Source organism: Megascapheus bottae, chromosome 30 (genome assembly GCF_031878675.1).
Source record: "Megascapheus bottae isolate mThoBot1 chromosome 30, mThoBot2.hap1, whole genome shotgun sequence".
Classification (NCBI taxonomy): domain Eukaryota; kingdom Metazoa; phylum Chordata; class Mammalia; order Rodentia; family Geomyidae; genus Megascapheus; species Megascapheus bottae.
Window position 1 is genome coordinate 13,284,661 of NC_143538.1, and position 64,105 is coordinate 13,348,765.

The 64,105-nt window shown below is 49.7% G+C and overlaps 1 protein-coding gene across 2 annotated transcripts; it reads right to left on the bottom strand.

Moving 5' to 3' along the window:
* Nucleotides 1–7,853: 7,853 nt before the first annotated feature.
* Nucleotides 7,854–59,813, bottom strand: Crtc3 (CREB regulated transcription coactivator 3). Of its 2 annotated transcripts, XM_090321607.1 has the most exons (15): nucleotides 59,591–59,813; nucleotides 55,675–55,773; nucleotides 37,130–37,249; nucleotides 30,301–30,362; nucleotides 28,027–28,089; nucleotides 24,915–25,015; nucleotides 19,319–19,366; nucleotides 17,291–17,376; nucleotides 16,474–16,523; nucleotides 15,330–15,547; nucleotides 14,213–14,511; nucleotides 13,103–13,282; nucleotides 12,935–13,015; nucleotides 10,787–10,886; nucleotides 7,854–9,431 (listed from the first exon to the last, which is right to left on the bottom strand). In XM_090321607.1, exons 1-15 carry the CDS (start codon nucleotides 59,720–59,722, stop codon nucleotides 9,223–9,225), a joined length of 1,848 nt encoding a protein of 615 aa, XP_090177733.1. In that variant the 5' UTR covers nucleotides 59,723–59,813; the 3' UTR covers nucleotides 7,854–9,222. The 2 variants fall into 2 exon arrangements, with proteins under 2 accessions (XP_090177733.1, XP_090177734.1); XM_090321608.1 differs by lacking the exons at nucleotides 30,301–30,362; nucleotides 37,130–37,249; nucleotides 55,675–55,773; nucleotides 59,591–59,813 and adding an exon at nucleotides 36,282–36,540.
* Nucleotides 59,814–64,105: the final 4,292 nt, after the last annotated feature.

Below are 64,105 nucleotides of genomic sequence, written 5' to 3' on the forward strand. Positions count from 1 at the left end.
GCTCAGTGGCAGAGGCCGAGCATGCCCAAGGCCCTGGTCCCATCAGTCTCTGGGGAGTGGCCAGGCTTGCTCTTTTGAACAACCAGGGTAGGAGGCTCCCCAAGAACTACCTTGATCCCTCTAAGCCACCTCCCACCTCTCTCTTTTCCTTCTTTTCTTTTTTTTTTTAATGCCATACACTACCTGTACCAGGAGTGTTTCAATGTGGTCTTTACACACATGCATACAACGTAGCCTATCAACCCCACCCCCTCCATCACTTTCCTTATTTCTCCTTCCCTCCCCCTTAAGAGAATTTCAGCTGGTTGCATTGTTCTGTTTTCTTAGGCACAACCAGAGCTATTGAGCCATATCCACCTTCTCTGCTGCTCCTTGGCCTTGCTGGTGCTCACCTCCCAACCAGGCCAGCTTTACTTTCCTGTCATTCATTCATATACCATCCCACTAGCCTGAAGCCCCCTCCCTTTTCTGGTCACTTACAGGGCTTGAACTTGGGGCTTGGGCATGGTTCCTGAGCTCTTTTTGCTCAAGGCTAGCCTTCTATCACTTTGAGCCACAGCACCACTTCCAGTTTGCTGGTGGTTAACTGGAGACAAGAGTCTCACAGACTTTTCTGCCCAGCTGGCTTTGAACTGTGATCCTCAGATCTCAGCCTCCTGAGTAGCTAGGACGACAGGCGTGAGCCACTGCACCCAGTCCAAAGCGGTTTTTTCACCTCATGAATTTCCTTCTGAAGGGGCAGGCCCCTATGAGCTCCAGCTTTGTAGGAAGGAAGGAATCCCGTTTGTTCTTGTGATTCACACTGGTGGCTCAGGGATGAGGCTGAATTGTCCAGCAGGACTCATTCAGCATCTGGTAGGAATCAACAGGGCTTTCTCGTGGAGACAGCAAAAGGACATATCCTAAGCAAGGCTTAAAACACAGCCTGCAGGGGGCAGGAGGGGCAGGGTTACAGTGATCCTGGGGCCAAGTCAGCTCAGGCAGATGCTGTTCTGTCTCAGCGGTCAGTGAGGCCCCAGGCTGGGGCTGCTTGACCGAGTGCCCATGTGTGTCAGGGGCCTCGAATACCCTGTGGCCTTGAGGGGAGGCAGGGAGGCCCATGCAGTCTCCAGAAGCATTTGTAACACTCTGAGAGCCAGCCAGGAAGGCCTCCGTGGGGCCCAGAGGACAGGGTGGTTCTTCACCCAGCCCTGAGCGGTGACGGGGACGTGGCAGGTTTTCCTGAGGCATTGGGCAATGGCTGGAGACATTTCTGGTGGTCACAGAGGGGGGCAGGGGCATTCAGAAGCTGGGGCTGGCTCTCCACTGTGCTCCCTGTGTCCCCCAGCCAACAACAGTCTGGCCCCTGTGTCAACATGCTCTGATCTAAACTGACCCCAGGTCCCCAGGGACCTGGTGGATGTCAGGCCCTTAGATCTGGTGAAAATATGAGAAATCAACAATGCTTCTATTTCAAAAGAGAATTCATGTTGCCTAAATCTGGGGCCCTGGAGACCAGCTCCTTAGGGGTGGCTGACACACGCCTGGCACAGATGAACCTGCACCACATAGGAAATGTGAGGTCCACTCAAAAGGACACAGAAGCCATAGCAAGTAGCTAGCTGTAGTCCCAGCCACTCAAGGAGGCTGAGGTCTGGGGAGAAAAGTTTGAAGCCAAGTGGCGCAGAAAAGTCTGTGACCTTCATATCTCCAATGAAGCATCAAAAAAGCCAGAAGTGGAGGCATGATTCAAGTGGTAGAGTGCCAACCTGAGTGGGAAAAAAGCAAGCAAGAACATAAAAGGTCTTAAGTTCAAGTCCCAAAACTGGCACCAACACATACGCGCGCACACACACACACACACACACACACACACACACACACACACACACACACACACACACTACCACCACCACCACCAGCAGCAACACTGTGTTGTTATATAAGCAATCCAGTTTGTGAATCTTGTTAATACATCACAGCATACCACCCACATCAAGAACAAAAGGAGGAGAAAGTTTCAAGAGAAAACCACCTGTGAGGCTGGCCTACTGGTAGAGGGCTCACCTAGCAGGCATGAAGCCCTGGATTCGATTCCTCAGTACCACATACACAGAAAAAGCTGGAAGTGGTGCTGTGGCTCAAGTGGTAGAGCACTAGCCTTGAGAAAGCCCGAGGACAGCGTCTAGGCCCTGAGCTCAAGCCCCAGGACTGGCAAAAAAAAAAAAAAGAAAACCACGCGTGGTAGGAGCCCGGTCAGCTGGCACCGGTGGCCACAGTGGGCTCTGGTGGCCTGAGCCCAGCATGGCATGGAGAACAGTGCTGGTGGACAGCCTGGAGAGCAGGCGCCGGCGTCCAGTCCTCTTCCAGGCTGGCTTGGGCAGATTACAAGGAGATATTTGATCAATTTAAAGCTATCGTTAAATGTCAACCAACAGCCTCTTCCCCATCTGTCCCCAAGAAAGCGCTCCAAGATGTCCCAACAGTGCCATGGCTCCGTTTGATTTTCCCTGTCCAAACGTGTGGCTGGTGGGTAGACCCGCGTGAGCACTGACTTGTTAGGAGAAACCAGCCCACACCCTGGACCGCACTGGTGCAGTGGCCTAGCCTCTGGGAACAGGCATTGGTGGCAGCCCCTTCTCACACTGGCATGACATTGTCCCACACAAAGCTGGCCTCTTCACTGAGGTCTGAAGCCAACTAAAGGGGAGAAAACCCAGTCAAAAGCTCAACGCAAGCTGGGTGTGGTGGCTCACGCCTGTCATCCCAGTCATCAGGAGGGTGAGAGCTGCGAACTGCCACTCCAAGCCAGCCTGCCACGAAAGATAGTCAGACTCTTATCTCCAAGTAACCTCTAGAAAATGGGAAGTGGGGCTGTGGCTCCAGGGGTAGGGCGGTAGCCTTGAGCTGAAGAGCTCAGGGACAGCGCCCAGGCCCAGAGTTCAAGCCTCAGGATTGACAAAAAAGCAAGCAAGCAAGCAAACAACAAAACTCAATGCATCTCCCACAAAGTGAAGAAAAATGAGGGAAGTGGGAGGTTGGGAAGGGTAGGTGGGGAGGGCGGATGGGACAGGTCAGGAGGATGAGGAGGGTGGGGAGGGAGGGGGGGAGAGGAGGTGACCCCTGGTCAAGATGCGCTGGACTCGTGAACTGCTTTGTCGAATGGCAACTCCTCTGTCCAACTTGTCCAGCTTCGCAAAGATTTTGTTTTGTCGGTACTGGGGCTGGAACTCAGGGCCTGGGCACTGTCCCTGCGCTCTCCCACTTTCTCCCCACCCCTTTTGGACTGGATCTCACTATAGTGCAGTTCAGGCTGGCCTGGAACTCTCAGTCCTCCTGCCTGGTGTTGGGATTGCAGCGCTAAGATGTGCCATGGTTCTATGAACTGTCATTGCCACCCCTCCCCAGCTGGCTGCCCCAGCTGCCACCCACATGTCTCCTTGGTCCCTCAGAGACCAAAAGAAGAGAGCCCCAGAGACAACCAGGGAAGGGCTCTGTTCCAGAGCCATCTCTCTCTTCCATACAAAATCTTAGTCACATCAAATCAAGTACGCTGCATGATTAGATTCTTCCTGGGCCACGTTTTTCTCTACAGTCTCCCAGCAAGGTCAGGCATCGTGTGTGATTATAGCATCTTCTCAATCAGGGAGAGACTGCCAGGGCACTCACGCAGCCTGCGGGGCATGCACGGAAGCGCTCAGCTGGCATGACGAAGGACAGGAAGTAAAGAGTGAAAATCTTGAGGGTGTGAAAATTGAAGGTCCCACTGGGGAAGAGGAAAGAGGAAGGGGGAGGAGAAAGAGGAAGGGAGAGGAGAAAGAGGAAGGAGGTCTCAAGAGTGTCAGTCCATTTCCTCACCGGAACCGCAGCTCAGGAGAGATGCAGGCCACTGGGTGAGCTGCGGGGACAAATTCACCAGCCACTTCCTAGCTTCCTGTCCTTTAGAGAAATAAGTTAGAAGCCTGAGAAGCAGCTGAACTATTACTGTTTCTTTAGTGATGTTTTAAAGTTTCTTTTTGTTCCATTCAGTGCAAATACTTTGAGCATCTATTGTCTGAGCCCATTTTTGGAATCATTTCCAGCCGCCTACCTGTCCTCTTCTCCGAGGACGGGCGTGACACTTGTCTACAGTGACATCCCTGGGGGTCAGCCACCGTTTCTGGGATGTTTGCTTGGTTTTCCAAACCACTTAGGAATTTCCTTTTTGGAATGAGTATGGGTTATTTTTACTTCATTTTATTATTATTATTATTATTATTATTATTATTATTATTACTTTGTGTGTGTGTGTGTGTGTGTGTATGTTGGTCCTGGGGTTTGAACTCAGGACTGGATACTCTGGCTTTTTTTTTTTTTTGGTAGCTTAGTGAAAAATAAGAATCTCATAGTCTTTTCTGCCTGGCTGGCTGTGAATCATGGTCATCAGATCTCAGCCTCCTAAGTAGCTAGGATTAGAGGAGGGAACCAGTACTACCTTGCTTGTTTTTCATTAAAGCAAAACCTGCATTTTCCCCCCAGTAGTGGGGATTGAACTCAGAGACTTGAGAATGCTAAGCAAGTGCTCCAACACTGAATTCCAGTGAAGCGTTCTTTGTAAAAATTAAAAATGTGTTTGCACGGGCCAGGAGTATGGCCTAGTGGTAGAATGCTTGCCTACCATGCATGAAGCTTTCCACCCATGATTCTAGCCACTTAGGAAGCTGAGATCTGAGGGTGGCAGTTTGGACAGTTTGAAGCTAGCCTGGGGAAAACAAGTCCATGAGACTCTCATCTCCAATTAACTGACAAAAGTTAGAAATGGAAGTGTGGCTCATGCAGTCGAGTCCTAGCTTTGAGGGGGAAAAAAAGTTCCCGGGAGAGAAAAAACAATGCTCCTCTGCCAGCCCCACCCACCTGAGAAGTGCGACCGTCATGCCCAGGGGAGGGGCGCTGGGTCACACCCTTCCTCTGCCCTTCCTCTGCAGGGCCGGGGTTTGGTTCACTCCCATGTTCAATGGCGGAGGTCGAGCTGATGCCTCAGGATGAAGCAATGCCAAGCGCACAGGGCTCAGGCTATGTCTTCACTGTCTGGGGGAACATTCTGGCCCATTCCCTCATCTGTACCTCCAGGATGTCATCCTGTTCAGCTAGCTGGGAGGGGGTGCTTCACCAAGGGTCTGCCAGTCCACAGTGGCCGCTCACACTGCTGCTAACCAAGTCCAAAGGTTGAGGCCCCCGTGGCTGTGCCTGGTCGATCGCAGGTCCCGAGAGCCAAGCTTATAGTCGCGCTCCATCTAGTGGCCATATAGGGACACAGCCGCTACTGCAAATCATTTCCATACTTGCGCACAGGACAGCACACATTAAACAAGCAGGACCAAAAGAAGATCCACTTAAAAAACTCCTCCTGAGTGTGTGTATGAATATATACTGTACATATTAATTTTTTGTCAGTCCCGGGGCTTGAACTCAGGGCCTGAACTCTACCAGGCTAGAGCTCTACCACTTGAGTCATAGCACCACTTCTGGCCTTTTCTATGTGTGTTGGTACTGGGGATCAAACCCAGGTCTTCATGGATGCTAGGCAAGTACTCTGCCAGTAGGCCATACTCCCTGTCCCCAGAGCATATATTTGATATTTCAACGCCAAATGTTTGTGTATACTATCTTTGAAAGAATGACAGATTCAGGGGCTGGGAGTTTGGCCTAGTGGTTAAAGTGCTTGCCTAGCATGCACAAAGACCCGGGTTCGATTCCTTGGTACCACATACATACAAAAAAGCCGGAAGTGGTGCTGAGGCTCAAGTGGTAGAGCTCTAGCCTTGAGAAAGTCCAAGGACAGTGCTCAGGCCCTGAGCCCGAGCCCAGGACTGGCAAAAAAAAAAAAAAAAAAAAAAAAAGAATGACAGATTCATATAACAAGAAATAGTCCAAAACAAGATATTGGGGATTTACTGCGGGCTTACAATAACTGTACTAGTACAGGTGTCGTCTCTGCCCCCACACCCAGGTCCCCCCGGAAGCTGGGGGGAGACAAGGGCAGCACAGCATCTGAGGATCTATGGAGGCTGGCAGGCGGGTGGGATGCAGTGAACCTGAGGGGCTGAGCCGAGGTGCAGCAGTATTCAGGGCTGGGCTGGTGACCAGGACACACACGGGAGATGTGCACCCAAGTGCAAGTTGGGGGCTGGTGGCTCATGCCTGTCATACTAGCTCCTCAGAAGGATGAGATCTGTGGACCACAGTTCAAAGCCAGCCTGGGCAGGAAAGTCTGTGAGGCTTATCTTCAATTAACTACCAAAACACTGGAAGCAGAGCTGTGGCTCAAGCAGAAGAACGTTAGTCTTGAACAAAAACTCAGGGCCAGGACCTAGGTCCTGGAGTTCAAGCCCAAGAACTGGCACACGTGTCCATGTGTGCATTCACACACATGCACAGGCACATGCGTGCATGTACACACACACACACACACACACACTCACACGACTGAAGGCAGCCTGTCACTCATTACCTGAGGCAGAAGAAAAACACCCAAAGCACATAAAACCTTATTGTGCTGCTTTTAATTACGAAAGATGTAAAATGATGTATTTATAAAACTTGGAAGCTACTTTATACAAATCCCCACCTTTAAATATTGTTTAACAAGGGGCCTGGGAGTGAGGACACTGGCAGGAAGTCTATCAGCTGTCGCGACGGTCCCATTTGAGAAGCAGCGGAAGTGAGCTCACCACCGCCTGTGCGTACATCGGAAGGGCCATGGACTCAGCAGGGGAGCGAGTTCAAGCCCAAGGATGGATTCAAGCACACTCTACTGCAGCTCGGGCCATATACAGTAGATGTGGAGAGATGAAACAAGGCAAAGGAGGGTAAAGGCTGTTCCTCTGGACAAGAGAAAGATACTGTCTCCTAACAGCCTCCACCCTAAAATCCACGCCTACGTGACAAGCAAAACTGCAGCCAGGGTTTTAGATCTAGGCTGTTTAACTGTTGGTAACTGGATGAAGTCTGACTGATGTTTGGTTACAAAAGTTAAGTATTGGAAAATAGTGTTTTGGGAGTCTAGCTACTTCCAATGCTGAGGACAGGAGAGCCTGGCACAGCAGCAGCTGAATGCAGGCGCCTGCAGGGCACCTCTTGCTGCAGTGCTGTCCAGACAAGGCCCAGGAAGGTGGGCTGTGTCACATGTCAGGTCAGTGGGCCCCAGGGGCCTGCACTTCTACCCCCACCTGCAGGGGGCAGCAGACAGGCCGTGGCCCTGACACACTCCTCTCTAGGCTAAGGCACTATGTAAAGGCGGGTTGTGTGGGGACCCCCTTTCCTCAAAAATGTAACTCCTATACTAGCACCATTCCCTGCCTGAAAGGTGAGGCTCAATTTCAGGGGAGCCTTTGCCCAAGGAGCTGGCTTCCCATGGTGTCCCAGGGCAGTGGGTGGTATTAAAACCTGCCCTGAAAGGTCCTTTCCCTCTAGAACACCACTCCCTGTGGGCTCCCGAACGTGGCATTCTGAAGGCCTCGCCGGGGAACGAGGAGGGCACCAGGCAAGGGTTCTAGTTTGATTTCCTCACTCAGCAGGAGCGCTTGGGGCGAACAGGAAATCAGGAATGCTTGTGTTCCCAAGGAAGGTGACCTAGCAGCAGGGTGGCTGGGGAGAAACTGGGGCACAGTGGGCAGGGTGAAGCCATGACAGGTCTCCTCCTCCCGGGGCTGGGGAGGAAGGGGGGCCTGAACCAGCAGCAACGCGACCGCTCTGGGAAATGCAGCAGCTATCCAGGAAAAGCTTTCAGCTTCTCACCCCTCCTTCTGTCTGCTCCTTACTTTCTCCTCCATCTTTTCACACCTGATCCCCCTTGATGGTGCATGGTGGGCGTGTCACCATTGCTCTTGCTTGACAGGGGTGGAAGGTGCTCAGGTTATGGTCAAGTATGGCGAAGGCCCTCTGTTGAATCATTTACCTTCAGCTTCTTCCACTCAAAGCATGAATCCCTGAAGCTCTTCACAGCAAAACACAGACCCGGGGAGGACCTTCCCGGCAGGGGCTTGCTCTGCTCAGCCATTCTGGCTGTCCTCACCTGTGACAGCACCCAACCCGAGAGGATGGTGTGTGTCGAAGTGCATGCACAAGGCAGGCATGGGTACGTGCGTTACAGACAGTGAAACTGAGGGGTGTCAGGGAAGGGGACGGCGCAGATTAGACTGCCTTATTGCATGGCAGGTTCTCTCATTCCTTTGTTCATTCATTCCCTCACGAGTGCATTCAACACGAAGTTCCATGGCACTTGTGGGCCAGGCACTTGTGAGGTAAGGCTCGGTGAGGAGGAAGGCACAGCCCCTACATGCCAGGGGCTTCCAGTCCAGTGAGATTGTGTCAAAAGTCCCTGTCACAGCGACACTGCACTGCGCTGGCCAGGGGCGCTCGGCTCTGGGCTCTGACAGGACCTCTGGCAGCTCCCTCCCGCCGGCCGGGAAGAAGGCAGGAGGGAGAAGGTGTGTGCTTCTTCGGAGTCGGAGACACCGTCAGCCTCCTCTTCTTTCTTGGCCTTCAAGGAGCACCGTCTTCTCAGGCTTGTTCCTTCCTGGGGGACTTTTTTCAGTGATGGAATAAATCCTTTCCTCCTGTTCCAAGGACAAATGTCCTGAGGCAGCAGAAGAGAGATTACAAAGTGGGAGGAAAGCAGCTGGCGCTGAGCTTGCCTGACTTGAGCGTGTCCTTGTGCCCCCCGTCAAATACCTTTGTATTTTACTTAAGGCACGTGCAGGGCTGAGGCTTCGGCATGACTGCCAGCAAGAGTGCTTTGCCGATGGGTGCCATGGTGAAGGCATCAAGGGTCTGGGTACCGCTACCTGAAGATGAGCCACCTTCGCCAGCCTCCCCACGGGGCTGCGTCTTCAGCATGCACAGATCAGTGGTTCTGAGCACTCCGTGTTGCTAGAGAGGCCTCCACGAGCAGTATTTTCTGCATTGAAACATCAACTGGCTAGATGACTGACAGAAAGACGAAGGGGCAGAGGGATGAGCGTCTGTCTCCTCAGAAGCCCCAAGCAGCCTGCCTGCCACAGTAGCTTGTGCTGCAGGCCTGAGACGCAGGACGGAGCTGCGTGTGGAAAAGGTGATGGTGCCTGAGATGGAACCTGAGCTAAAAGCCTAGTGCCTGGGCCTGGGTCCTTCCATGCGGAGAGAACTAACGTCCGGGTGTTTGCTGGCTCCATCCTCTTCCCCTCTGCTTTGGCTGTTTCGAAACTTCGTCCTGTTGCCTTCTGCTCACAGTCGGTCAGCTCGGAATGTCTCTTCCACAGAGGGGTCTAGCAGACCCATGCTGGAGTCACTCAACATGGTAAGTCCATCCAGGCTCAGGGGTTCAATTTGGAGCTCCTCTTCCAAGGGGAATGAAGTGTCCACATCCAGGCTGACCTCAGGCATGCCTGCCAGAGCACTGCTGAGATCTTTGAACAGGCTGGGACTCGAATCTTCTGCAAGGACACAGCGACCAGGAGATGTGAGTATGAGGGCCTCTGGCTATGAATGGCAATGCCCTAAGGTGCCAACTGCCCTATTACAACCAGCCCCGTAGCTCCCACGTGTGGGCCATTCCCAGGCTTACAGCTCTTGCCCTGGAATCAGTATTTTCTTTTTAGTACTGGGGTTTGGATTCAGGGCTTTGTGCTTGTAGGACGTACTCTAGCACTTGAGCCATACCCCCAGACCTTTTGTGCTTTTTTTTTTGCCAGTCATGGGGCTTGAACTCAGGGCTTGAGCACTGTCCTTGGACTTTGCTCAAGGCTAGTGCTCTACCATTGGAGCGCAGCACCATTTCCAGCTTTTTTCTGAGTAGTTTATTGGAGATGAGTCTTTTCTCCCTAGGATTTGAACTGTGGTCCTCAGATTTCAGCCTCCTGAGTAGCTAGGATTACAGGTGTGAGCCACCATGCCCAGCATGACTGATTTTCTTTCTTTCTTTTTCCTTCCTTCCTTCCTTTCTTTTGCCAGTCCTGAGGCTTGAACCGGGGCCTAGCACTGTTCCTTTGCTCAATGTTAACACTCTGTCATTTGAGTCACAGTGTATGTGGTACTGAGGAACTGAACTCAGGGCTTCATGCATGCTGGGCAAGCACTCTACCACTGAGCATATTCCTAGCCCATGACAGATATTATTTATTTAGTTGTGGGGCTTGACCTCTGGGCCCAGGCGCTGTCCCTGAGCTCTTCAGCTTCAGGCTACCGCCCTACCCCTTGAGTCACAGCCATTTCTGGTTTTCTAGTGATTAATTGTACAGTCTCATGGTCTCTAGTGCCTGGGCTGGCTTTGAACCATGATCCTCAGATCTCAGCCTCTTGAGTAGCTGGGATGACAGGCGTTAGCCACTGTGCCCGGCTATGACTGATATTCTTGACAATTGGTTCCAAAAGTTCCAACTTTCACAGATTTTTCTCCTTTGAAATGATAGTTAAGAAACGAAGATGAAATATTCCAGAAGTGTTAATGCCACCAGACCTCCCACTGTCTCGTGGTCTCCAGAGCTGAAGTGGTGACAAATGGCTCACATCTGTAATCCAAGCCGCTTCAGAGGCTGCAACTGAGAGGCTAGGAGTGTGGGGCCAGCCTGGGCGCGCATGTAAGAGGCCGTCGCACCTAAAGGCTGAGTGTGGCGGTGTGCCCCTGTCATTCCAGCCACAGTGGGAAGAGAGAAGTAGGACTGTGGTTTAGGTGTGCACTACTTCAAAAGACTGTGTGTTGTGCAAAGGGCAATCCTGAGAAATGACCTCCTCTGTGTAGTCTGGGGCAGAGGGAGCCCGTGGGCAGCGGGGGAGGGGTGGCCACGCTCACCTGGCAGCACAGTGTTGGGGAAGTTCCCACAGTTGGGATACAGGTTTGGTCTCAGATGCAATGAGTCCTGTGGTTCTCGGGCATCTGGCTGCAGGGGCACCTGGAAGCACAGCAGTCACGCGTGAGCAGAGAGTCTGCTTCTGATGGGAGTGAGCCAGCAACGCCAGCCACCTCCAGTCCCCCTTGCCAGGACCCCAGAGTGAGCTATGGTGGTGACAACACAGGCAGGATAGTCCTGACAGGAAAGTGGCGTTGGGGTGAAGGAAGGCATCCTGGGGTGCCCCGAGTGGGTGGGGCAGTCACTATGTGACCCCCCCTAGACACCAGTGGTCGCCACACATGCAGCCTCCTCAGCCCCACCAAGGCCTTCACCACCCACCGCCTGGGGGCCCTTGGAGCCTCAGGTTGTCACTAAGGGAAGGGCGGCCCTTTTCCTTGCTAATTTCTAGAAAATGCATGAGTCAGGCTGGTGCCACACGGTGACAATGCCTCCACGGGGACCAGTCAGACCAGGGCCTGGGTAGGGGCCTTTCCTCAAAATCAGCTTCCAAATCAGCTAAAAAGATATCTTAGAGGGGAGCAAGCGTGGCCTAGTGGTAGAGTGCTCAGCTAGCATGCATGAAGCCCTGGGTTCAATTCCTTGGTACTACATATACCGAAAAAAAGATGGAAGTGGTGCTATGGCTCAAGTGGTAGAGTGCTAGCCTTGAGTACAGAGAAGCAGGGACAGAGCCCAATCCCTGGTAGAGTGCTAGCCTTGAGTACAGAGAAGCAGGGACAGAGCCCAATCCCTAAGTTCAAGCCCCAGGACTGGTAAAAAAAAAAAAAAAAGTCTTAGAGCCAAGCACTGGAGGCACACCTATAATTCTGGCTACTCAGCAGGCTGAGATCTGAGGATAATGGCTAGAAGCTAGCCCGGGCAGAAAAGTCTGCAAGATTCTTATCTCCAATAAACTACTCAGAAAAAGCAGAAGTAGGGCTGTGGCTTAAGTGGTAGAGTGCTAGCCTTGAACAAAAAGAAACTCAGGGACAGTGCTCAGGCCCTGATTTCAAGCCCCAGGACAAGCAAAAAGAAGTGTGAGAGCCGGTGCTGGTGGAGGCTGAGATCTGAGAATCACAGATCAAAGTCATCCCAAGTAAGAAAGGCTGTGAGACCCTTATCTCAAACTACTCAGAAAGGGCTGGAAGTGGTTCTGTGGCCCACGTGGCAGGGAGTGACTCCGGGAAGAGGAAGCTCAGGACAGTGCCCAGGCCCTGAGTTTAAAGCCCCAGGACTAGCACAAGAAAAAAAAAATTTTTTTACCACTTTCCATTATATTTCAGTCAAACATTGACTCTTGTCTAGACTGGAAAGGGATCAGAGCCAAGGCACCCCTGCAGCATGTATGAGGATCTGATTCCCAGCACTACACTAGTATTACAATCAAATGAAAAAGAGATAAAAAAAAAAAAACAGGCCGGGAGTTTGGCCTAGTGGTTAAAGTGCTTGCCTAGCATGCATGAAGACCCGGGTTCAATTCCTTGGTACCACATACATAGAAAAAAGCTGGAAGTGGTGCTGAGGCTCAAGTGGTAGAGCTCCAGCCTCGAGAAAGCCAAGAACAGTGCTCAGGCCCTGAGCTCAAGCCCAGGACTGGCAGAAAAAAAAAAAAAAAAGCCCGGGAACCAGGAAGCAAGTTGCCTGCAAGGCTTGATCATGATCTACTTGAGAATTTATTAAGTTCCTTTACTCTTCAGTTCATGTCGAGCCTGGGCATACCAAAATCTAGGTAATGAAAAGCGTCAGTGCTAGAAAGAAATAGACGAACAAAATGCAGTGGCTGGGTGCAAATTCCGTAGGGAAGAAGGGTTCGCTCCCTCCGCAGTCCCAGCCTGTACCACACTCTCCCAGGAGGCCCGCACACTGCTCAGTGGGCCTGTGCACACCACACTGCACCTCCTAACTGTGCTACTGCGGCTGGGGCTGCCTTCCCTGAGCCTCGGTTCCTGCCAGTCTGACCATTCTCCTACCACGTGTTCCTCCGCCAAGGCCTGGCCCTAAGTAGGCAGCCAATGCCAGCCGTGGGGCGCAGAGCACAGCCGACCCTGGGAACAGCCTACAGGGTGCAGTTTTATGGCAAGGGAGGGGAGGGCTGGGCGGTTACACACCTGTTGAGGGAAGGCTGGGCCTGGCCGGATGGACTGCGGGTCAAAGCCTACGTCTGGGAAGAAGTTAGTCAAGGACGAGCCCTGCGACGAAGAACAAGGTGACCATTTAGCTTAGGGTTCTGAGCAGAATGAGCCTTCCGCCTGACTAGTGTTCCAGGAGGGACTCACCTGGGATGGAAGGAGTGGGAAGTCGGCCTGTGGCAGCGGCTGCTGAGCAGAGGGGTCCAGGGGGCAGGGCTGCTGAAGGAGCGGCTGGGGCAGCTCCTGGGGCATGGGGTAGGGAGGCGGGGGGGACACCTGGGCCTCTGTGGGCAGGAAGGAAAGTGGACTTCGCTCTGAGGACACCATCTGTAAAGTAAGCAACAAGGCCTCTAGGTGGGAACTCCAGAAGCCTGAGGTTTTCTGCACTACTGTATTCCATGGCAGGTGTGACAGGCCTGTGGTTCTGCCCCAGGATAGCTCTAATCCCACTGCTTCTCAAAGCACCGCCATTCCGTGACCTTCCCATTGTCTTTTTAAAAAATCCAAACAAGGGGCTGGGAGTTTGGCCTAGTCGTAGAGTGCTCGCCTAGCATGCACAAAGACCTGGGTTCGATTCTTTGGTACCCCACATACATAGAAAAGCCAGAAGTGGTGCTGTAGCTCAAGTGGTGGAGTGCTAGCCTTGAGCAAAGGCATCCTGAATTTAAGCCCCAAGACAGGCGAAAAAACAAAACAAAACAAAAAAAACCCCCAAAACCCAAAACGAAACAAAACAAAACAAAATTATTGTAGAAGCAGCCTAGATTGGGAAGAAAATATATCTTTACTGGGTTTCCTCCCGAGCTATCATCCTCATGTCAGGAACGGCAGATGCGCTGCTCCTCAAATCTACTGTGGTAACGAGACACGAGAGCTAACGGACTAGCTGAGCTTCCGGAAAGTACTGAACTTTCTGCTTTTTGGCTCTCCCCTATGCATCAACGTGAATAGAGTCCACCCAAGTTTTAACGTTGTAACCTGGATCCCTTCCCTGTCTTCGACATCTCCACAGGTTCTCCACGCCCTACACCTGTTTACTCTTCAATATTTGCCCAAGAGTAGTAAACCCAGCAAGTTCTGTCACTAGACAACCAATCCTTTCTGTATTATTCACACCTCTTTTCTCTCACACCATGTGTAACAGAAATGACTGCTAGCCTCTGCCATGCTTGCTGTAACAACGGAACTCATCCAAAATGACCCTAGCAGGAAAGGCCAGTCTAGATTCTGCCTCAGCCTCTTCACCGCTTCCATTACCTGGGAGGCAGGATACGGGTTCAGTGGACTGGTTGAGGAGAGCTGCCGGCTGAAACCTGGCCGTGCTTCGGGGCCAGGAGAAAGCGTGAGAGGGCTGACGGGGGGCTGCCGACGCCGAGAGGGGCCGCTCAGGCTTGTGGTGGAAAGCGATGGGTTACTGAGGGAAAAGAGACGGAGCGAGGGGTGGAGGGCCGAGGCACTGGCCACAGCTGTCTGCGGGTGGCTACTCAGGGGCGAGGACAGGGTGATCTTGCTGAGTGTGGCTTGGATTGAGGGGTTACTCCGAGAACTCTGGAGACCTGGAAGATAGATAGCACATTCACCAGTTACCTGCCACAGTCTCCGAGGATAAAGAAGACTTCCTACTCCACACGTGGTATGACGGGACGTGTGCAGGGAGTTTTCGACTACTTCAAGGGTCTTGGGTGTGCCAGTGACACGGAAGAGAGAAGCCAGGCATCAGCCCTCGTGAGTGACAGCGACCGTTTCCGAGAGGAACTAAACTATGTATATCAGCAGGGACGAGCCCTCTACCACGAAGCCACATGCCTCAGTTCCCTTCCAGGGAGATGGCCGAGGGCTCCAGAGCCATCAGTGCAGTGTGAGTTCCAGGTCCAGACTTGCTGCCTGAGTCCTCTACCTCCTCTACACCACCACAGTCCGAGCTGTGGCTCCGAGGCAGCCTAGCGATCCAGGGAGGCAGAGGAAGAGCCTCCGTGCTCCGCTTTGTCTTTTGGACCCTGTATTCCACCTCAGGGAACAGGCTCTCAGGTCTCTTGCATTAAGGAGACGGTCTGGGACAGGCTTTTCCATAGCACAGGCTGCTGGGAATCGGCCCTATGGAGCTAGGGACCCTGCCCAGTGTCTGGCTGCATCCTTAGCCCCTGGCATGAGGCCTGGCCTGGAGCAGTCTCACTATGAGAAGGAACAGCACTGCAGACTCTGGGTGGACATCGGCTTGCAACAGTCAGACTGGAAGTCCAAAATGTCCGTCCTGTGCCAGCAGCAGGGGGAGCACAGCACAGCTGCGTGCTTTGTGTGGAGGACATCGGGCACACACAGCGTCTTCACCGCTGGGGGACAAAGTCAGGGCCCCCAGTAAGCAGGAGATACTCACCGGAGGAGCTTCTCATCCCCAGGTGAGTCATGGCTGCTGGAAGGTTCCCCATACTGCTTCCCACACTCATGCTCCCAAAGAGGTGGTCACCAGTGTCCAGCGAGGCCGGCAGAGGGGCTGAGTAGTGGAGGCTGGTGAGGTCTGGCAACGACCCTCCTGTGTTCAAGGCTCCCAGGAAGGGGGAGAGGCCTGCGCGTGAACCGTTGTGTGGGAAAACGCTGAAAGAAAGCAAGGGAACATTACCTTCCATGGTGCGTTTGGCTTTTAGGAAACAGACATGCAGGACACTTCTTTCTTTCCTTCTCTTTTTCTTTTCTTTTCACTCAAAGCTAGCTCCAAATTAGCTCTCTGCTGGTTAAATAGGCGAGAAATGATTAAGAGTCTTAGGGAAATTTCTGCGTAGATTGACACTGAATTTCAGTTCTCTGATCTTAGCCTCTAGAATAGCTAGAATTAAAGGAATGAATATTTTTCTTATCAGAGAGAGAAGAGGCGGGGAGGGACTCTTATCTCTCCCTTGCCTGAGAATTTAGATTGCTGGCTTCACATCGCCAAAATACAACCTCCTTACCCATTAAATTGGACCTAGACTGACTTTACAGTAATAGTTTCAAGATCAGAGTTAGATTATGGACACAAAAATACTTGGCCACTTATAAGACAGTGAGGAACTACTTTATATTTACACAGTTCTTTGGTAGGTTTCTGAATTTACTACCCTGGCCACAGACCCTGTGAAATGGGAGCTTATACCAGGCTAGATCTTGTAAGGGTCTCATTTTCCCTTTTTTTTTAAAATAATTTTTTTATTGTAATTAATAAAAGGGTTACATGATATTTGCCCGATAGAAGGTGCATTAATTCACATACACTGATACCCTTTCACATGTCTTGGCATCATTTTCCCTTTCTTAAGAAACAATTTTTTTAGCGTTCCTGGGGTTTGAATTCAGGGCCTTGTGCTTTTACGCAAGAGCTTCGCCACTTGAACCATGCTCCTAGTTCACATGCTTCTAGGTCCCATTTTCTTTCTTTCCTTTCTAAATCTTTAGTTTTACGGGGTGGGGGGCAGTGTGTGCAGGAGGGAGCTGGGGCAGGGGGAGTTCCTGGTAGGAGAAACTTGAGCAGAATAATTGTTACTTACTTGCTGTCTCCAACGTCACAGGATCGAGGGCGCCCGGACAAGGACTGAACCTGGAAAGAGACAGAGAAAGCTGGACTGAGTCTGTGGGGCCCTTCAATGTGCAGGAAAGGTCTTCCTGCATGTCTTGGAGCTGCAGTCCACACAGGAAAGAACACTGCATCTGCATCTACCCAGCAGCAAGTTACATCTGACTACGCTTTTTAAACTCTTTTTTGTTGTTGTTGCTGTTGTTGGTCGTGGGCTGGAATTCTGGGCCTGGGCGCTATTCCTGAGCTCTTCAGCTTAATACTAGCACTCTACCACTTGAGACACAGTAACATTTCTGGTTTTCTGGTGGTTAATTGGAGATTAAGAGTTTCACCAGGGTCGGGAATTTGGCCTAGTGGTAGAGTGCTTGCCTAGCATGCATGAAGACTGGGGTTCAATTCCTTGGTACCACATACATAGAAAAAGACCCAGAAGTGGTGCTGTGGCTCAAGTGGTAGAGCTCTAGCCTTGAGTAAACCCAAGGACAGTGCTTAGGTCCTGTGTACAAGCCCCAGACTGGCCAAAAAAAAAAAAAAAGGCCCAGGCTGGCTTTGAACCATGATCCTCAGATCTCAGCCTCCCGGAGTGAGCCACTGGGCCCGGAGGCTTTTTAAATTCTTAAGCTTCCAGCCATAAAGGATATTACACACACACACACACACACACACACACACACACACACACACACACACACACACTACATGTCCCTACATACATATGTACACACATAGAAAGCTCCCAGCGACGGAAGCTGAGCTGAGCTGAGCTGAGCTGAGCAGTGCTCACTCACCTCCTTGGCCTCCCACAGCTGTTTCGGCAGTGGCTTCGGAACAGTTAATAGATTCTCTTCTTTCAGAGGACCAGAGAAAGACACCACTAGAGAAAAAGCAGCAATCATTGCATTAGAAGGCAGCCATTCTACCTATCCTACCTCTGGCCAAACTATCTTGGCAAAAAAAAAAAAAAAAAAAAAAAGAAAGAAGGAAGGAAGAAGGAAGGAAGGAAAGAAGGAAGGAAGAAGGAAGGAAAGAAGGAAGGAAGAAGGACGGAAGAAGGAAGGAAAGAAGGAAAGGTTTCTTTAGCCGCAATTGACTGGCTGCGTAGTAGGAAGAAAGCAGAACAGCACTGTGGTTGCAAGGTGAGTCAACATGGACTCCACCCGACGGGATGACACATAAACAACCATCTCTGAAAGAGAAAGTCCTAGAAGCCTAGGTCCGCTGCAGCCACAGGCAGAGCAGCCAGAACCCGGGGGAGGGGTTGGGACTGGAAGCTCAGGACACCTTTACTGACAGAAAGTGTGCCCCCAGAGGTGAGGACATGCAGAAGCTTAGAGGGAAACTGGCCACCAAGTAGAGCAGCTCTTCTGCTGAGAGCCAGAGCGAGGCAGCGGGAACCAGCCAGAAGCGAGGAGGAAGGCTGAGGTTAGGTGGGAGGGCCCTGCAAGGCTGGGAAAAAGCAGGAGGATGTCATGAGCGGAAGTGGGCTGTGTGTGGGAGAGCTCCTGGCATGAAGCTACCCAGCAAGGAGCGTAGAATGGACACATAACCATGGGTGTGGGTCGTGTCCAAACCCACACAGGACAGACACCACACTTACAACAGAAAGCACAACTTCAGTGTAAGCACCAAGAGAAAGGCTTGGAATGCAAAGTCTGCATGAAACTTGGGCCATAGCATCACCTAACGCTAATGTGGCACGGATGGGGACGTCTCTGACGACACTGTAGGAGAGGACACAGCGTCTGCCTCCCCAGCACAATCCTGAAACAGGACAGGTCTTAACCCTGACTTTCAAATGGCTTTTCTCCTTGGCAGTGCTGGGGACAGAACTTGGGGCTTTGAGCTTGCAGCCCAAAGCACTTAGAGCTTAGTATGTCAACAGTTTTGCACTGACATTCTTTTCCTCCCATATTACTTTCATCTAATTGCTAATCAACTGCCTCAGAAAACGTCAGCTCCACAAGGAGAGGGGTTTTCCTTGCTGCTGGTGCACTGTCCTTGGGCTTCCTCAAGACTGTGGATGTAGTACCAAGGAATCGAACCTGGGTCTTCATGCACAGTAGGCAAGTACTCTACTACTAGGCCAAACACCTGGCAGCTTGCCCAGGCTAGTTTTGAACCACAGTCCTCCGATCTCAGCCTCCTGAGCAGCGAGGATGACAGGGTGAGTCACTGGCACCTGACCTGCTTCAGCTGTTCTGATTTTAATGGCAAGACTGTCTTGCTCAGAAGAGGAGGGTGCAGGGTGATCATGGAGAAATGCGAATCTACACAAGATGCTCATGTGTCACGCTCCTCCAGAGTCTTGTCCCTGTCACAGAAACCCAACTTTGCTCTTCCGTTTCAGATTATGAAAATTAAATTTCATCTTACAGAGATTTAGGAAAAAGAAAACTATGTCTGGTACTGAATAAATGAACTGTGGTATGCCCTCAGTTGTCAAAAGCCTTGTCCAATATTATTTTAATCAGCTTTATGGAATTCAGCATCTTTTGTAAAACGTATCATTTCATTTTACAAAAGAAAGTTTTATGTTTTCCTCACACTAAATTCCAATTACTGGCTCACAGAGAAAGAAAGATTGTACTAATTGCCTAAATGACTGATGTAGTCCTGTGGCTGCAGGACCGTGGAGCATGGGCAGTGAGGGCTCTCTGTCGTCTAGTCACACGTTTCCTTTGCGTGGCTTTGATCACTTTCTGGAGCATCTGTGAAAGGCACTGAAATCAGCAGTCAGCTGGCAGCCTGTGTTTCGGAGGCCCCGCCCACCAGCGGCTGCAGCCTATCTATCACACAGGAACGAGCCCGGCCCGTACCTTCCCGGTGGCCGTCCCGGTGGCCGTCACGCTCTCGGTCACAGAAACCTGGGGAGGAAGAAGAGAAAACTTTCATGCATGGCCTCCATTTTCATTTATTCTCACTGATATGCAATATAATTTCAACTGTGAAAGCAATGTTGACACGTCCACGCTCATTCAGGGTGCATGAGCATTTATTCTAACACAGATGTGGTTGTTGGGAGTCTACAGCTGGTTCCTTTCTACTTTTCCTTGACAATTATCTCTCCCTCACATCTTTGGAGGAGGGTCAGGAAACAAGAGAAGCCTCCCAAACTAACCTTCAATTTTCTTGCAGCTCCTGCCCCGAGAGAAGAAACACCCCCCAGCTCTGAGCCTTGGCTCAGGGCCTGAGCACTATCCTTGGGCTTTCTCAAGGCTAGGGCTCTACCACTTGAGCCTCAGCACCACTTCTGGCTTTTTTCTATGTATGTGGTACTGAGGACTCGAACCCGGGTCTTCTTGCATGCTTGGCAAGCAATCTATCACTAGGCCAAACTACTGGCCCTGCCCCACCTCTTTGTTTTTTTGTTTTTGTTTTTGCCAGTCCTGGGCTTGAGCTCAGGACCTGAGCACAGTCCTTGGACTTTCTCAAGGCTAGAGCTCTACCACTTGAGCCTCAGCACCATTTCTGGCTTTTTTCTATGTATGGTACAAAGGAATCGAACTTGGCTCTTTGTGCATGCTAGGCAAGCACTCTACCACTAGACCAAACTCCCAGTCCCCCCCCCCCACCTCTTTTTTTACACAAAGTTTGAGTATGAGCTTCTATTCAAATCCCAAAGCAATCTGTCTTTGGAATATTTTTCCCTGGAGGAGGGCAGGTAACTGAGCCCATGCCACTGGTCACACCATGAGTGTGCAAGGGACAAACCCAGCTCCGTGATGGGTGCCGTTACATGCATTTCCAATGCAGTCAAGTCACTTAAAAAGATGCATCTGGCCTCAGGGCACTTTGAAGGGTGTATGTGATTACTATTCACCAAGTTTCCTAAAGACTGAATGCACCAAGCATGCTGCAGAGGAACAGGCACAGCACTCGCTGTGCTTTGCACCAGAACTGACAAGTCGGGCCAAGTATACAACAGCTCCCCACCTGCCCGCAGCCATCTTACACCACACAAGCCTTCGGCACAGAATCAGGACGAACATTTAAATCTGAGCCTTTAATTACAACACATTTACAGTTTAGATAAGTTTCTGGATAAGGTCAACCCTTAAATGTACCTGGTTAGTCTATAAAAACCTAAATAAAACATTTAACAACCACTCATCTATTTACTAAGTTCCGGCACTAAGCGCTGGGGGTGGGGGTGGGGAGATGTCAGATGTTACAACTTGTAGGTAAGAAGCCAGCCAAACCGAAAGGCAGGCAGAAGGTGGAACATCTTAGTGGAACACAGGGCAGAGACAGCAGCAAGAGTCATACATGAAGTTCAGTCCCCGAGCAAGAGTTTCTCCCAGGCTGAGAGAGTCAGGATCTAAGTCAATGACTAAAGCTTTATTTTAGTGCACATAAAGACTGCTGGGCAAGCCTGTTGTGATGCAGGTTCCTTCGCCCAGGCCTCAAAGATGATGAGTCAGAAGGTGTTAGAAAAAAAGAGCTGTCATCTCTCACGAGCTGCTAGGGGAGATGCTCCTTGACCCACTCTTTTTAGAAACTTGGCCCAGGCCCATGCTTGTGTAACCATGATCTTACACTGTTAAAAGGCTGTGAGGTGGCTGTGGCTCTGCGGTCAGTACCATGAAGAGGGGAGGAAAAGAAGGTTCTCATTCAAATGCTGGCCTGCAGGAAGAGGGCAAGAATCTGACCATTCTGATTAGTAGCACGTGATTATCCTATTAAAAAATAGAAAACCTTTATGCAGGCAGTAATCTACTATGGTCAGTTGCAGCCTTTTGTCACCTTTTAATGACTAAGGCAGTCTCGGAAGAGAGTCACCTGAGGGCCACATCATGAGCCCACGAGGCCAGCAGACACAGGAAATTGCCCAAAGGGCTGCCCTCCATGTCACACTGGAGAGTTACCTGAAGCTACGTCATGAGACTGCCCGAGAGGCCAGCAGACTCCCAGCCACAGGGCTGCCCTCCGTGTCACCCTGGAATGGAAGGCAGGCTTTGCCTTTTACCCCATGAGCTCATGCAGTCCTCCCAGCAGCTCCACGAATTCCACCCAGATTACACTGTGGTAAGCCTTCAGAAGGCCCAAGTCCCCAGCAAGCCTGCAGCAGTGCTGGGAGGGACTGAGACAGGGAAGTCAGCTTGAAGGGAAGGCCCCTGTGCAAGTCCAGGAGGTGGAGAAGGACAGATGAGGGCAGGGGAAAAAGAGAGGAGGGGAGAGGAAGGATGTCTGGCAGAGGTGGGAAATACTACAGTCAGGCTACACAAACTAAAGGCATCTGCCGGTATTGTGGACGAGGTAAGGAGTGGAAGGCTGGGCTGAGCACCTTCTGGAGACAGCTTTTTTTTTTTTTTTGCCAGTCCGGGGACTTGGAACTCAGGACCTGGCACTGCCCTTGGATTCTTTTCAATTAAGGCTAGTGCCCTGCCACCTGAGCCCAGGGCTTCGGGAATGCCAGGGGAGCATGCTACCACTCGGCTATGCTCCCAGCCTGAGACAGCTGTGTGATTGAGAGACGGACGGAGGCCCAGAGGCAGAAAGTCCAGGTAAAAAATAATACCACAGGCCAGACAAGAACAAAGGAGAGCGCTGGGAGTGAGGGCAGAGAACAGAAAACAGGAGGTAGATCTGAGACACTGCAGGAATGGAAGGAGCAGCTGGCAGCTGCTGTGGAGTGAGGGGAAGGGGCGAGAAAGTACAGGTAACTCTCAGGCATTCCATACCCCACAGTGGCCAGAGGAGGGTAGCAGAGTAACTAAATAGCATATAATCAAAATAGTCAAGCATAGATCTTTTACTATGAGATAAAAAACATCAGAGGACACAGCTATAAATAAAAAGGAACAAGCTGTGACTGGATATCTAGAAATGGAGAACGCTAATTTGCAGCAGCCCCTCAGGGACAGGACATGGAAGACCAAGTCCCTATCTGTTTCAGGAAACTGCATAGCTGGGTCACCGAAGGCTGGCCTAACTCAGGGCAGCAGAGCCAAGCTCCTTCCACACGGCCCACTCCTGGGAAGTCTAGTGAAACAGCTCTCTGCGTGCTTTGGACTTGGAGTAGAGAAGGTAAGGGGTAGACATTTTCTCATTTAGCTTTTTTTGCTCATGGCTGGTACTCAGGGCACGGCTACCGCTAGAGCCACATCTCCAGCCCAGCCTTTTTTGTTTGTTTGTTTGTTTGCTGGGTAATTGAAGTCCTGAAGACCATTCTGCCTGGGCTGGCTTCGAACCTTGATCTTCAGATTTTAGCCTCCTGAGTAGGTAGGATTACAGGTGTGAGCCACCAGCACCTGACTAAAGCAGAGACCTTAATCAGAGGACCCTAGCATACACACACCCTGTAGAAATGCTGCCTTTCCAACCTGCTATCTGCACCTTAAGTCTTGGCCTTCATGCTTCAGGTCAAGTCTCATCGCCATCTGAAAGGTCACCACGGTAGAAAGCATGTCCCGTTCCCCAAAGGGCAAAGTAGTGCTAGCCAGCACCTACGGCTCTAGGTGGAAAGATGAGGCGTAATCCCTGCCCCGACCCCTAACTGCCCCAAGGAAGGGGGCTGCTCCTGCCCCCCAGTAGACCAAGTTAGGAGACAGCACCACACGTGAGCAGGCCAGTTGTTGCCTTGTGTCTATTGCACAGGCAGTCGAGGACATGGCCAGCACATCTCTTCATGGAAGGGCTAACTTATAAAAATCTCTGGTTGTATAAAAGCTTTTTTTCTGTCATTTACAATTGTGTATCGTCTATACCTAATTGTCATGCAATTCAATAACCGTTATGAAAATTGCTGGATATGTGTATAAAGCCACGTGGACATGGCTTTACTCTCTGAGGACGCAGCCATTCATGGATGCATTAGAGTTTACACTTGAGAGAGGCTGCTCCCAGCTCCCCGCTACAAACTCACAAAGATTCCCAGGAAAGGAACGCTTCGTGCCGCGCCCCACCCCTATGCAGAACCTCATTCTGGGCTTCATTTGTATTTTCCCATCACTTTTAAATCTTTATTTGGTTGGGCCTCTAAAAGGAAATACCTTTTTGTGAAGCTAGCTGATATTTTTAAAGTCCAAAGGAAAGAAAATGAAAAAAAAATTATTGAAGTACGGGGGGAAAATATATAAAACTATTTAAAATAGCTCCTACCAGCACTGTAATTCCCCAGAAACAATTCCCATCCTTGGAGACTGGAATAACATTTTGAACACACTGACTTTCCCATGTAAACACACCGTATTTGGACGTGTTTCTGAGTCCAGCGATACTGCAGGAGCAGGCACACAGTTGCGACGCCCAAGCTGGAGGCTGGCCCCCTCCGTGGCTGTCAGAGGATGGCCTGGCCACTTCTGCCCGCTGATGTGAGGTGAGGAAAGCAAGCCTCCCCTCCTGGGGCAGCTTGCACCTGCCATCCTGCCCTCATGGTTCCATGCTCTGCGCCTTATTTTGTTACTCCTTACACCTGCGGTCTCATGGCTTCCCTCAGAGAATACTACGTTGTTCTTAGGGGAAATACTTCAGCAATCTCTTTAATTACATTCTCCTCCCTTACCTAAGTGACCTAAGGGCCCCCTTCTCTGCAGCCTGCCTGAGGTCAGTGCAGAGGCAAAGAGACAGGTGCTCGGGGCAGATCTGCCAGCTGCTTGGCTCCCAGGACAGGAGGAGGAAGGACTCGTGCCTACCGGTGCCCTGGTTACAGCCTCTGCCTTTTCAGCCTTTGTTTATGTCTCCCCTGACTTCCCTCACACTTGTGCGATGACATGAAGCTAATTTCAGCAGCTGTGCCAGCTTTGCTCTCTACTCACGTAGTGTGTGGAAGCCAACTGGGGGCCCTGTCCCCACCCATGTGAGTGACATGAGGCAAATGAAGAGAATCGTCTCTGGACAGAACACACACAGCAGCCAGGATCCCATCCCGTCCCGTCCCGTGGGAGGAAGCGCAGAAACGCTCTCTGGAAAGAACACAACTAGCCTCTGAGTAGTCCCCAAAGTTGAACTAAACAGAAGTAGGGTGTGGGCGGGCTCTTTCCTCCTGTTCTCCCCTCTACCTCCTCCTGTCTGATCCCCCCATGGGGCCCTGCACCAGTGCTGCTGGCACTGAGGGGCCTGGCTTCATTCTGCAGACTCCCAGGCCCAAAGAGAACCTCCAGAAAGCCCAAGGCAGGGCTGGGTGGAAAGGTATCAGGCTGGAAACAGAGACAGCAGGTCCCCCTGCAAGTCCCTGTAAAAGGCCTGGAGCAACCAGGAGACAGTGAGTGACGTAGGGAAGAGGAAGCTGGAGGGAAGGGGCGGCCTGGAGGGCGAGTCTGCCCACAGGGGAAGGGCACAGCCACCCTCACTGCTGCATGTACCCTGGAGGGGGAGTTCAGAGTGGGCAGATCCCAAACCACAAGTGCATTACATAAGCTCTTTGCTCTGGGCAGAGGGAGACAGTGGCTATTATCGGGGCCTGGGTCTTACCCATGTCCGGGGCAGGCCAGGTGGACTGGCCTCCTCCTCCGAAGGGGTCCTGGGGCTTGGTGCTCAGAACACTTGTGTGAAGAGCAGAGTCAGAATTGGTCCTGAGGAGGGAGAGAGTTCAGCTGAAAAATCCATTTTTCCTTAGTGAAATCAGTTTATTGCTGAGGATTCCCAACAGGAGAGAAGGTGAAAACGCTGACTTAGGATCATCTGTGGCCTGAAGCGCCCGCCTGCCCGCCCGCCTGCCTGCCTGCCCGCCTGCCTGCAGCGCCATCTGTCAGTGACAGCCACACCCAAGACACTTATTGTTTGCGGTATTGGAGTTTGAACTTGGGGTTGTTTACCTGCTACACAGGGCCTCTACCACTTGAGTCATGTTCCCCAGTATCATTCACTCATTTTTTTGGTCAGTCATGGGGCTTGAACTCTGGGGCTGGGCACTGTCCCTGAGCTCTTCATCTCAAAGCCACAGGGCCACTTCCAGTTTTCTGGGGTTTATCTGGAGATAAGAGTCTCAAGGACTTTCTTGCCTAGGCTGGCTTTGAACTGTGATGCTCAGACCTCAGCCTCCTGAGTAGTTAGGATTACAGGTATGAGCCACTGGTTCCTGGCTGCTTTCATTATTTCTGAGATGGGATCTTGCACACTCAGAGATGGGGCTCTGTCCCTGAGCTCTTTTGTTCAAGGCTAGCCCTCTACCACTTTGAACCACAGCACTACGTCTGGTTTTCTAGTAATTAACTGGAGATAAGAGTGTCACAGACTTTCCTGCTCAGGCTGGCTTTGAACCATGGTTCTCAGACCTTGGCCTCCTGAGTAGCTGCGATGACAAGTGTGAGCCACTGGCGTCTGGCCAGCACGGGGATTTTGATCCTCCTACTCATGCCGCCTATGAAGTTGGGGTGAACGATGTGAACCACCATGCCTGGCTTCCTGGATGAGATGAGCTCTCACTTAACTTTTCCCAGTTGCTGGACCCAAATAGCTGGGATTGTCAGTGTGAGCCACCAGACCCAGCTCTGAACCTGACTGCTAATGTCAATAAATGAATGTCAATAGGTATACTCACATAAAGAAATGCTCCTTGAGGGCTTTGAAGTTTTTAAAGAATGTCAAGGAGTCCTAACACAAGAAATTTGAGAAGCACTGATCAGTAGCAAATTTCTCAAACTCTTCCAGCCAGTTCTAGTTTATAAACAGCCTCATTTAGACATTTCTCTATTTCATGCAAGGGTCAAACTGTCATAAAAATGGCATATGAGCCCGGCGTTGGCAATTATACCTGTAACCCTGGCTCCTCAAGAAGATGAGAGTGGGAGGTTAGCCATATGAGGCCAGCCTAGCCAGCAAAGCTCAAGAGACACCTTCTCAGCAATGCAAAGCTGGGCGCAGGGGTCCACAGCTGCTATCCAGTCTGAGGCAGTGGGAGGTTAAGACTGAGACTCCATCTCTAAGGGGGGAAGCCCGGTATGGTGTCGCCCGCCTGCATCCCAGCCACACCCATCTGCCTGGGATAGACGTGATAAAGCAGGCCTGGGGGTGGTCAGCATCTGAGTGGGAGACCAGCGGGTGGGAAGTACCACTCATAAGGGCACGCTGTGAGTCCAAGGAGGCCTGAACACTTCCGCGTGGCTCAGCCCGCCGAAGGGCTCATGTGACTAAGCCACGTGGTCTCAGATGAGAGACGCAGCCCAGGGGAGAACCTGGAAAATGCAGCAGGAAGAACACAGCCCTGCAAGCAGAGAAACCCCAGCCAGCTGCCAACTCTTCTACAGACGAAAAGCAACTCAGAAGTGAACACAGACTATTTGGTCACGTTAAGGAATTACTGTTAATTTTATGCCATGTAATAATGACATTGCCGTTACTCTGTAATTTTTTGGTGCCAGTACTAAGGCTTGAACTCAGGGACTAGGCACTGTCCCTTAGCGTTTCGCTCAAGGATGGCATTCTACCATTTGAGTCACAGCTCCACTTCCAACTTCCATGGTAATAATTGTAGAGTGTCGCATACTTTCCTTCCCAGGCTGGTTCTGGACTGTGATCGTCACTCAACTTCCTCTGTAGCCAGGGTTACAGGCGGGAACCCTGGTGTATGTTTGTGGTTATTTTTCTAACGGTCTCACCAACCTTGTACTGTAGGGAGAATTTTGGCCACAGACTCAGGTACAAGCTAAGGGGCAAAGAAGCGAGACTGGCAGAATGTCAGCAAAGACTGAACCACATCTCGAGATGGCACAGGACCCTTGTACAACCTCTTTCCTCTGTGTATGTCTAACACTGTGCGCTGTTATCAGGACTTTATGTAACCCAGGATAGTATTGAATTCACGATCCCTCATCTCAGCTTTCCCAATATTAAGACTACAGACGTGCCTCAAACCTAACTTAGGCTTGTTTTATTTATTTTTTAAATCCTACTCTGGGCTCGAGGCCTTCCCCTGAGCTCTTCAGCCCAAGGCTAGCGCTCTACCACTTGAACCACAGCGCCATTTGCAGTTTGCTGGTGGTTAATTGGAGATAAGAGTCTCACGGACTTTTGTGCCCTGGCTGGCTTTGAACCTTGATCCTCAGATCTCAGCTTCCTGAGTAGCTAGGATGACAGGTGTGAGCCACCACGCCCAGCGTCATTTAGCTTCTTAAGACATCATGGTACTGACTGGTGTGGTGTATTGTCAGGACTGAAAAAAGCGACTCTCCTGGAGTGTGGCCTATGTGATGTCTACCAAAAGCTTGTGCTTCTCATGTGCTAGCTTTTTTTTTTTCCCAGTCCTGGGTCTTGAACTCAGGGCCTGAGCACTACCCTTGGGCTTTCCTCAAGGCTAGGCCTCTACTACTTGAGCCACAGCACCACTTCCGGCTTTTCTTACGTATGTGGTACTCAGATCTTCTTGAATGCTAGGCAAGCACTCTACCACTAGGCCAAACTCCCAGCCCCATGTGCTAGCTTGTTTAACCCTCGTGAGAGGCAACTCTGTTCAACTGGCCTCTGTTCAGATGAGAAGACGGAGGTTCTACTGCACACGACCCTCTCACGCTCAATACAGCCAGTATTCAACACTGCATACAAACAAGGTGGACACAAACACACAAGAGACAAAGAGCCTGGGTACCTGTTAAGTGCCGATGCCAGCCTGAATCCAGGCTGCTTTTCTTCTTTCCAAGGAAGCTGCTGCCTTTAAAAACCAGGACAACATGAAAGGGAAGAAGTTTAATCCACAGGCTTGAAGAAGAACCGAGGCGGAGTCTGAGCGCAGCTCCAGGGCTCACAGGCTGCAAAGCCCAGGAGTGAGCTAGCATGCCAGGGTCTCCCCATTTTGTTCATTTTCTCACTGGGGTGCCTGGGAGCTTGGACTCCAGGGCAGCTTCTGTAAACTCACGGGACAGGATTAGCCAGCTGGAGACACACAGGATTAATATAAGAGCAAGTGAGCATCTCTGAGATCTGTCAAACCAAGGCTGCCTCTGCTCTAGTCCTTACTCCCCTGGCACAGAGCTCACTGCTCGTCACCTCCCTGGCTGTGGGTACAGGGGGCATGTGGCCGTTTAGATGTGGATGGCTGTGGAGAGGGATATGATGTTAGTTACCCGGATCGTGAACATGTAATTATTGCTCTAGAAAGCACAAGACACTTGTTCTTAGATTTAGATAAGACCAACATTAGTTTACAGATGCACCTCTTTTCACTCAAAATAACCCTTCTATTATTTATTCTACAGATTTGAATCTGAGGATACAGGATAGTTGAGTAGGCCACTACTTCCATCCTTTTCTTTCTCAAAAAGAAAATAATCCACACTATGTTCAGTGGTAAGATGAAGAAGCCTCTACCCAGAGCTATCTTCTTTTGACCTGTACCTTCCTAACGCCTTCTCCACCTGACCTGGAGATCTGAATGATCCACATAACAGATGCAGTGGGCTTTTCAGTTACTTTTATAATCTGTCACTGTGTGCCTAGGCTGGGGACAAAAATATGCTGCACAATGGTCATTTGAGGAGTTATTCTTTCATTTTTTTTATTTTTATTTTTTTGACAATCCTGGGGCTTGAGCTCAGGGCCTGAACACTGTCCTTGAGCTTTCTCAAGGCTAGCACTCTACCACTTGAGCCTCAGCACCACTTTTGGCTTTTTTTTTATGTACTCTACCACTAGGCTAAACTCCCGGCCCTATTTTATTATTATTTTGGGTGTTTGTGTGTGGGTCATGGGGCCTGAATTCTGGGCCTGGGGTACTGTCCTTGAGCAACATTGCCAATTTTGGTTTTCTGGTGGTTAAGTGGAGATAAGAGTCTCATGGACTTTAGTACCCGGGCTGGCTTTGAACCATGATCTTCAGATCTCAGCCTCCTGAATAGTTAGGATTATAGGCGTGAGCCAATGCACTCGGCTGTATATTAGTATTATTTTCTTTTAGATTGTGGAGCTGGAAGGCCTGGGTGCTGTACCTGAGCTCAAGGCTAACACATTCTACAACTTGAGCCACAGTGCCACTTCCCGTGTTCTGGTGGTTAACTAGAGATAAGTGTCTCAGGGATTTTCTTGCCTGGGCTGGCTTTGAACTACAATCCTTAGATCTCAGCCTCCTGCGTATTTAGGATTACAGCACCCTGCAGGAGTTATTCATGTATTTCAGGCACTTACTAACATTGCCCAAGAAAAGAAGCTTATTTACCAGGTCTCAGATGCAAGGGCACTGCTAGGTGCCAGTGGCTTAGGCCTGTAATACCACTGTGGTTCAAAGCCAGCCTGGGCAGATAAGTCCGTGATACTCGTATCACCAATTAAGCACAAAAGGAGAAAGAGGAGAAGGAGGAGAAGGAGAAGGAGGAGGAGGGAGAGGAGGAGGAGGAGGAGGAGGAAGGAGGGAGGAGGGAGGAGGGAAGTGAAGCTGTGGCTCAAATGGTAGAGTGCTAACTTTGAGCAAAAAAGCTCAGGGCTGGGGCTGGGAGTTTGGCCTAGTGGTAGAATGCTTTCCTAGAATACACAAAGACCCGGGTTTGATTCCTCAGTACCGTATACACCAGAAGTGGTGCTGAGCTCAAGCCCAGGACTGGCAAAAAAAAAAAAAAAGGCGCAGGGACCGAGTACAGACTCTGACTTCAAGCCCAGGACTGGCACCAAATAAAAACAAGAACAAAAATTCTATTATAGTAGTTTTCATATGGGTTTCTATTTAAAGTATGAAGACCTAGAATTACTTTAATAATTTTAATTGTGTACTTGCACATAAGCCCATGATTATGCATAGAAAGGTGCAAGAATTTCTAAGAGAAAAGATTCTATTTTATGTTAAAATTTTCTAAAATAATACTCAAGGCAGATCAAGGAAAATCATCTAAAGAAAATAATCTTTTAAAATACTTTTGCAATAAAGCTTGCTTACCTTGGCCAACTCTCATCCAGAGCCTGGGAAGCGTAACTGGCCCCCAACGTACTACCATCGAAGTAGGGATTTTGGTAAAGGAAAGACACGGCGAATGGAAGGCTGAAGCAGCACTCAGAGCATGGCGCTTGTTTTTATGTCTGCAGCTGGCAGTCTTCCTCTTCTCAGCTCCCCTAGAGCACACTAACCCCTGCCATCCAAGCAGTCTTCCTCCCATGAACCATGTGCGCCATGCTGCTTTTCTTTCGTTGCCTGTCCAGCAGTCTTTGTTTGCAAGAACTGAGTCCACTTCACCCTAACCTGGTAGAGCCTGACCCAGGGGAGAGCCTCAGGCCCAGTTATTTCCAGCCATGCTAACCTGTCCCCAGAAATAATGACTGGTTCAGGGATGGGCTCATGACTCAAACGAGATCAAGAGGGAAGAGTGACCCTAATGAGGAGACAAGTCCAGGTTGCTTAGTCTGGGTGGCTCCTGCTGGAGGGAGTGTGTCTGCGTGTGAAGTCAACATAGGACCACAGATACCACAAACCTACTTCTAGTGCAAGAGGGCAGCACGTTCAAGGCCTGACTGGACAACTTAGTGAGACCGTGTCTCAAAATTAAAAAACCAAATAAGTCAGTCAGTGCCAGGGATGTCTTTCAACGGCAGAGTGCTTACTTTGCAAGTGCAAGGGCCTCCATTCAACCCAGAACCTGCAGTGCTGTCAAAGCATCAGCGCCTGGTCCACATGCAAGGGAGGGAGATGTGGCGTGCTGCACCAGGGCTCAGTATGGCGGCTGGCATGAGTTTATTTGTACCTACGGACTCGTCTTTTCTGTACTGGGTTTGACTTAGGGCCTTGTGCCTGGTAAGCACGTTGAGCTGTGGCCCTGGCCATCTTTTACTTTCGTTGTTTTTCAGGTAGGGTCTTGTGTGTGGTCTGGACCCAGCCTTGGCCAGGCTCCTCCTACTTCTGCCTCTCGTGGAGCTGGAATGACAGGTGGAGCCACCATGCTGGGCTTGCTAAGACAAGGTCTTCCTCAGCTGGTCTCGAACATTGATTCTCTCCATTTCCACCTACCAAGGCATTGAGATTCTAGGAATGATAGTGCGCTCCTGGCTCTCATTGGATTTAAGTCATGTTTAGTCATATTATCCTCCCCTTAAAAAGTCTTCAATGGCCCTCTTCAGTCTGAAAGACACAATCGAACTTTATTGGTTCATTAACTCTGCATAGCCCTCCAACCGGGTGCTGTCTGCTCTACAACTGTCTGTCCTTTGCCCCCCAAGTCCTTGTGGTCAACAGGGGAAATTCAACTCCTCAACAAGGGAACCCCAGTCCCTGAGACTCAGGGAGCCTAAAGGGAACAGCTCTTCCTCCCTCCTCTCCCGAGGAAGGAGAGCAGCTCTTCTTCTCGTTGAGAAGACAGGACATCTGTTGGTCATTTGCCAGTAGTGTGTGGAGTGACTGAACTAGAGGTGCTCAAAGCAAGTTCCGCCCTGTTGTTTATCTGGTGCTGCCTGACTGAGCAGTGAACAGGACTGAGGCTCTTCCCCTGGCTTTCTGTCTTCACAGGCTGAGTGCATCAGGCGGGGATCCGGAAGTGCCTTCGGGAGGTGGCCCGCCTGTCCACTTTCTCCTCTGCTCTGGAACTCTGTGTTCTGCCCAGGAACAGGTAGGTTATGGGTAGCCTGTGACCTTCCATGCAGCTAGCTGGTAAAGAGATGCCTCTGCGGAACAGGAAGAACCCTGCTGCCAAGATGGATTCCAGGGTCAGATTTTATGTACAAAACTGGTCACGATCTGGTCCCTTCCTAATTTCTAAGCCATGTTTTTCTTTTTCTTTTTTTTTTTTCTTCAGTTGTCGAGTTTGAACTTAGGGCCTGGGCACTGTCCCTAAGCTCTTTTCGCTCAAGGCAATGAGCCACACACAGCTCCAGTCCAAGTTGTTCTCACTGTCACTCTACTTTCTCTTGCCCGTGCGTGACGTCTGCGCCCCTCTACAATACAGCTTATAGTGAAGCTGGAAGGAAGGCAGGAATAAGATCTTCAGGATATTATACTTCCCTGTTTCCAAAGCAAATACGCTGTGTCTAGAATTTGGAAGTCAGAACAATTTTCCCTTTAAGGCTGAGACCAGTGCTTCCTTATCTCTAATGATCCAGGTATCTGATGAAATTAGTTTTCGTGATCACATAAGTTTTGGAAATCCTGGGTTAAAGATAGAAGGTTTCTGGCTCTCACCTGTAACCCTAGCAAACTGAGAGGCAGGGATGGAAGACCATAGTGCAAGGCCACCCAGGAGCATTAAAAAAAAGTTCAGGAAATGCCATGTTCAACAGTGGCCAGGAGCACTGAGCAAGGGGCACCGGTAGGAGGTGGGCACAGCCCGGGCTGGACTGGGCATAAAGCAGTGCCCTACTTGTGAGTGGGGTGTGTGTGAAAGCATGGCTCAAAAAAGCAGAACACTTGTTTAGCAAGGCCCTGAGATCAAGCCCCGGTACTGTTAAAAAGTTAAGTGCAGAAATCCTCTGAGCTCCACTGGGCGCCATGAAACACCAAGACAAAGCAGACAGCACAGTGCCTCAAGTTTACTAGCTAGCAAATGCTCAATTTTGTTAGGAAACTTCCTAAAGATTAGTTTACTTCTTTTCAAAAAAGCAGATCTCTTTTATAAGATGGCGTGCTCTATGATTCTTTGGGGTGTCCTCTTCTTTTTCACAAGTCTTGGAAGGTATTTCATTTACTATCCATTTATAGAAAGAGTTCAGAAACTCAGCAAGATGGTGTTTAGGACACAGTGTGTTTGCTACCCTCCAGAAGTCACAAGAGCTACTAAAGGTGCAAGAGCTACAAAAAGCTCCATAAACTTCTGCTCTCTTCTCCCCTGGCCAGGTCCGGAACCAGAAACAGCCCTGGTGGGCCTTCTCCGCCTTCCCTTTTTTTTTTTGGTGGGAGACAAGCTATGGCAGTGCTTGATCTTTGCTTGTGGCAGCAGTGCATGCCAACAACACAGCCCACTGTCCTGGCCTTCTCTGCAGTCCAGCTGCCCACTGCAGAAGGAATCCCCTGTGCCACAGCCCTGTGCCTGCGGCTGCCCACTACAGAAGGAATCCCCTGTGCCAGGGTCCTGTGCCTGTGGCTGCCCGCTGTGGGAGGAAGCCGAGCATTTGTAGAACAAAGTTCATTTTATTTGTGACCACTATAACCCTGGGCTGACCCCTTTTCTGAGCCAGTCTGCCCATCCTAAAATAATATCCAAGCCAATAAACAACCAAGTAAGAGAATTCTGAACACATTTTTGCTTGTACTGACAAAGATTTCATACTTTCAAATGGTAAAACTTTACTGAAAAGGTAGTAGACAGATGAGAAAAGCAGTTGTTTTAAGCAAATTCTTTCCTAAGCAATAGAGTGCACACCATGAAAGAAAAGGCCTCAGTCCTGTCCCTCGGGAATAAATGGACACCTTCCATGTAAAGTCATCCCGATTGGACTCCAACTTGGAGCACGGCCTCCCGAGTTCTCGGAAGAAAGTGGCCGCAACATTAGCACACACCCTAGATAATACCCTAGGCTACAGAGCTTTCTTTGCATCAGCAGCTGTCCATCCCAGGATCCCAACTGGAGGCTCAGCTGCTGTCCATCCCAGGATCCCAACTGGGGGCTTAGCAGGACACCACAGAGAGCCACTGGTGTTCAGTGAATCAGCTATTCCGGTGAACTGCTGGAACTGTGTGTTGGTTTGGTTTTTACTTCTCCTTCCTTCCCTTAGGTACTGACTCAGATCAGCTACGCTAGAGCACGGTGCCTGAGAAGCGCCCAAGGCTGTCTCCTCTCTGGGCCTCCGCACAGCCCCTTCTCTCTGCTGGACATGCCTGTCCCAGCGCTTGCTCTCATACACACAGTCAAGGCACTTTCCTTCATTGCCTTTTGCCTCTTTGCTGAGACTCTTTAAGCTCCAGACAGTGGGTGCTACCTCATCCTTCACTTGGTCCCAAGTCTGGGACAGTGCCTAGCGCACAGGAGGGACTCGGTAAACACCTGCCGAGTCACTCCACGTCTTCCCTCACTGCTCTCATTTCTTCTGCCCTCGCAGCTCGCCAGCTCCTGACGGGCTCTGCTGCACTGGGCTGTGGAAGCCTGCCTGCTGAGCTGCTTTGCACACACTCCATCAACTTGAGGACAAGGACTGAAGTACGCCAGCTGTTAAGTTTATGAAGTGGCCGTGACAGCCAGTAGATACTTCACAAAATCACTCCAGTGATTCTCCCCTTTCTCTTTTCTTCAATTCCTTCATATTCTATTTCTTTGGCTAATGAAGCCACATATGTATTTATTTAAACTATATTATAGCTTCCAAAAGTATCTGAGGTAGCCATATATATGTAATAAAATGTGTAATATATAGAAAAAGTACCAACAGGAATAAGAAGAAATAGGAGAAAATAAACTATATTCTATTGGTTTTCTGACTTGTCTGTCTGGTTTTTGAGACAGGGATCTAGCTATATGGCTCAGTCTAGCCATGGAATTTTTTTTTTGGGGGGGGGGGGAGGTAAGAGGGAGACAGGCCTGGAATCTGAATCTATGAACTTGCACATGACAGACAACCTTCTACCACTTGAGCTATACTCCCAGCTTAGAATATTTCTTTCTTTCTTTCTTTCTTTCTTTCTTTCTTTCTTTCTTTCTTTCTTTCTTTCTTTCTTTCGTTTTCAGTTGTTGGGCTTGAACTCAGGGCCTGGTGCTGTCCCTGAGCTCTTTTGATCAAAAGACTAACACTCTACCACTTTGAGCCACAGCACCACTTCTGGATTTTTGGTAGTTATAATTGGAGATAACAGTCCCATGAGGACTTTTCTCCCTGGTCTGGTTTTGAACCGTGATCCTCAGATCTCAGCCTCCTGAGTAGCTAGGATTATAGACAAGAGTCACTAGCACCCAGCAAACTTTTTACTTAAAAAAGCAAACCAAAGCCTAGCGTGCATGCACGAAGACCCGGGTTCGATTCCTCGGTACCACATACATAGAAAAAAAGCTAGAAGTGGAGCTGAGGCTCAAGTGGTAGGGGTCTAGCCTTGAGAAAAGTCCAAGGACAGTGCTTGGGCACTGAGCTCAAGCCCAGGACTGGCAAAAAAAAGGCAAAGCAAAACAAAATATTTTTTGTGTGATGTTAGGGACTGAACCTAGGGCTTTGTGCATGCTAGGCAAGTACTTGACTAGAGCTGTACTCCCAGCAAAGAAATCTCTTTTTTGCTTGTTTGTGGCATTGGGTCTTGGGAATGCAAGGTAAGAGAAGAGTCTATCATTAACATACATCCCAGCTCCTGCATTTTAAAATCAAGCAAGAAAGCCTTCCGCTTGGACATCATACCACTGAGAGGACTGCTGGGTACACACTGCTCCACGCGCATGTGCGAGGGAACTGGGCGGCCTCGACTCCCACCAGCTCTGCGCAGTGCCAGTTCCCACACGGTCCACACAGCCAGAAAGCGCTTCCCAGTCCCATTCGCTCCACAGCCTGTGATAGTGCCACCCTCTGAAAGCAGAGTGCCTCTGTGGAGGTGGTGTGTCTGGACAGGCGAGCAGCAGAATGTCTTTAGTCACTATCCTTGTCTCTACATAGATTAACATGCAAAGGAGCGGGAGGGGCCCCCAGCCCCATGTGGGGCCTCATACATGGTCCCATCCCCACTGAACAGGAGCGGGGGATGGGGACAGGAGCCCTGGCTTGGGGGGCAGCAGGACCTAGGCTGAGCCAAGGCTCTTCCAGCCATGACAGTGGAATTCTGGACAAGCTGCCTGGATGCCATTTTCTCGTGGGAAAATGGGGGTTAAAAAAAGAAAGGACTCTGAGCTCTGAGGACTCCATGACATAAACTGCTCAGCACAGTGCTGGCATGGTAAACAGGAGCGCCCTCCCCCACTTCCTGGTTTCTAGGCTTCTAAAGCCAGCTCTACCATCATTGCCAGGAATTTAGCTCTGGCAAGACTCACCCTGCCTTGCTCCTTCCTCTGGCCCTGGCCTGTGTGTGGAGAAGACAGGCCCGCCTGTCTGCGTCCTTGCAGAGCTCCAGCTCAGCTGTGTGGGCCGGAGCTGCAGCATAGCACTGTGCGGCTCTCCAGGCCCCGCGGCCCTGCTCCTGGCCCCTGATGAGAATTGGCTGAGGAAAAATGTCAGGCAGATCGCCCATCTCCTGTTCTTTACTGCTACTTAGCAAATGGAGTCTGGTGTAAGAATTACCCTACATACCAAACTTACATTTCAGTGGTCATTTATTGAGTTTGATCTCTTTAAGTAGAAAACTATGAGATTCCTTGTGTTCCAAAGCAGGTCAGCAGGTCAACTGAAATGCAAATAAACCATAAGTCTGTCTTCACTTTTGCTAGGTAGACTGAATCTCTTTAACTTAATTCTAAGTCAGGCTTAGTGCAATTTTTTTTTGACCAGTCCTGGGGCTTGAACTCAGGGCCTGGACACTGTCCCTGAGCTTCTTTTGCTCAAGGCTGGCTAGCACTCTACCAGTTGAGGCACAGCACCACTTCCAGCCTGGTCTGTGCATGTGGTCCTGGATTTCCCAGGGCTTCATGTATGCTAGGCAAGCACTGTACAACTGGCCTACCATCCCACCCTTACCTGCCAGTATTTGAAGCATATGCTAAGAACGCCTCGCAATGGCCTGGATTCCATGCCGATTCCTTCCCTTGCTTCGTTAAACTGAACCTTCTCAGCACTTTCATAGACAGCTACACTATTTCCCCCAAATCTTGCTACAGAGATGTTTCATTTACTTTTACTGCCTCACTGTAGAATCTGCACTCCCCTCAGCCAGCAAAAAGGATATCTGCCGCCCTGGCTTGTCCCCTGACCTTCGGTGAAGAGGGTGGAAGCGGTTCCGAGCTGGCCTCTCCACCAGCCCGTGGTGCCGAGTTCCTCGAACAGTATCAGCTTGATGAAATGACGGCTGTGGAGAGAAGGAAAGAAGAGTTGGCCTCTGACCCTGAAACTGCTGCTCACCTTCAAGAACTGAGCACAGAAGGAGGGGGGTTTGTGAAATACTCCTGCCTAGAAGTATGCCTGAGTGGAGGTAAAATATTGTACCATGTCTTGTTTCATAATTACAGAATAAAATTAGTCATTAGTGTGTGAATGTGAAAGCAGAAGACTGATATAAAGTTGGAACAGCTGGGTGCTTGTGGCTCATGCCCGCAATCCTAGCTACTTAGAAGGCTGAGATATAAGGACCGTGGTTCAAAGCCAGCTTGGGCAGGAAAAGTCCATGAGACCCTTATCTCCAATTAAGCTGCAGAAAACCAGAAATGGCACTGTGGCTCAAAGTGGTAAAAGTGCTAGCCTTGAGCACAAAAGCTCAGGGACAGGAAATAGATACTGAATTCAAACCCACAACTAGCCCTCCCCCGCAAAAATATATATGGCACAATTAGGAAATAGACTATGGATCCCCAAAACTTGGAAGTTCATTTGAATATAAAAGAGAGGTATTTGTTAGGTGCCAGTGGCTCACATCTATAACTCTAGCTACTCAGGAGCCTGAGATCTGAGGACCAGGGCTTGAAGCCAGCCCGGGCAGCAAAGTCTGCGAGACTCCTATCTCTATTTCACCAACTGAAAACCAGAAGTGGCACTGTGGCTCAAAGTGGTAGAGTGCCAGCTGTAAGGGAGAACATCAAGCTCTAAACTTAAGCCCAGGAGCTGGTAAAAAAAAAAAAAAAAGTAAGAAATTAAATAAGTAGGAAGTGACGCTGTGGCTCAAGTGGTAGAGCACTAGCCTTGGGCTGAAGAGCCCAGGGACAGCGCCCAGGCCCAGAGGTCAAGTCCCATGACCGGCCAAAACCAAACCACACAAAAACAGAAATTACGTAAAACAAAAGAAATTAGAAAAGTGTAAGAAAATGTGTCGGGGAAGAGCAAAATAACCTGGGATGTTTACTGATAAATAATAGCACATGGCAATTCTAAATTAAACACATTGGGTTTAAAAAAAACTTCTTACATCCTGTTTTCTATTTAGAAGAGCAGAGGGTACTTTCCCGCATGTGGTTTTTTGCTCATGGAGACACACATGCAGCGTCCAGTTCTGCTGGATTCACACGGCCACAGGTCAGCCAGGCCGGGCCAGCAGCATCCCCCGTGGCCCTCCAGCCATTCCCAGATCCTCTCAACGCGGGAACGGACTTGGTTCCCAGCAGGCTCCTCCTGTTCCACACAGCCAGCTTCTGTATGTTCCCCTTCATTTGCCATCTCTGGAGGGCAGAGGCCCAGCAAGGAGGAGAAGGTGCTGCTGGGCACTGTGATGCCCATCTGTCACCCTAAATACTCAGGAGGCTGAGATTGGAGGATCACAGTTCAAAGCCAACCTGGGCAGGAAAGGCTGTGAGACTCTTCTCTAGAAAAAGCCAGAAATGGTGCTGTAACTCAAGTCGTGGAGCACTAGCCTTGAGCAAAAGAAGCTCAGGGACAGTGCGCAGGACTTTTGTTCAAGCCAGAGAGAGAGAGAGAGAGAGAGAGAGAGAGAGAGAGAGAGAGAGAGAGAGAGAGACAGAGACAGAGAGACAGAGAGAGACAGAGACAGAGAGAGACAGAGACAGAGACAGAGAGAGAGACACAGAGAGAGACAGAGAGCGGGGTTGCTATCTGCTCACACTTGTCACCGTAGCTGCTCAGGAGGCTGAGATCTAAGGATCCCAGTTTGCTAGCCCAGGAAGAAAAGTCTACGAGACTCTATCTATACAATAACTAGCAATAAAGTAGATTCAAAGCCAAAGACAGCACTCAGGCATTGAGTTCAAGCCCCAGGACTTGTAAAAAAAAATCAGTAAAGTCAACCACCCAAAAAGAACTAAGGTCAAAAGACATGAAGAAAATATTCAGATTTCAAGACAGTACAATGGTTCAGAACATAGGAAAAATGTACAGCTTATTCAAAAGAGAAATACATATTTAAACTAAACACAGATTCATTCTCTTTTTTTGTTGGTTGTAGGACTTGAACTCTGTCTGGGCCTAGGCACTGTCCCTGAGCTCTTCAGCTCAAGGCTACCGCCCTACCCTTTGAGCCATAGTGCCACTTCCAATTTTCTGGTGGTTAACTGGAGATAAAAGTCTCTTGGACTTTAGTGCCTGGGCTGGCTTTGAACCACGATCCTCAGATCTCAGCATCCTGAGTAGCCAGGATGCCAGGCGTGAGCCACGGCGCCTGGCACAGATCCATTCTTCATATCTGGGTTAACAACGATGATGAGTCTGACAAGAACCTGGGGAGGATGTGGGTGAACAGGCACTGCAGTACAGTGCAGGAAGGATGCATGCTGGAACAACGTGGACCACTGCGTAAACATACAAAGTCAGCGCTCCGGCATGCCCATGGTAGAAATGCTTCTTGCAGATTCCTGTATGTCTAGAATCTGTGTGCATATGTTCATTGCAACAAAGTATGCACGTGTGTATATGTGTGCATTTGTAAATAGGGAATGAACTATTGAATAAATTGCGGTAAATTCATCTAGTAGATGACTGTGTCCTCATTTGAAAAAAGATGATGGTGCTTTTTATAATCTGATATAGAAAGAGCTGCATGATACATTAAATAACAACAGTAAGGTACAGGAATATGTATAATTTCCTACTCTGTTAAGTATGACAGTGGGGTGACAGATTATAAATTCTGTGTTCCAGCTCTTACCATCCCCAGAGCAATATTGACACAAGAAGTACGGCCAAAATGGCTGCCTGCAGGACATGAACTGGTGAGGACACAATGACAGAGACACTATGGATCACTCACATTTAACTTCTGCCACATACTTTTATTCCTTTCTACAAAAGATACCACTATAACTAAAATCAGAGACTGCATTGCAAAGCTACAGTAAGGCATACATAAGAACACAACAGAGAAAAATGGGAAGTGCCATCTAAATGATTCAAAAATCAAGATTCTAGTTTGGCCACAAAAAGCACAGATGAAGGTTTGGGAAATCTGCAAGTGATGAAGCCCAGGTACCCATATAGAAACTGAAACAGCATCTACGAGATCCATACATGACTCATAACAGAGTGGAAAACTCCAAACAAACCAGAGAAGACACTTGCGGCGCCCAGGAGGCTGCGGCAGACAGAAGCAAAGTGTCCTGCGCTTTGCCTCCTGGAGTTCACACCTCTGTCGCTGTAACCTGCCCTGGAGCGAGGTCAGGGTCTGCAAGTTACTCTTAACCAACAGGTGAGTCACCACGATGGAGTATCATTCCCACGACTGAGATGCAGTGGCTGCACTTGTCAGCAGAGGCATTAGCAAGACTTCTCACTGGATAGCCTTGCAGAAAGAAGTGCCGTGAAGTTGAAGTACAGGGACAAGTGGAGAGGGCCACATGTTACAGAAGTGTGGGCACCCAAGGTGCTGAGAGAACCTCAGTAAGAAACAGACTCCTGCCAGGGTGTTACTCACCTATAATCCCAGCTACCCAGGAGGTAAAAATTATGACACAAAACAAGCCAGTCGTGGTGATACATGCCCATGATCCCAGCTACCCTACGGCCCAGGATATAAGGTCACAGTTGGAGGCCAGCCCCAGATCACCAGCTGGCGGCTCACACCTGGAATCCTAGCTTCTTAGGAGGCTGAGATCTGAGGATCATGGTTCATAGCCAGCCTGGGCCCTGTCAGTCATGGGATTTAAACTCTAGGCCTGGTCGTTGTCCCTGAGCTCTTCACCTCAGGGCTACTGACCTACCCCTTGAGCCATAGCGCCACTTCCAGTTTTCTAGTGGTCGATTGGAGACCACTCATGGTCTTTAGTGCCCAGGCTGACCTTAAATCTCGATCCTCAGATCCCAGCCTCCTGAGTGGCTAGGATGACAAGCTCAGCAAGTCCCTGAGACTCTTACCTCCAATTAGCCATCAGAAAACAAGAAGTGGGGCTGTGGCTCAGTGGCAGAGCGCTAGCCTTGAGCTGGAGAGCTCAGACACAGCGCCCAGGCCCAGAGTTCAATCCCCATGACCAAAAAAAAAAGTAACTAAAGCAAAGTAATAATAATAATAATAATAAAGCTAGGATGTATTAGAGCACCTGCCATGCAAGCACAAGGTCCTGAGTAGCATCAGAAAAGAAGGGAGGGAGGAAGAGAGGGAAAGAGAGAGGAAGGGAAGAAAAACTTCTTACACATTAATAAAAGTTAAATAACTCAATAGAAAAATGAGCAAAAGATTTACACACAGAATCCACAAAACAGGAAACACAAATGCCCACAGAAACATAAAAGGATATTCAACCTGTCTTGTATGTCACATCCACACAATTTAAAGTAGTGCTAAATATGCAAGGGTCATGTGGTTTTATTTGCTGAGTCAACAAATTTCATTATTTTAAAAACACCAATTTAAAACAATGTGATTTCTTTTGAGATAGTCTTACTATAATGGAGGCTGACTTTTTTTTTTTTTTTTTGGTCATGGGACTTGAATACTGGGCCTGAGCACTGCCCCTGAACTCTTCAGCTCAAGGCTACCACCTTATCCCTTGAGCCACAGTGCCATTTCTGGTTTTCTGGTGGTTAATTGAAATAAGAAACTCATGGACGACAACAATAAAAAAAGAAGTTCTTGTTAGGTGCCACTGGCTCATGCTTGTAATCCTAGCTACTTAGGAGGCTAAGATCCAAGGACTGCAGTTCAAAGCCAGCCTGGGCAGGAAAGTCCGCTTGCTGACTCTTATTTCCAATTAACCACCAGAAAATCAGAAATGGCACTGTTGCTCAAAGTTGGTAAAAGTGCTAGCCTTGAGTGAAAAAGCTGAGGGACAGCTTCCAGAGTTCAAGCCCCACCATGGAACAACAACAACAACAAAAAGTGCTTTCAAAAAGATACTTGTTTACAATGTCTGTGCAATGTACACAGGAAAAGTTTCTACTACCTTCAACAACATGATTAACATTTTCCCTTAACTACATGGTACAGTGATAAGAGATAATTATCCTTCCTGGCAGGTTACCTCTTACCCAGGCCTAGTGCCAGACCCTTCAGCCTGTCTCACGCAGCCCTCATCACGAGGCTGTGATGTGCCTCTAGCACTGATCCATCTTACAGACGCAGAGGCTGAGGCTAGAAAAGCCAGGCAAGTCTCCTGAGCCTGGGCACACACTCACCCAGGTGTCTAACTGCCAAGTCCTGCCTACCATGGGTCTCTCTTTAACCCAGACCACAGCGCAGTGATCACAAACACACTCCCAGAAGCTTCTTTGCTAGTCCATGACTTTTCCCTGACTTTTCTGTGTATGGAAAATGGAAACAAGTCCAAAGGGTCAGAGGTAGCTTGGAAGTTGGGGTTTCAGAGATGAGGTTGTGATAGGGAGTTAAGATGGAGTTTACAGTAAGAATTCTATGTAGACCTGAATGAGGAGAGGAAGTACCTATGTGCTGGAGTCCAGCCCTTGTCAAGCTGAAAGGAGGAAAGGAGGGAAGGAAAGAGAGGAAAAAAGGAGTGAAAAAGAGAATGAGAGAGGGAGGGAAGAAGAGAGGAAGAGAGGGAGAGAGGGAGAGAGAGATTAATAATACAAATTTCTCAAACTGCAGGGACATGAGTCTGGTGAGAAGGCCAGAGCAGCTAGGACCAGCCCTAATGATGTCATAGCATTGACAAATGAAGAAACCAGGAAATAGGGTTTTTTTTTCCTACAAGAAATAGTCTGGTTGAATTTCTTCAACAGGTTTCAACTTCTGCATTCAAAGAAAATAGTTCAGTTTCAGTAACCTAATGAAAGAAAAACAACAACAGAAAAAGCAAGCTGCGGAAGTTTGGCGGGCCACTGGCTGTCACAAGCATGACCTTCAGAATGGAACAGCCCAGCCGTGAACAGCGCCCAGCCCTGCTCGACTCACAGATCCCCACAGGTGAGTGGGCCATGGCCCCGCGTGGGGGCTGAGCACCGGGGGCAAATGCAGAGCAAGGGAGTGCGCAGTGAGTGCAGCTGCAGGCAGTAGTGGAGACAGATGTGCTAACAGCAGGAAATACTAATAAGGGTGGACCTGTTAGAGGAGAGGAAGGGGAAAGAGCCTCAGAGGAGAGCAGACCTTAGCCTCACCCACCTGCTTACTAGCCAAGGCCTGCTGCCTGCCTGCTTCGCTGTCAGTTTTCTAAATGACAGCGCACTTGGACTCCGACTTGTGTTCCACGATGAAAAGGGGGTAAGAAAGTGTTAAGAGGGGACTAGGAAAGTGGCTTAGTGGTACAGTGCTTGCCTAGCACACATGAAGCCCTGGGTTCGATTCTGAGGTACCACATACACAGAAAAGGCAGGAAGTGGGGCTGTGGCTAAAGTGGTAGTGCACTAGCCTTGAGCAAAAGAAGTGCAAGTGGGATAAATCTGATCATAGTTTAAGTGTACATGGATTGAAATGCCACAATAATATAAATAGATGCTCATAAAAATATTCTTTAAAAACATGTCTGGGCCAAATTAGAGCCACCGTTACTGGCAAAAAAACAGTCCAGGCTATGGGCCGGGAGTTTGGCCTAGTGGTTAAAGTGCTTGCCTAGCATGCATGAAGACCCAGGTTCGATTCCTTGGTACCACATACATAGAAAAAAGCCAGAAGTGGTGCTGAGGCTCAAGTGGTAGAGCTCTAGCCTTGAGAAAGCCCAAGGACAGTGCTCAGGCCCTGAGCCCAAGCCCAGGACTGGCAAAAAAAAAAAAAAAAAAAAACAGTCCAGGCTAAGCCCACTCCTCTGCACAGCCTCCTCACTCCATTTCCAGTCATACCTGAACCTGTAAGCTGTCTCAAAACTTCTAAAAGGCTTTCCTTTGAATTAGCATATAATGATTGTACATTAAAACTTTTAAACGATAACTATCAATTAATTAGCTCTAAATGAACCTCATTAAACAATGTGAACAGGCACAGACTGGTAGCTGTATCTTGAGCAACCTCTGGAAGACTGGTGGTGAGAGGGAGATGCTGGGGGAGATAACAGGCCTGGCAGTGCCCTGACTAACACACAGCCTGCTGTCTGCTCCTCCCGCTGTCCTCCTGTCCTTCTCCAGGACCTTCTGGCTCCCTCCTCATCTTTTGGACCCTACTTGTCCTCCACGGGTAGCTTATTGACCTCTTCTTCCGTCCAGGCTCGGGCTTTCCCTTGAGGCCCAGAGGACAGCAAGGACTGCTCCCAGAAACCAAGGGAAGAGGCGGCTGCTCAGGATGAACTCGGGGCTAGCTAACTGACAGCCTTCTCCCGAGGCTTAGGGAGAGAATAAACAGTGAGTCACCTGTGAACCATGACCCAGGCATCTCAATGTTCAGAAAAAGACCCCTCTCCAAATTGAGAAAAAAAATGCTTTTCTAAACCCAAAACAGATTGGCTTCATGTGTCTGCATATTCAATTTGCTAAGTACAAGTCAAGTCCCAAGAAAGACAAGCAAATCAGAGGCTGGTGCTGTCCCTTGCCACCTGCGTGACTACGGGTACATCACTCACTAAGCATCAGTGAAATGGGGACAATTGTGCTCATGGAGACAGCGTGTGCAAGGCACAGTTGTAGAGCGTGGTGACTTCTTTCCTCCCTCACCCTTGCTACATGGGTGCCAGAGGTTGGGGGTCGGGGGGACGCAGCTCACCAATACAGCATCTGCTTTGCATGGCCAGGCCCTGGATCCATCCCCATCCCCAAAGAAACATGAAACCAGTTCCTGTGGGGAGACTCAAGACAACTGGCATACATCAAAGACGTTGACACTGTGGTAAGTGACTCCAGAGAAGTTTCCAGGCCAGGCAGGGAGGATGTGCTGTCTACAAGTGACAGTCAAGGTGGGGACGTGTGCTACTTGTTCTCATGGTGGAGGTCTGAACACAGAGCCCACTCCAGGCCTGTGAGGAAGCCCTTAGATGGCATTCTGACTCCTGGAACATCCCATGTTGTAACCAATAACTCCAGTTTCATGTTAAGTTTTATTTTGGCGGGGGTGGGGGTCATGGGGCTTGAACTTGGCCTGGGTGCTATCCCTGAGCTTTTCAGCTCAAGGCTACTGACCTACCCCTGAGCCTGAGCATTGTTCCTGAGCTCTTCAGCTCAAGGCTACTGCCCTACCCTTGACCCAAACCCCACTGCACATTTTTTTTTTTCTAGAGGCTAATTGGGGATAAAAGTCTCAGCCTCTTGAGTTAGCTAGGGTTACAGGTGTGAGCCACCACACCCAGCCCAGCATCCTTGACTTTCTACCACTTGAGTCATAGGCCACTTCTGGCCTTTTCTGTTTATGTGGTACTGAGGAACTGAACCCAGGGGCTTCATGCATGCTAGGCAAGCATTCTACCACAAAGTCATATTCCCAGCTCTCATTTTAAAGTTTAAAGCAGCTAGGTCCTAGTGGCTCACTCCTGAAATCCTAGCTACTGAGAAAGCTGAGATCTGAGGATTGTGGTTTGAAGCCAGCCTGGGCAGGAAAGTCCAATTCATGAGGCTCTTATCTCCAATAAACTACTCCGAAAAAGATGGAAGTGACATTGTGACAGAACATTAGCCTTGAGCCTTAGGAGCTCAGGATCAGTGTCCAGGCCCAGAATTCAAGCCAGGACTGAAAAAAAAAAAAAAGTCAGAGACAGAACTATTTTATATGCGCCACACTCCTCCCTCCCTCTCTTTTACTACCTGGCAGTCAGAGCCTGAAATCAAGGATAGAGGTAAGAGGATCGCTTCACAGTCATATGAACTTACAAGGAACCAAGACACAAGATAACCTGGAAACCCAGCTTCCCGTCCTGGTTCTAGCTCTGCCTGCTTGCTCTCTTTCTTTCCTAGAAACTGCACCGAGTCAGAGCATTAATATACAGCCTGGCTGACCCCAAGACAGGTCAATTAGGACTTCAATAGAAGTATTGGTATCTAGCCACTGAAGAATTACTAAATGTAACCATCTCAAACCCAGGCATGGTGGTGCATGCCTGTGATCCATAAGCAGGAGGCAGAGGCAAAGTAACAGTGACTGAGAGACTCACTTTGCTGAACCCTCACGTGGCTTATAGGACATTTCTTGTGTGAGACACCTGCAATAATCAAACCAGGGCCAGAAGCAGGGGGTAAAAGGTGGGGGGGTGTCACAGGAGCACTGGTATCTTGCTTAAAGGCACTGTATTTCCTATTCAGATTCAAACCAGACCTGAGGAGGGTGGACGGCTCGTGGAGGCCACATTCAACCCCCAGGCCTGTAATGCCAGACCTCGGAAGGCTTCAGAGCTGGCTGGTGCTTTGATAGGAGGTCACATGGCTTCTGAAGCTCTGAGCAGATGGATTTGGATCAATTTCCAGGCTGCCTTTGGAGTTTACCCCACAGGAGACATCTCAAGCATTAGCCATCCGCCCTATTCATGCTGCACTGCTGAGGGAGGGTGGAGCAAGTCAAAAGCAAACAGCTCATGAGGAAGACAACGTATGCCTGGTAGCTTGAAGCCTAGCCCATACATTCCAAAACTCTTTGGAAATTTTCGATTCTGTGGCCAAACTCTGAGAAGTGTTTGGGGCTTTTGGGCTCTAAGAAAACATTCTATTTCAAGAATCTGCTAAAGGCTGGGAATGTGGCTTAGTGGTAGAGTATTTGCCTAGCAAGCATGAAGCCCAGGGTTCGATTCCTCAGTACCATATACAGAGAAGAAGCTGGAAGTGGTGCTGTGGCTCAAGTGGCAGAGCACTAGCCTTGAATAAAAAGTGTCCAAGGTCATTTAGTACCCAGGTCTGGTTAAATAAATAAATTTATATTCTCATTGACTGGATTGCAATCACTAACACTGGACCTCTTAACTGTATGAATAAAAATGATGCCAAAACATCAGCAAACACCAGATGACAGTGGGGAAAAGTGCTGTGAGACAGCATGTATCTCTTCAGCCGAAGAACTCTCACAACTTTAACTTTGCCCAGAAAACTGGCAATGGTTAGGAACAGTCAACCCCTATAAGAGTAAGGTTTGAATGGCATATATATATATATGCCATAATATTTTATATTATATATATAATATAAAAAATAAGGAAAACACAAATGAAAATAAAATTTTCATGATCTCAAGTAATCCTGACAGACGGAATTGTGGTCCATACTTTATAACTGAGAAAACTGAAGCATGGAACTATGCTAAATTAATAACTGTTAAAGCTGAGACCTGAATTCAGATCTGTCTAATAATAACGTAAGTCCATGATGGTTCTTTCAACTATCCTGCTTCAGCGTGACATTTTTGTGGTGGCTTAGAGCCTCTAGGGCAAGTCATTTAGCCTTTATGACTTGGTTTTCCAACTGTACAATGAGAATCACAAAAGTATCATCACAAAAACACTCAGAATTTAGGGGTACACATAAAATATTCAGAACAGTATTAGCCTTGTCTCTTTGTCTCCTCCCCTTCCGCTTCTTCCCGAGGACCACCACAGGGTAGTCAGACTGTGTAGGCAGAGGCAGGGATCTTCTGAGGGCTCATACCTGAGGGTTCAGATGTGGACATGAGAGTGAGAGCGGAAGGGTGGGGCCTGCAGAACTGTAGGAACACAGTTGTCACTTGCTGACATAAGTGGGTAGAAAAGAGGCTTCCTGACCATGTGAACACTGCAGGACAATTAGAAACTGGGGCGGGGGGGCTCCAGAGCCCCACCTGAAAGGTGAATCAGAGGTTGACATCAGGAAACTGGTTGAAGACAGGCCTCCAGTCCTGGGAGCAGGGGGAGGGAGGGGAGGCAGATAAAAGTGAGGCATGGAGAACCCAAACAGGTTATTATGGGATTTCAGCACCAGGGGGTCAGAGAATCCAGTTATCAGAGCAGAGGCACAAGGCCAACAATGGTGATGGAGGCCAAATTACAGTGTGCAGCAGCCCAAGTCCCTCGGCCTCAGGCTGGGACCAGGACTGACAAGAGGCTTTCTAGTCAGGGCTCTCATGGCACAGGAGCCTAGGGAAGGAGCCACAACGAAAGCCAGAAGCCAGCAGGACGTGGTTCCACTCGCGCCATGTTCACACAGGTGGCGTCGGGCAGTGCTGGTTCTGATATCACAGGTGGGCTGGATGCCCTGAACACATCTCAGGATGAAAGGACCCAACATGCCAACAGGAGGCCCTCGGAGGGCAGCAGTAACATTTTATATGTATCTGAGACCTTCAGGTGGAAAAGGGCAGGTTTGCCAGGGACTGAAAAAGAAAAGCAAGAAACTTTCTGGAGACCCAACATTCTTCCTTCAGCAGAGGGAGGGAAGGGATCTCCAGGGGAACACTTCACACAGTACAGCTTAAGCAAGACACTAAGATACATGTGTAATTGATCATCATACTATATAGCCTTCGTTTTTATTTTAAAGCAAAACCTTGGTTAGCATGCCAGGCACTCATGCCTGTAATCCCAGCTGTAATCTCAGAAGGCCATGATCTGAAGAGGGTGGTTTGAAGCCAGCTAGAGCAAGAAAGTCCCTGAGACTCTTATCTGCATTTGAGCACCAAAAAATCAGAAATAGAGCTGTGGCTCAAGTGATGGAGGGCTAGCCTTAAGCACAAAATTTCAGGGACAGAGCCCTTGCTCATGCCCTGAGTTCAAACCCAGGACTAGAAAACAAAACAAAACAAAACAAGACAAGACACACACAGCATAAAACAAACAAACAAAAAAAACCCACCTTTGTGACCATTTTAGCCCACATGGTGTTTCTTTTCACATAAGTCACTTTTGTTGTTGTTGTTGCTGGTTGTGGGGCTTGAACTTTGGTCTTGGATGCTGTCCCTGAGCTCTTCAGCTTAAGGCTACCATTTGCCACTTGCCACTTCCTGCTTTCTGGTTGTTAATTGGAGATTAGATTCTCACTGACTTTAGTGCCGAGGCTGGCTTTGAACCATGAGATCTCAGCCTCGTAAGTAGTTAGGATTATAAGCACGAGCCACCAGCACCTGGCTAAGTCTCTGGGTTTATACAATAAATGAAGCTCCCAGGGGAAATTCTCATTTTTTTCTGGATTAAAGTCTATAAATTAAGGATCTATGACTCAATCTTTTTTTCCCCTTAAAAGCTGGTATCTCAGTTGGGTGCCAGTGACCCATGTCTACAATCCAAGCTACTCAAAAGGCCAGCTGGGAAGAAAAATCTGCTGAACTCAATCTCCAAAAATATAACTAGCAAAAAGCATGGCTGAAGGCATAGCTCAAGTAGTAAAGCACCAACCTAGTGAGCATGAGGCACTGAATTCAAATATCAGCACCACTAAACACTATGTGAGAGGGAGACAGTGAGGGGGAAGGAGTTTCACTAGTCTCACTATTCTAGGCTAATCTTGAGCTCTTCTCATCCTCTCAAACTGCTGGGACTATAGGTATATAGCTACACCTCTTTTTCTTTTTTCTTCTGCTTTTTCGGCAGGGGGAAGACACTTCCAGTCCTTTATGCTCCAGCACTTTTTAAGATGGGCCAGGCTGCACTAGGATCTCCTCTCTGTGTTTCCCACATCACTAAGATGAGGTCTTGAAAATGTTTTGCCCGGGCTAGCCTAGAACCTCCTATCTCGGCCTCCCATGGCTGGAATGGCAGGCCTGAGCCACGCTGACCAGGTACAACTGTCCTTGAAAGATCTGCTGGGGGTGACACTGAGCTACACGCTACCTCATGTGTGTCACCCGCGAGCCTCCACCACATGGATGGCTGGGAACACGAGGAAGGCAGAGGAACAGGGCACTATTCCAGCTGCTTAGTGCTGTTGCTCAAGGTCTAATGGACACAGATGTTCCTAATTCAGTGCGTGGGGCCGACCTTGTCTCACTCCCTTGGCAATTTCAAACAAAGGCTTCCATCCGGACTACCAGAGATTCATGAGTTGTCTACTCTCCTCCCCCATTCTTATATGACTTTTATTCAACACATATGGTTAGATTAAAAGTGGGGGAAAAGCACAATTCAAATCTGCATTAAAAATACGACAACCATATTCTTGGTTACAGTTCCTATTTTGGGACAGATGCACATTCCAAACCTATTAAGTAACCCGCTAACTTTCTGTGCTTCTCTCAATTTCCTCAGGCAAAGGAAAAGAAGTAAAAATCAAAGGCAAAGCAGCAAACAGTCAAACACAAAGATATAACAAATCACAGATACAAAGTGCATATGTTTGGGGCCGGAAGTTTGGCCTAGTGGTAGAGTGCTTGCTTAGCATGCACGAAGACCTGGGTTCAATTCCTCAGTACCACATACATAGAAAAAGCTGGAAGTGGCGCTGTGGCTCAAGTGGTAGAGCGCTAGCCTTGAGAAAGCCCAAGTATGGCGCTCAGCCCCTTAGTTCAAGCCCCAGGACTGGCAAAAAAAAAAAAGTGCATATGTTTAGAAAGTTCTACACAGAATTCAGAGACAAGGTCAGAAAATGTTATTGTCTAGAAAATGAGACACATCATAAAATACTATAGATAAGCAGTGGAAGTTATTTCATGCTAACCTGTAACAGTGGTCTTCTAAATGGAATTCAGAAACCTGAGGTCTCTGTCCTATCTCATTCTATCTAATAGCATCTTAGATTCTTATTTCAGGGCAGCAGAGAGCATGCTGGACCCAAGCACAGGGCTGGCTAAGGTTTACGACCTTGGAAACAAAATTCCCTCTCACTTTTAAGTTTTGAGCAGATGACTGCCACAAAAGCCACAAACTATGATGAATGGATGCATATAAACAGACTTTAGTTACTGGTTTGGGAAGACTTTACACTCTAGTCCCCAAGCCTTTGCTCAAGAACTCCACACTTCCCAAGAGCTCTGTTTATTCTATATACCAAAAAACAAAAGCCAACAACACAAGGCTTAGAGGGGTGAAGGAAATGGCCCGAAGTCTAGATCATAGGAGTGGTGATACCACTGCTTAGCATGGAGATACACTTCACCCAGGATGGCACCCAGAGGAAGAAAAGCTGCAGGCAAGCCCCTGCCAAAATAGCCAGGAGCCAAAAGAACCAGGTGGGAGGCACTCAGGAAACCAGAGGAACCGAGAGGAGTCTAGAGACACAGAAGTCCTCATGACCATGAGATGACATAGCAGCTACGCTGAGGTCTCTACAGGACTGGATTTAGGACTCGAGCCCAAGCCCCTCTGGGACAGCCTGAAATTCTAAGGCATTCTGGAGCAAAGGGTGGTAGCGGGTTTGCAGGCTGCTCAAGCCATCAACGCTGGCAGCAAGCTGAGTGTGGCTGTGACCTTACTCATCCCCACAGAAGGTACCCAAGGAGTATGGACTGAATTTCCTTCTTTGGGAAGAAACATAAAGTAGTGAACTCCTCTTTCTGGGGAGAGGGGCACAGCAGAGAGTCTCCAGAGAGTCATCTTGTGCACTAGTTGTTTTGTCAGTCCTAGGGCTTCAACTCTGGGCTGGCTGCTGTCCCTGAGCTCTTCAGCTCAAGGCTAGTACGCTACCTCTTTGAGCCACAGCACCACTTCTGGTTTTCTGGTGGTTAACTGGAGATAAGAGTCTCATGGACTTCTCTGCCCGGGCTGGCTTTGAACTGTGATCCTCAGATCACAGCCTCCTAAGTGTAATTATTGTCTCTTCCCCTTGTCTAGCTACACCTTCGGTGGCTGCATGTAGTCCTGGGATGGCTGTGGGGAGTGGGCTGAGAAGAGCAGAAGTCTGATTCCGTAACTGCAAACTCCTACTGGAAAGCTGCTGCTAAGCACTCTTTGTACTTCTGTGTAGCACTTCAGTTTCCAAAGACCTGCAGCAACCCTCCTAGGTAACTGTCATCCTCTTATGACAATGAGAAGAGGTTTAGAGCTATGACTCAGAGGGGAGGGAGGAATGTGGCATCCACCAATAAAACTGGCCAGAGAGCCAGATGCCACCCCCAGCTCTTTTAGCAAGGGTATGATGCTCGTAAATTCAGAAAGCTGAGACCTAGAGATTTGAGGTTCAAGGCTACGTAGGCAAAAAATTCTAACCAACCATCAAAAAGCTGGATTACAATGGCGGTTCAAATGTTACCGAGAAATCCCTTTGTACAACTAATGTATGGTAACAAAAGAGAGAAGAACCAGTGTAGGGAACGCAGCGAGGCTGCAGGTGCACAGCACAGGGTCAGCTGGCAGGGGCTGCTATCAGAATTCGCATTCTGCTTTCCATTAGTTTGAAGTTAACGGATATTCCATTTGTCAGTCTCTGTTTTTAGAACCTCATGAAAATTTGAGAGGAAATTCAATAAAGAAATCCACTGGAAGTCCAATATTTGATCTTGTCAGATGGATACACCTCTGCAATCGCAGCACAGAGGAGGCAAAGGCAGGAGGATCTCAAGTTTGAGGCCAGCCTGGGTGGCATAGTGAGACTCTGTCTTAATAAAACAAGCCTGGACTGTTATCCTGGCTCTCTTGTGCCATACAGACCCTAGCTGCATCACCCCTACCTGTGCTGGTGGTGGCCTCGGGAGAGTCACTTTGCTGGACCTGGCCAACAAGCCTTCACCGCAATGCAACAGCAAGAGCTTCCTCCTTCGGCCACAAGGTTGTTTCCTAAATGAGGGAGAAGCCTGTGAACCCTCAGCTGTAAATGAAATGATGCAATTTTGTTAAAATGTGGAAGAGAGATAAAAAGTACAACTGGTTTTTGGTGATGCAACTTGAAAGGATCAGACAGGGAAAGCTACAACCATAGCCAGAGCACCACACTCTGAGAGGAACCCTCTTCCCCTCTCCGCACACGGCTGCCCGAGAATCAGGACACACGGCCTGAAAGACAGCTGTTCCTCAGACGGAGCACACTGGTGGGAGATTTTCCCTCCTCCAAGCCAAAGAGGATGCTTGCTTCTCAGTGCCTACTTCCTCCTCACTGCTTTCACTGTACCAGCCCCAACTAACAGGCATGGAGAGACAAAGGACTCTTCCTTAGACATGAGAGGCAGGCCCTGCTGACACTGTGCTTTCCGAGAGACTTCCGGAACCAGAAATTCTGTTGTTGAAAGCCAAGTGTGCCACAACAGGCATAGGAAACAAACACCTCAGATGGCTCTCAAAAGCGATAACTTAGACGAAAGAAGTGGGAGACCACATCCTCTTTGTTCATCACAGGAGTCTCGGAAAGGCAACATGCTCGTCCACTGTGTGGAACCACAGGCAGTGGCTTCCTGAGGCTCAGTGGGGTAGAAGGACACGGAAAGCTCTGGGCTTAGGGAACTGCTCTGCATCTTGATCGGGCTGGACATGATGGCAGAGCTGTATACTTAAAAGACGTAAATCATACCCAAAAGTTACATCTCAAAAAAAGGTTACTTAGAACACTTTGCACTCCAGGATTCCCTCCTTACATGAGCTCGTGAAGATCTCTGTCTAGAAGAGCACTCCTCTGGCTGAATGAGGGATGTGGAATATGACTGTAAAAGTAACAGGCCCAGATCATAGCCTGCTAAATAAAACAAGGAGCCATAAAATTATGGAGAAAGTGAAATTAATATATATGTATATCTATATCTATATCAATTGAAAGTTTAGTGAAGACTGGAATAAAGCGCCTCCCTCCTCACAAAGTATGTATTCAATACAATGGGGAAAGAGCCTGACCCACCCACCTTATGGCAAAATCGGAAACAAGGCCAGTGTGTACAACAGCAGCGCTGCTCTGCTGTTCCCACCAGTGACACTCGATCCAAACCTGATCAGTAAGGTACACAGAAACACTCCAGCTGAGGGGCCCTTGAGCGGAGCTCCGTGGGAGAGCGAGCGCTTGCAGCACAGGTGAAGACCAGGGCTCCCTCCCAAGCACTGGGGGACTATTCTAAACAATGGCCTATAAATCTTCAGAAGTCACAAGTTGAGCAGGTACAGTGGCTTAAGCCTGTAATCTTAACTACGTGGGAGGCAGAGATCTGGGATCATGATCTGAGGCCAACCTAGGCGTGAAAGTTTGACACTTCATCTTGACCAAGGGCTGGTGTGATGGCGCATGCATTATTCTAGCTGCAGAGGAGGCAGCACACACCTGCCATGCCAGTGACATGTGGAAACACATGGAGGACCACAATCCACCACTGCCTGGGCATAACGTGAGACCCTACCTCAAAAATAACCAGTGCAAATAGGGGTTGGAGATGTGGCTCAAGTAGTAGAGCACCTGCCTAGCAAACGTGAGGCTCATGAGTTCAATCTTCAGTATAGCAAAAAAGAAAAAGTGGCAAGGTCAACATCACAAAAGTAAACAATTGTTTTGACCAGGTAAAGTAATGCACATGTGCAATCCTAGGTACTTGGTTGGCAGAGATGGAAGGGTCATGTTTTAAGGCAAATTGGGATAGTGATGTATGTCTGTGATCTGAGCCAGGAAGGAGGTTCAGGCAAGGAGGGTCGGGTCTAAGGAAACTCCTGGACTAAGCATGAGACCTTATCTGAATAACAGAGAGCTGGGCATGGCTCAGCGGCAGGCAGAACACCTGTCTAGCAAGTGCAAAGCCCCGAGTTCAAACTCCAGTACCTCCCCCCGTAGACCAAAAATATCTGGCAAATGTAAGGCCCTGAGTTAAACTCCCAGGATCAACAACACACAACCAAAAAGTAAAGTAAAATGCAGTGCAATCCATAATGCTTAAAAACAGAAGTGTCTCAGATTTGTAATATTTGAAAACGTAAACTTAATGGGATGTGAAAATCCAAAATTCAAAATTCTCTAAAATATCTTAGAGCTGGTCAAAAAAGTAACCCACTCTCTGCCACAAAGAGAGAAGGCCATGCTTTTAACCCACAGAAGTACTCAGGTCAAAAGGAAGCTCAGCCTTAACTTGTTTAATTAGGAGGACAGGCTCCTAGCTCCACACAGACTGCTCAGCAGCGTCAGGTCCCATTGTATGGAACAGGATTCCTCATTGTTCTGAGTAAAGCTCTGGAGGGAGATGGTCGGGGCACCCTACCCAATGGCCGAGGTCTGTGTGCCCTGTCTGTGAAGTGGCTGTGGTCCCCAGCCGCCAGCGAAATATGGTTGCACTCAGATTGTGATGCTCTGTCAATGCAAAATTCACACAGATTTTAAAGGCTTAGTGGCAAAACACTTCGTTGTGTGTTGATTACAGGTTGAAATGATGCTTAGTATTTACTGGATTAAGTAAATATTCAATTTCTCTAAATGACATTACAATTAATTCCACCAGTGTATTTTTCTCTAGTGTCGGTACTGGAAAATCCTATACAGTGGACATTATGTTGCTTTTCTTTGGGCGGCAGGAGTGGCCCCTGGGCTGCCTGCATGCTTGCAGGCACAACTCTCATGCTGTCTGCCTGGGCTGAGCTGCTTTCACTGCAGACTGTGAGGGACCAGTGATGGACAGGTACACTGCAGCTGGACCCTGGCGACTTCTCAGAATAAGCTCTGCCGCCCCCGCCATGCCCTCCGCTAATGGGGTACCTGAAACTCTGGTGCGTTGCTCCGCAGCTGGTTCACGTTGGGCAGGGAGCCTCCGTGGTGCTGTGTGAGGCGCAGTTGCTGGAGCTTCTGAAACTGGACCTGGAAAGAAAGCAACGTTGGAAATTCAGAGACCACAGCAGCACAGGGTTGTGTTTTTTAGAGTGAAAGTCTTTGGCCTTCATTTCTTCTCTACTGAAGTGATGAGAACCTTTAGCTTTCTGGGGCTTTGACCACTTCTACCAATGTCTCCCATGTCAGCAGCTCCAAGAAGGTCTTTTGAGAATGCGTAAGTGTGTACGCAGTCACCTTTGACAATCAAAGAGTTGGGTGTCGGTGGTTCATGCCTGTAACCCTAGCTACTTCAGACGTTGAGATCTGAGGATCGCAGTTGGAAGCCAGCCAGGACAGGAAAGTCTGTGATATTTAGCTCCAATTAAACACCAGAGAACTAACTAAAGCCCATGAGGCTCTTATCTCCAACTAACCACTAAAAATCCAAAGTGACGCTGGGGCTCACGGGTAGGTGAGGAGCTCAGGGACAGCCCTGGGCCCAGAGTTCAAGCTCAACAACAACAAATCAAATAAATACAAAACAACGACGTGTGTAATGAAATCCCATCTATTATCCCCCTATGATGAGAGAGTTCCCAAATGTGAAAGGATCTCCAAAAGCTAAGTCCAAGTTAGAGGTACCTAAAACCTTTGGGAGTCGGTATCCTCCTGCTGCACACAGTGTTAGATTTCTCAAACACACTGCACAGGGAGACAACTATGTTAATCAAAACCCAGATCTCACAGTCAGACAAGAATGAAGGAGGACAGGGCGAGTTTCTTCTACCTATGAGCTCAGTGTAGCAATCAAGTCCGGAAGCCAGGCGTGGTGGCTCCCACCTGTAATCCTAACTACTCAGGAGGCTGAAATCTGAGGATCATGGTTCAAAGCCAGCACAGCACTAAAGAATATGAGACTCATCTCTAATTAACTGCTAAAAAAACAACATGGGTTGTTCTACATAGAGAAACATCTGGAACAAGTGTCCAACCTATTGCTTCCATCTCTTCTCATCTGCATAGCAGTGTGTCTCTCACCAAAGTTACCAACAGCCTCCACACAATCTCACCAAAGCCCCATCCTGTCACGTGAGACCACTGCATAGGACCTCACCAAAGGACCCATCCAGTCACGTGAGATCACTGCACAAGACCTCAGCGAAGGACTCATCCTGTCACCTGAGACCACTGCACAAGACCTCACCAAAGGACCCATCCTGTCATGTGAGATCACTGCACAAGATCTCACCAAAGGACCCATCCTGTCACCTGAGTTCACTGCACAAGACCTCACCAAAGGACCCATCCTGTCACCTGAGTTCACTGCACAAGACCTCACCAAAGGACCCATCCTGTCACGTGAGGACACTGCACTAGATTTCACCTCCTCCTCTTCTTCTGCCTCCCTTTCCCATGCAGGCCTCTGGAGTTTATAGAGCAGTCAGCAGACCAGACACATTTTCCTCAAAGTAGGATTTTTGTAATTTCTTCATGAAAACAACCTTGGAGGTTTTCAAGTATGCTTCTGGGGATGTGGCTCAAGCAACAGAGCACCTGTCCAGAAAGTGCAAAGCCCCGAGTTCAAAGCACGGAACAGTGAAGTTCTACGATATTACTGGCAAAGTCAGGGTTGCAATTTTCATGTTTTACATATACAGTGAAGTCAAGTCAGACTAACTGTGATTGGAGCAAACAAGCAGAATTAACTACAATGATTTCCTGAGCCAGCTCAAGGGCCATATGACTTTGTAGTGACTAGCATGGTGACTATCATTTGAGCAACAACTAATTAGAATTGCTAATTAACCTACTCACTAATAGCTTTGATTGGTTCAGCAAAAAAGCATTTGCCATATTAAATAGTGTAGATATGGACTTACTACATTTGTAATTTGAACACATGCATATTTTGGTTTATGACTGAATTAGAGCAATAAGCAAAGGACTACATATACAGACTTGAGCAATATAATCAAACTAAGTGACCACTTAGGATCTGTAAAATGCTGGCTTCAATAGAACTTGAGCCAGTTATGTGGAGTATGTCTATAATCCTAGCACTGGGGAAGCTGCACCAGCACAATTTCAAGTTTACACCTGTTACCCCAGCTACATAGGAGACATAAATAGGAGGATTGACCCCTAAACCAACCTGAGCAAAAAATGAAACTCTATTTGAGAAATAAAGAAGGAAAAAGGGAATGGAGGTGTGGCTCAACAGGTAAGAGTGAATACCTAGCATGAAGCCCTGAATTCAACTCTCAGTATAACAACAATAATAGTCTGTACACTTCCCTGGTCCTCATGTGAGGAGTATTTTAAAGGGATTCATAAGTTATGTGAGAGATTGAATTCTAGTTAAAAACAAAACACACAGTGCATGTAATTGTACATAAAAATGTATGCTTCTAAAGTAGACAGCTGGGATGGAGATCAGAAATAAGATCTGCAGCTATAGGATTCTGAAAGTCATGAGTGCCTTTTCTTCTAGTGTTGGCAAACTTTTCTAATAAGACATAGGATATTTTAGCTTTTGTGGAGCACAAGGGGAGAAAAAATGTGTCCAAACAAGATGGTCATATTTCACCATTCCCTCATCCATCCATCCCTTTCCATGTCCTGAGCTCTCAGGCTCGTCTGTCAGCCTGACCAAGGACACCTATGTAGACTTTTACCTGTGATGGCAGACTGCTAACCAGAGAATATGGAAAGAAAATTCCTGAAATCCTCAGCCTTGTCTACCTGCCTGCCTGCCTATCTTTCTATCATCCTCACTCATCTATGAACAATCTATCTTCTGTATTTTTTTTTTCCCAGTCCTGGGCTTGAGCTCAGGGCCTGAGCACTGTCCTTGGACTTCCTCAAGGCTAGAGCTCTACCACTTGAGCCTCAGCACCACCTCCGGATTTTTTTCCATGTATGTGGTACCGAGGAATCGAACCCGGGTCTTCGTGCATGCTAGGCAAGCTCTCTACCACTAGGCCCCTGTCCTGTATGTTTGCATCTGTGTAGCATCGTTTCCTAGTGTGACGGGAAATACAGAAAACTTGATTAGTTTCTCCTTAACTCTTCCCTCTAAGACACCACCCTAAACATGAGTGCGGGACCTGGTGGCAGGGCGGGCAGTTCGCAGCTCCCTTTAACAGGGGCAGCTAACCTCCCAGTTCCCCTGGAGCGTTAAGAAATCACGCCTTGTGTGGCCAAGACTCCCCAGGCTGAGCAGAAGTCATTACGTAGATTTAGACTGTTCCCAGTGAGGGGACTCTGGGTGCCTAGCCAAGTCTTTACCACACGCGATGAGGACAATCGAGAGCAGAGTGTGGGGCTGCAGGTCCGCCGGGCCCCGGGCCCTGCGTCCCCCCACCCGGGGCCCCGCGTCCCCGCCACCCGGCCGTCCAGGTCAGTGCCCCCGCCCGGAGTCCTGCGTCCCCCCGCCCGGGCCCTGCAACCCCCCCACCGGACCCCGCGTCCCCCCGCCCGGCTGTCCAGGTCAGCGCCCCCGCCCGGGCCCCGCGTCCCCCCGCCCGGCCGTCCAGGTCAGCGCCCCGGCCAGGGGCCCGCGCGCCCGGCCCCGCGGCGCCCCGTCCTCCTCAGGTGCCAGGCCCGGCCGCCCCCGCCCGCCGCGCGCCGCCGGCCCAGGGCGAGCCGAGGCCCCGAGCGCGGCGGCCGGCGGGGCCCGGCGGGGCCCGGCGCGGCGGGCGGCTTCCTCCCGGCCGGGCCGCGGCCTCCCCCCCGCTCCGCTCCGCTCGCCCGCGCCGGACGACCCCGCCACCTCTCACCCCGCGGCGCCCTCTCCCCTCCCGCGACCTCCCACCCCCGCGACCTCCCGGCGCCGGCCCCCGCGCGGCCGCCCCCCGGGCCTCACCCGCGACAGGGTGAGGTCGGTCATGAGCTGCTCGAAGGCCCGCGTCTCCTCGGCCTGCCGCTGCGTGTGCAGCGCGATCTTCTCGCTGAACTTCCGCGGGTTGGCGCTGCCGGAGCCCGGCGACGCGGCCATGGCCGGCCCGGCGCGAGCAGCAACCGAGGCGGCGGGCGCGGGGCCCGCCCGTCCGACCCGGGGCGCCGAGCCGCGGCCCGAAGCCTGCCGTCCGGCGCCACCGGCTGAGGAGCCGCCGCGGCCCCGCCGGGAGCGCGCCGAGGGCCCCGCCCCGCGCCCTGGCCACGCCCCTCCGCGGCCACGCCCCTCCCTCGAGTCCCCGCCCCCTCCCTCGAAGCCCCGCCCTCGCCCCGGCGCCGCCCAGCGGGGCCGCGAGCTGCTCGGGCCGCCAGCCCTGAGCCCGGCCTCCAGCCAGGCTAAGGCGAGGCCTGAACCTGGCCCAGCCTCCAGCAGCTCTGAGCCCTGGCCGCAGCTGGAAGACCTCCACCCCTGGGCTAGGTCTCCAGGCCCAAGCCGGGCCTCCACCCCAAGGCCAGCCTCCAGCCTGGAGGTCAGCCACCAGCTAGGCCCACCCTGGCAGACTCGTACCCAGCAAAGTGCTGAAGGTAGAGGGGTGGCTCAGGTGATAGAGAACCAAACAGGAGCAGGCAGGAGGCCTTGAGTTCAAGCCCCAGTATAGCAAAAAAAAGAAGAAGGGAAGAAGACAGGAGGGAGAGCAAGCCATTGCAGAATAAGTGCTCCCTTGTTGATGAGGGCTCATATGCTGCCCCCAGTGGTTTCAGGGTAGGAAGAGGTCAGCTGTCTACGCGGTGGGATGGGAGGTTTGGCTCTGTTTGGCCCAGAGATACGTGAGATTCTCTGCTCCTAGGTTTTCAGTGCAATTACCTAATCACAGTGCAGTTATACTGGCTTACCTTCGGTAAATCAATATTGCATGTAAATACTTAAATGTGTAGTACAGTTCCATTTTGGTACAAATTCTGGGGAAGAGCGATAAGTCACTTTTGTTGTGGCTTTGCTCAGATTTCTCTCAGCTCATCATCAATGGTTTCCTCAACTGTCAGACAGTGCCCCGAGCCACAGCGATGGTGGCTGTGAAACAAGAGTTCTCAGGGGAAGCCCGCTAGGCTTCCGGAGTGCTTCCTTCCCACTCCACAGGGGCCACCCTGCTGCCTGCTCTGGGCCCAGAGTCTGCCTTCCCTCCCCTCCCCTCTCTTCCCCTGACTTCCCCTCCCCTCCCCTCCCCGCCCTGCCCTGCTTTCTGACCTGGGTATTCCATGTCCCAGGTTTCTAGCTTTCTGGAGATCAAGGGCGTGCAATGAGGGAGAAGCGCCCTGAGACTTTTGCCCCCTCACTCACAAGGATGCTGCAAGGGCTCAGAGCCCTTCTCTTCCTCGGAAGCCTGTGCAGTTAGCAGTGGGGGGCTGGCTTTGCTTTGTCACCCGGAGACCTTCACATTCTGTCCCTTGCCTTCCCAGGTGACCTGGCCGCTTGCTTTTGTTTTTCTCCCATTCTCTGAAGGCTAGGTGTTCTGCTAGGTCAGGGTCACTCTGTGTGTGTGTGTGTGTGTGTGTGTAGTGGGGCCTGGTATGGGGCCGGTGTGGATCTCTTTTGTTGTTATTCCGTGGGGCAGTGAGGTTTTGTGTACAGAAACTCCCAGCCTGTATTCTCCCACTGAGACTTAGGTTTTTAAAAAGTTTATTTTCCCCACCACCCCCTCTCCTCCAACTTCTGGTGATCCCCAAGTCTCCTTCAACTACAATTAAACAGATGCTAAGTATCTGTAAGGTTCATGTTTCCAGACGTGAGTTTTCTGTTTGTTGTTTGGGGCAGTGATGAGCATTGAACTCAGGACTTACACTCGGCAGACACTCCACCTTTCAAGCCACAGCGCCAGCCTTCTTGCTGGCATCCTCTTTTGTCAGGTGGGACCTCTTAGTAGAAATCTTTCTCTAGAAATAGAAATCCTGAGGTAAAGCCAGCTAGAGCCAGCGTTTCCCAGCCAGATGTCACATGGCGAGCGTGGCCTTTGACCTCTCCTCTCCTCCACACCTGGAATGTAGATGTAGCAACAGCCTGGGCGCCATGGTCTTAGACGGCTAGGTAGAAAGTATGTGTGTGCATGGGAGCTTGGCGGCCTGGCCAGGACCCGCTGTGTTCTGGGACAACCTCTACACCATTAGCCAAGAGATAAGCATCGTTTGTTGAAAGCCCTATTTTAGCCTTTGTTACAGGAACTGCCCAGGACCTGTTATCCTTAAATAGAAAACTGTGTAAGATTTTGGGAATACAGACACACCTGGAAGACTTGTTTTTTTGTGTGTGGGGGGGGGTATTTTTATTTGGGAGAGGCTAGAACTCAAGGCCTCATGCCCTTGCTCAGCTTTTTCTCCCACCACTTGACTTATGCCTCCAGTTTGGCTTTCTGCTAACCAGCAGTGGAGATGGAACTTTGTAGACGTCTTGTCATTCTGGATATCTAGGATTACAGGTGTGAGCCACCACCACCCAGAAACCACTGGGAAGCTGGCATCTTTCACCTTAAGTCTTTCTTTTCTCCTTTTCCTCTTTCTTTCCCAGCCCTGGGGCTTGAAGTCAGGGCCAGAGAACTGTCCTTGGATTTTTCTCAAGGCTAGAACTCTACCACTTGAGCCACAGCACCACTTCCAGCATTTTCTGTATGTGTGGTACTGAGGAATCGAACCCTGGTCTTCATGTATGCTAGGCAAGCACTCTACCACTAGGCCACACTCCCAGCCCCCACCTTTCTAACTGTGCATTTTAAATAAAGTTCTGGCAGTACTTCGATTTGAACTCAGGACCTCCCTCTTGCTGTACCAGCTGAGCCATGGCCCTAGACCATTTTGTTTTAGTTATTTTCTGGCACGGGGCCTACTGGGCTCTAACCTTGATCCTCTGCCTGACCAGGTTACCTGTGTCGGTACTCACCTGGCTTGTCCGGGTTTTTGGAGGGGGAGGGGAGGTTGCTGGACCCTCGAGCCCTTTGCTTGACTGGTGCTTTGCCACTTGAGCCACATCTCCCCTTCTGTAATCTATATTTTTAAATGTAAATATGTTGACCATTAAGATCAAGGGAAAAAAATGGAGGAAAAAAAATGTCGACTTGTAAGCATCTGATGGGACTCTTCAGACCAAACTGGGGGCCCAGGGGGCCTGGGGCTTTGCGCAGTGGCCTCACGGTGGGTGATGAATCCACACCCTGGCTGCATGATCGTCTCTCCACTCATCAGTTCTTTGTGTGCTTTGTTTAATGCTGTCTTGGGCAGGGCGGCTTCTCCTGGCTGGTACCCAGGGGGAAGCCTGGGAGCAGAGTGTCTCCCTACTGGCTGTGTCATCCCCGGCTCCCAGAAGCTTCCCTTTCCCCAGAGGCCGGTGGTGTGACAGCAGGGAGGCAGGCTGGTTAGGGCAGTGTGTGTGTGGGGGGAGGGGGGTGTCTGCTCTAAATGCAGTTTCCCTCCCAACTTGGCAAGGTGGACTTCCTGCAAAGCGCCCCCCAGCTCTCAGTAGTGTCTGGGATGGCTCCTGCTTCTGGGCTCTGGCTCCTCTGAGTTAGGGTCTTTCTGTTGAACTCAGGGCCCTCCTGCTTGCTAAACAGCTGTGCTACCACTCCACTCCTTTCCCCAGTTCTTGGCCAGTTATTTTTGTGCAGGGTTTTCTTCGGGCGGGTCCAGACTGCAGTCCCCTATTTGTGCTGTCCGGATGACAATCTCTCAAAACGTCACACGCAGTAACCCAGAGTTCAGCTAGCATCATTCATCATTATACATAGAACTAGAGCTTCTTTCTTTCTTTGCTGGTCATGGAGTTTAAACTCAGTGCCTAGGCATGGTCCCTGAGCTATTCTGTTCAAGGCTGGTGCCCTACAACTTTGAGCCATCGCTCTTCTGGTTTTCTGGTGATTAGTCACAGATAGGAGTCCCAGAGCCTTTCCTGTCCAGGCTGTCCACCTCTTTTGATCCTAACCCAATTCAGGCCACCAAATCTCTCTCCCTAATTGAGCCCCTAATTGGTGCACTTGTGTGGCAGTCCCCGCCCTGCAGGAGCCAGGAGCCACACTCAAACTGAGTGATTTGAAGTTAATGAAGTGTGTGTGCATGTGTATGTGTGGGGGTAACGCAGTGCCCCGTGGGGCTAGGGACGGCAGGCAGGCCTCATTAGCTCCCTCAGCCTGGGGAGAGGGAGCAGCAATGCAGGCAGCCACTCCACAATGGACTCACAGGACAAACCCTAACCTCTCCCAGGCTGGGTGGCACTCGCACTGGCCAAACCCATCCAGAAGCTGCACAGGCCATCGCTTGTCCACCTGTGGTCTATGCCACCAGCCATCCAGGGCACAGACAAGGGGAAGGGCCCTCACGTGCCTAAAACCCAAAGACCCTTTTTTTTTTTTTGCATTCAGTTTGTACCAACTCAGGGCAGCCTCCTTCCCCATACACTGAACCCCACTGGGGCTACACAGCTGGCAGACACAGCACAGGCCTG

Bases quoted from the DNA above. Each gene is read 5' to 3' on its own strand.
- Crtc3 (XM_090321607.1), bottom strand. From the start codon at position 59,722: ATGGCCGCGTCGCCGGGCTCCGGCAGCGCCAACCCGCGGAAGTTCAGC. The intron at 28,090-30,300 runs GTAAGCAAGCTT...TGGTTTTTAAAG, and splicing joins CTGGATGAGAGTTGGCCAAG to GCAGCAGCTTCCTTGGAAAG. The intron at 10,887-12,934 runs GTGTGTAACCGC...CTGTGCTTCCAG, and splicing joins GCCCAGCCTTCCCTCAACAG to GTGCCCCTGCAGCCAGATGC.